We start from the raw sequence: 70,841 nt of genomic DNA, 5'->3' as shown, positions 1-70,841 counted from the left end.
AAGGCATGGGGCCTGGGAAGATCTCCACACATGACTAAGCTCTCCTCCATGAACTGTTTCCCAGTCTTCTGTGCTTCTTTATGCACAAACAGGAAAATATCCCAGCACTTCCCTTAGGTGAATTTCATCTGAAAATTCTCCTGCTCTGGAGAAAGACCCTTTTAGGCTTCTCAACTCTTTCTGCTGCAATTACCTACTGAAAGGTCTGAGAAGCTCTACCCTAGCTTATGGGTAAAATGCTACATCTTGTCCCTGCCAGGACCTATACAACATACTAATCCTATTTATGAAAATAAGGTAAAAGTTTTGGTCCTAGAGCTGAAAAAATGTCTTTTTTCCCCAGCCACTACAGATACTAGAATGCTTGACAATTCAAACAGCTGACTTAATAGGTTAAGATTTCTTATCTTTACCCAGGCCACAAGACTTGTGTTGTACTTCCAACACAGCCATATACACAGCTTTGCTCTCTGCCAGAGGAACATGGAGCAAGCATGCTGTGCAAGATGGCTGCAAGCAGGCTTGACAGAACAATGTCAGGGCCCTGAACATATTCACCTCCTGGGGGATTGGCTGGACTCAGGTCCAGCTTAAGTAATAGAGGTGTTTGGCTTTGAGAAACCTCAGCAACATGGGCCTTATCACAGCTAAGTGGACCCTTGGACCCTGCCTGAGCTAGCACAGCCATGCCTGGCCATGTCCCCTGCTATCTAAATCCTCATTCTGACCTGCTCTGATCTTTGTGCTTAGGTACTTCGGGACTGCTCCTCTGCTGGTGAGGCCACTGCCCCTTCCTGCCCTGCTGTGACCCATCTTCCTGCTTCCTCTCTTTCCAGACAGCCTGTCCTTGCTGCCCCTAACAAAGGGCCCACTTGGCTCACCTTGATCATCTGTAATAGGCACAGACCATTTTCCATCTACCAGCACAGAAAGAATAATTTCTGAAAATATCTGCAGGCTGTAGAAGCCTTTAATGTCTGAGATGCTAAATATCAGGACCACTAAGTCTTCTCACTTGCATGCTTTATCCACACTCTTACCAAGTCCCACAGGAACCTACACTCAGGCCTGTTTCCACGCTGTTGATTTGAGTTTGGTATTGTGGGAGTCTTTTGCCATATGTGGAACAGCTGTACCATTTTTGTGTCCTTTTTCCACACTCCTACCTCTTTGCCCAGACAGAGCCTGAACCCATCACTCCTGAAGTTGCTCTTGTTCAGTCTGCAGGCCACAACAGATATGCAGAAGGATAAGTAGGCTGTGAGGATCTTGCTGGAGACATGAAGACCTTCAACCGAGAGGCTTCCAATGGAAAAACAATTTGACAACTTAGAAGACTCATGACATTTTTCACCCCAGTGTTACTTGTTTAATTACCATTTGCACCAGTACATCGTATGCTTTATATACATATATCTTTAATTTTTGCTTCTTCAGCTTTTCAAATACATAATATATTATCTCCAGAATACTAAGACAATACAGAAGAGGCTCCTAGTTCATTGTTAATTGGTGCCACCAACTTCCTTGGTTGGGGAACTGATACATAGTTGAAATGACAGGACCTCACAAGGATGTGAGCAAACAAAGAGGAGACAAAGAAAACAAAATGCCAACCCAGGAGTCTGTGATGTTGCTTGTAGACTACAGCCATCCACAAGTTCAGGAGGCAAGGAGCTGAAGTACAGTGAGACTGCAGGAGTGACTATGAAGGCAGGGGAGGGCTGGCAGGGGGAAACACCAAGAGAACCAGGGAATCGGGGTTAAATGACTACTTAAAATACATCCAAGAGCAGTCTGGTCCCCACTTCCACAAGTGGAACTGCAGCAGCTTTAGAGCTATTTCAAGAATGTTGCTTCCCAGAGGGATGGTCTAAGTGGAACTGTCTCCAAAATGCCCTCACTGTAGCCAGACAAAAATGACAAAAGACCTTTGCCAATACAAGGTGCAAAACTACTCTTTTAAAAGCCTCACCAGAAAATTTTTGCCCAAAGGGAAACATTTCCTTGTGAAGGTGTGCCAGAGACACAAAAGTGTTGCTGTGTTGAGTGTTCAAAACAGGAAGAAGCCTTCCAGCAAAGCACCAATGCCCTAGTGTTCCAGGAACTGGGTACAACCAAGAGTTACTGAGACCAACTTCCCAGCCAGTTGGGAGGTTTTGGCTTCTGTGCCAGCATGAAGGGTAGCAGTTCAGCAGTGTGAGCTTTCCAGCCTGCCCTGTGAGTTTGCCCACAGTAATCAACAGACTTACAGCCCAGATCACACCCACAGCTGCTGAAGACAAAGTAGTGTCCACACTGCCTCAGGAAACTCTCCCAAAGAAAAAAGTAGGAAGTCGTGGCTTTTTACTTCTTTCTAACTCCCTTAACCACACAGGAAATAGAGGGGGCCTGGACACATTAAAAATAAAAATATAAGTTCCAATAATGAGCTCACATCCCTTTTCTTCTGGATTCAGAAGTAAAATCATAATAAGGAACAGAGGTGGGAGAATTTTGCTCGCACAGATCTCAGGACCAATGAGTGAGTTAAAAAGGGGAAGGGGACTGTCCCTTCATCAGAGAATAATCTATTGTCCCACCATAATTCTTATTGTAGATATGCAATACTTGAAACACAGTGCCAAGTCACAACACAAGGCCAGGGCTCAGGATAGTGATGCAGGAACATGAAATGCTGAGTGGTGGGAATCACCTGGTTGTCATCTAGTGCAAGTAACTACCAAATTGTAAAAACAGGCTTATTTTTTTTTCCTTAAAGCTATTTCCAGTTAAAATATCTCAGTGACAGTGAGGCCTTTGCCAGGGGAGAAAGGAGTTAAAATGAGAGAAGTTCCTCCAGTGAACCTTCAATCCAAAGCAGGAGCCTCAAGGGGACAGGGTGCCCACCTGGAACTACAGCGCAACAGCAGCAGCCTACTCAAGGACTTGCATGGCTCCTCCCACAGGAGCAAAGGGACATGCAGCACTACCAAGAATTGCACCAAAGATGGAAGAGCAGTGTGTGCATGGGGAGAGTCACTCCTCACCACAGATGTCATTCATCCAAGAGGGTTTTGTGTTGAGAAAAGACCTATCTCCTCAGAGGTTCCTTTTAGCAAGTGCAGCCAAATGCAGCTGTCCTCAGCACCGCACGCTGCAGTCACTACTGAAAGCAGCCACAAAAAGCAACAGCCTGGCCAGAGAAAATGTGAAGGACAAGGAACCCAGAGGCATCTACCCAGCCTCCCCCTGTATCCACTTTCTTCAAGATTCTTGCTTTCCTTGTATGGAAAGACAGGGAAAAAGAGCTAGGATGTACCATGTAATGGCCAAGTAGATGGAGGCGATAAGGCTACCTCTCTTCTCCTTGCCCATCTTGGGAGGAGTCTCTATGCTCTCTTTAGGTTCAGTGGGATCAAAAATACTAAGTTTAAGTGAAGGTCTGATCTAAAAATGAAGGATTGTCCCAATTTGATTGAAGACTAGAGAGGTTTGTGCCCTCTCTGATCCCATTTGGTGCCTCTAGGTCATCAATTTGTCCCATTCCACTGCTTTGATCATTCAGAACTGGACCCAGTTGGACTGCTGAGGAGCCTGATTGGGAACAGCACTGAAACAAAAAAAGGAAAATCAAATGAGCAGATGCAGTAAGACTTCTTAATTCTGGTTCTTCCCACACCCATCAGGACACTACCCTTCTTGTGTTCCATTCATCACAGTTTACCTGGATGCAGTGCTGAAGTCTCCCCAGAGGTCTGTGGTAGCTGATACTGGTGCCTTGGATGCAGCTGCAGGAGCATCTAAATCTAAAAGAATATCTAAGGCAAAAGAGAAAGAGAGAAAAAATACATCAGCTTATCCAGAAAATCCTGCAGGCATTTCAACTGTCTCGTTAAACAAACTCCTGGATGCAGGGCAGAAAATCTTTGAAGGGACTCCAGCTTTCCCTGCAGAAGTCAGACTTTTTGAGGGGCTTGTTATAACAGCATCTCCTTTTGCTGAATGTGCACACCTTCAGCTGACATTGACCTCCAGCAAGGGTACATTGTCTTCAGGAACTATTCAGTCTCCACTCTGCACACCACCTGACACATTTGTCACTTATTACCTCTCCCAGCAGACATAAGGCTCACTCAACCCAAGCTCAGCAATCACAACAGCTGCCAAACAGGCACCACCTTAACAGCACAAACCACACACTGGGACCACATGAGCCCTACTCAGAAGTTAATGTTTATTCTCACTCAAACCCGTGGACAGCACTGCTGAAGTCTCTGCCTTCACAAAGGGATCATCAGCTCTCCAGACACCTCAGCATGGTCACACTTTAAACACAGCCTCCAGAAGACCGCAGCAACCTCTTTGTTACAGTAACACAGGATGATTTAAGTTGGAATGGACCTCCAAAGATCATCTCATCTAGTCCCACTGCCATGCCATAAGCAGGGACAGCTTGCGCTAAATCAGGTTACTCAAAGTCCTGTTCAATCTGGTCTTGAACACTTCAAATGAAGGAGTATCCATTCCTTCTCTGGGCAACCTGTTCCAGGGCTTCACCATTCTCATGGTAAAAATTTCTTCTTTATATCCAATCTAAATCTACCCTCTTTCAGTTTAAGCCTCTACCCTTTGCCCTGTCACTCCAAGCCATGGTAAGAAGTCTTTCTCCATCTTTCTTACAAGCTCTCTTTACATAGTGAAACATCTCCCCAGAGCCTTGTCCTCTCCAGGCTAAACAATCCCAACTCTCAGTCTTTCTTCACAGGAGAGTTGGTCCAGCCTTCTGACCATTCCCATGGCCTTCCTCTGGACCCAGTACAGGTCCACATCCTTCTAGCACTGGGGACACTGGAGCTGACAGGGAGACCAAAATCCTTGGGACACACCATGTCTCAGAGGGCACAGCTGGCACTAGGTTGAACACAGTTTACTGAAGCAGCACCTGCTGGTGTGTTACATCAGCAGGCTCAGTGCTAAGGTTTACCTGCACTGCTCGCATTACTGGATTTCTGCACAGGTGGTGGTGTGACATGGTTGGCAATGGCTGTGGAGGAAGGGGGAGGTATAGGAGGGACTGCAATTTTGCCTCCTGGTGGGGGTGGCAGCAGGCTTAGGCCCCCTGATCCAGACACACGGGGCTTGGCTGCTCCTCCTTTCTTTGAGGTCATGTTCTGCATTGGAAAAAAAAAAAAAAAAAAGAAAGTGTAAAGAAGCGTCTCAATTGGCACATCCACACAAAGAAGCAGGGGTAACTGGTCTGCTTACCCCAATATTTAGTTTGATGGTCTGCCCTTCCTTAAACCCTAAGTCTAATTTGGGACGTGTGTCAGCTTCCTGGGACTCCTTGGAGATTTCAGTCTCCTGCTTCACCCACCTAAAAAGAAGAGAGTAAAACATGAGACCCTGTGGCAAAAAGGTTTTAGAAAAATGTGTGGTTTCTCTCTCCATCCCACCAAACCACTGTGCCTTGTCAAACCACCTACCTCCCTACTCCTGGTGTCACACAGCACAAAGCTGGGACCACCACAAACCCATGAAGCTGTTTAACACTGCACCTGGAGCATCACAGGACCTAAGCTTAAGACTTACAGATCTGACCTGCAAGGGCTGTCAGCTTGCATGACCACCTGCAGCACACACAAGTGTCCCTTGCCAGAGCAGGGCTTCAGGGCCACCCCAAGGAAACCTGTGCTAAATGAACATGCACCACCACCCACCATGTTCTACAGGCCAGAGGAAAAAGAGCATTCCAGAAAAGCAAAACTCACTTGAAGTGATCCTGCAAAGAGACGTTGAAGTCAAAAGCATCACCCCGATCTGTGAAGCCAATGCCTATAAAAGCACTTCGTCCTAGCAAGGAGACAGGAGTCGTCACTGGAGGTGCCCTGCAACTGGGCCACAAATCCCTCTGCTTGTCCTAAACCCCTCTGTGCTAACTCTCACTGACACACCTGCAGATGGAAGTCAGCAGCTCACAGAAGTTCATTGTCCCAGCCTTCAGGATGCACCCTTCTTCCTACAGAGTGTGCTTGGAAACCAAATGTTCCTTCCCAGCCCAGCCCCTGGGCTCTGTGCAATGTAGAGAACCTCCTCTGCTTACCCTGTCCTCAGACCCCTCCAGGCACACCACCTGGCCTTTCCAGCATTCCCAACACCATTTTCATCCTCCTGGCACACTCCCAGCTCCACCTGGGTCTCCTCCACCCCTAGCACTTGGCACTTACATTGGCCCCCAACTCACCAGTCCCATCCTGAATTCGAATGACAAAGTAGCGGCTGGAATCTGCCACAGTCTCCACTGCAATGCCAGGGTATTGATCTATAGGAGCCTGGGCAAAAAGTTCTCCTGCAGACAAAGAATCAGGTGTTAAGAAGAGAAACCCTTTCCTAAAGTGTGGCCAGGGCCACCATGCACAGCTCTGGGCAGGCTTAGGGGCAACAATCTCAGTCACAGCCTTGGGGGGCACAGCTTTTCCCTTACCTGAAACCTTATCCTCCAGTTTTATGTAAGCGGTTTTGCCTTTGGAGGTGACACGAAGCCGCCCTGTCCAGTCTGGATGGTCCAGTTTCCAGTCAGACGCCCTGAAAGGAAGAGCAGCTGAACACTGACCACAGACAACCTCCTCAGTTCTGCCCAGCCACCTCAGCAGAAGTCTCTGCCCCCAGTCCCTCAAGCCCTGCAGCTGCCTCATGCCACCTTCCTCCCCAAAAAACACATGGGGTCTCAGCTCCTCTCTTGCTGCTGCCAGCTGACACACGGCTCTGACATCTCTGGGCAAAGGGAAAGAGTCACAGTCCAGAGAGCATCAACTCCTCACCCTTATAAGTTTGCAAAAAAGGGGAGAGAGAAGCACAGAAACTCACTTGAACAGGAAATCCCCAAAAGCAACTTGTGAGCATTGGGAAGACCCCAAAAATTAATTCATAACGTGCTGAAAAGACACTCCATTATTCTACCCTGTGGTTGTAAAATAACACTGAGTACTTCATAGCCTAGAGGCAGCTGACTTACACTAGGCAAAACACACACACATTTTGACTGACCCATCATACTCTGCCACAGGCTCTTGTGAAGGAAAAAAAAAAAAAAAAAATGGAAAGTGAGAAAAAACCCAACCTACAGCATCACAGAATATTGTGAGTTGGAAGGGACCCATGAGGATCACTGAATCCAGCTCCTGGCTCTGCACAGGACACCCGAAAAATGACACCATGTGCCTGAGAGCATTGTCCAAACGCTTCCTGAACTCTAGCAGGCTTGGTGCTGTAAAATCTACCGGATTTTATAACTGGAAACAAACATCCTTGGCCAGGCACAACATCTGCCTACAGTCTGTCAGGTTCAGGGAGTTCACAAACCCGCTCCTCCAGCAGGTCTGTGGGCACATCTTACAAACGCACACTCTGCTGCTTCTGCCTGACCAGAGAAGGCATTTCTAACTGCTGGTTCTGCAGCCTCTTCTTAAAAATCACCCCGAATTCCTCCTGCTTTCCTCCCAGCCACTGCTAGAGCTACCAGGCCAAATCCAACGTGCCGTTACAGCACATCAGTCCCATCCCAGGATCCCGGGAGCAGCCGTGAGCTCTGCCGGGAACAACAGGCTGCCCCTCGCCTCCTGCCGCTGATGAACAGAGCAGCCCCTGCTCCCGCACAGCGCGGAGCGGAGGCTCCCCTGCCTTCAGGCGCTCACCACCTGCCACAAGAGGCAATTCCAGCCGGCGGCTCCTCCGGAGCTCGGCAGGAGGGGGCTCAGGGCATGGCCAGACCCACTCGCGGCCACAGGACACGGCTTTCCCAAGGGACGAAGCCGGGCCACGGGCACAGTCCAGCCCCGGCCGCCCTGCGGGCAGGGCCCGAGGCAAGCCGGGCCGCGCCGGAGCGATCGCGGGCGCCGCACGCTCCCTCACCTGTAGCCGCGGTTGGAGGTGCGCGGCGGGATGCGGTAGACGTTGACATCGGGCTTCACGCAGAGAACGGACTCGTACTCCAGCTCGGCCGCCGCCATGTCGGCCGCGGAGCCCGGCGAGGAGCGAGCGGCGGGAGCCTAGTGACCAGCGGCGCTGCCCACCGCCATCTTTGGTGAGGGCAGACACCGCCTGGGGGCGCCGGCGCGGCCGCGCCAGACGCGGGCCACGTCGGTGAAGCGGATGGAGCCATCTTGGGTGCTGGCAGCGGGGGCGAGAGGGCGCCATCTTGGAGCCGCCCCTGACACAGCAGCGGCGGCCGGCGCCATCTTGGGGCCTGGCAAGTGCCGCGGCGGGGCTGGCGCGGCCATGTTTGTTAGGGGCGCCATGCCCTGGAGTGTCGGGCAGCGGGATGGCGGGGGTAGCGCGGCTGGTTGTGCCGCCACACGGTATCGACCTGCTCGTCTGCATCCCCCGGGGCTGCTCCCTGCCGCCCTGGGGGGTTCAGTGCCAGTGTTCTTTCTGTGGTGCGGGGATTAGGTGGCTTTTTGGTAAAAGAGCAAGCCAAAATGGAAATGCGGCGCAGAGCACGACAGGGTTTGCCGCTGGAAGTGATGGAAATGGCAGCTGTGCAAAGCTTAGTTTCAGGAGTGGGTCTTCCCCCAAACAGGGTGTAGATAGTAGTTTATTTGTCAAAATGATAAGGCTGGCAGCATTTAAACCACTCTTTTAATGGTGGCTTCTCAGAGGAGACTGGTGTTGAAATTTAGCGCTGTGCAGCGTCCTGTGACTGAGTCTCAGAAAGTACCAGTGTTTACTCTGAAAAGTGGAAGAAAAGGCATAAGAGAAGTTTAAAAATTACATAGAGCCATGTCTGAGCATTCCATGTCAAGCACTGGAACGGGCTGCCAGGGGGATGGTGGAGTCATCATCCCTGGAGGTGTTGAGGCAAAAATAACCACTGAAACATCACTAGGTTTGAGGTTTTGGTTTGATTTTTTGTTTGTTTTGGTTCGCTTTTTTGGGGTTTTGTGCTTTTGGGGGCTTTTTGTTGGTTTTGTTGGTTTTTTCTTTTTGTTTTGGGTTTTTTGTTTGGGGTTTTGGGGTTTTTTGTTTGGTTTTTGGGGTGTGTGTTTGTTTTTGTTTTGGAGGGTTGTTTTGTTTGTTTATTTGCTTATTTTCCCGGTAGGGAAATAGCATTAGTTAATGCAGACAGAGCCATTCCCAGTCATGGCTGTCTAGTCACCATTCTTTGTTTTTTCTTGTTCTAGAACTTCTTAAGATCAAGGACCAGTACAGCATTCAGAATTCAAGAAGAAACTTACATTTACCTTTTGGATAGAGTTGCTCATTGACTTAATTTTTCATTAGAAATTCCTGCAGTGACTGCTAAATTTTTTCATTGAGCACTAATAATTTACTGGGAGTACACATCTCCGTGTACATAGTTAGGGCTGCTTTCCCAAGATCAGTGATTCACAATTAGCAGCATTAAGTTTCACCTCCCTCTTCACAGTGCTGTCATTCAGCGTGCCACAGCCCTCCTACGGTCCCTCCAGGAGGAGAGCATCTCGGATGAGGGAGTGGCAAAGGGCCAACTATTATAAGGCATGTGAGCAAAGACTCACAAGCAGCACCAGAACGCCAGGAATACATCTCCCATTCAATTCCATTGAGCAGAGAACATAACATTCTTCAGCTTGGTTCAAACAAGCATCTCTGGAGCAAAAAATATACAAAGCATTGCCAATAACCACCGAAGTTTAAATTTTTATTTATTTATTACTTTTCTTTTTTAAGGATTCATCAGAGAGGTTGAAATCTTGAAACAGAACATTTAACCTGGAGGATAGAACTGGTTAAGGACCTTCCAGCAAGGCAGGGCTTGACTGGTAGGTCCCGTGGTGGTGACCCAGCTCTGTGTCCCTCAGCCAAGAGGAGCCCATAGGAGTAAGCTCCCATCAGCACTGCCTGTCTGCGCCCGAGGAGTCCCCCTGGCAGAACGGCAGCTGAGAATGAGATGAAGCTACAGGAATTTTCCTGGCAGGCTGCTGACAGCCTGTCTGTCTATCTTTGTGGGTACAGCTCAGCTTTGGCCTGTCTTCCTTTCTCTGATTTTGTGTTGGAGGCAGCATCTGTGTCTTTCACAGACACGCTCAGGAGCAGAAGTCTGCTCTGTCACAGTTCATTTTCCAGACCAAAACCAAAATACTGGGGCTGATTCTTGTATGTCTGGGCTTTCTAATTTCTGTTAAGCAGTCTTGATTTCCCAAATTGTGAAGAGCGAGGGGGAACCCCCTTGTTAAACATTTAGAAATGCCTTGCCCTGGAAGTCTTCCTTTTTTATTGTCTTGCCACATTTTGTGCAAATCACCATTTCAGTTAACCACTTCTAACTTTTTGTCAGTCAAGTTCCTTTTTAAAAAATAGACTTTTAATACCCTAAAAAGTAAAAGGCAGATTAAAATCCTTTTGTCATGACTAGTCATGGTTTGATGAGTACAGTGCTCTGTATTTGATGAAGCAAACTGTCTCAAGCTGGGACAGAGGCTGATCTGGATTGGTAAGAATCCTAGAAATGAGATTAGCTAGGTGAACGTGCTGACCTGTAAGATATAGAAGTGGCTACAAGAGAATAACAGATCAGACATTTCACAGCAACATGGCAGGGTTTGGACTTAGAATTACTTCCAGCAAAGGTCACACTGTGTCAACAGGCAAGATGTCATTCACTTGTCTTACTGAATATAGTAAAGTATGTGTTTGTGATTATAAATCTATTAATATTTATTTTGAGCACTATTTATTTTGACAGTTTTGAGAAACTTCCTGTGGTTTGACTGTTTATTTTATGAGCAGATGATATCCAGATCTCAAAATTACATTCAAATGAGTCATTTTATCAGGGTGAAAGAACACACTTGGCACATACAGGATGCATGCAGGAAAAAAAAAATGCAGTTCCTAAAATGTCATGTGAGAGTTTTTTCAGTCACTTCAGAGACAGGACTGATGGTACTTGCTCCAACACACTGAAATAACTGCTTCACTCAGGTAGGTATCATAAACTTTTTGCTTTCCTCATCTACTTGCCATTTATTATTCTTTACTCCTGAAAACCGCTCTCCCTCCTCCAGTCCCCTTTCCATTTTCAAACCACATTGCAGCCCTTTTAGCACTCTGCAAAATATAGTGTGGGCAGTATCTTCTAATTGATTCATCAGTTTACTTTGGAGTAGGACTTGCATTACTATTTTCAGCATTCCTTGTTTCCTTGTCTTCTTCATACCATTTTCTGTAGCTGTCTGGGGAGGCAGCAGGGTTCAACTCTTGCGGCACTGTTCGCCAGTTGTCCCTCTAAAAGTTGCTTCTACATGGACCAGCGAGACCACAGGAAATGAAACAAACTTGGGAGAATTTTGAATTAAGCCTCCAGCTTTAAGTCAAGCCTTCCAGTAATATTTTTCATAGCTTTCCTTGCAGATCACCCTCACTTACAAATCTCTTAGCCGATATTACCAAAACCTGATACCAAAACCTGATCAATGACGATATTTGTTACAATTGTTTATCTCATTTTCTTCTTAGTGAAGCAGTTTGAACACTTATGCATCACTCCACTTTCAGATTGCATGTTGTGCAAGAGTGAGATTGATGATTTGAATTTTTTTAAAATAATATTTATATTTAGTCCTGCATACAACTATCTCTGGCTGGTATTTAAGTACTGGCATAACAGGTTAAAAAAGGGCCAGTTGTCTTATTTATGTCTTCTCAGTTGCTTCTGCAGGCGGTATTCACCTCTTCCCTATTCAGTTTCCTTGCATTTTGGTAACACTTTTTGGGACCTTTCAGTAATATAACTGCCTTCATCAATTCAGCAAGGGTTTAGTTAACAGGAATTTTATAGACAATTCTATTAATGCCTAAAGGATGAAGATCGAGGTGTTTTTTTTCCTCAATTCTATCTTAGCTTTGCTGGTTTTCTTCTCCTCTCTAAATTTACTAAGTCCAGGATAACTGAGCAATTAACATTTTTCCTCTACTATGGTCATAGTTTAAAATGTCACTTAAGTATGCTGTAGGTCAGCCTCATTGTCTAGCAGTAAGACAGCTCATATCTAAAATGCCTGAAGAACATTACTCTGTATTTTTATTTCTACAAGTAAATATCTGTCCTTCTTAAAGATTCATTTCTTATCTTTCATAGAATCTTAAACCATTAATGTCTTGCCTTTCTCCTGGTCAAGATAAGCTTTCCAAGGAACCAGCAGACAGCTCGGAACACATGTAAGAAAAGGAAGTGGTCACTGGCACTTCCCTAAAATACCACTTAGCCAACAGAATTTATGTCATGTCTGTTCTATTTGTAATGTTCAGAAAGTGAAGCAGGGTTATTTCAGAAACATAGACATTGTTTTCTTAACTGAAATGTACTTCACCAGTTATGCCAGAAGAAATTGCTCATTTTAAAGGAAAGAGGAACTAAAAGTGCTGATTTGCCTTTCTGAAGCAGGAAGTCAACCAGGAAACATATCTGGGGACAGCATGGCCATCTGAATATAGAGCTCCGCTTTGGAGACTAAGGAGAACCAGATGGAAATCAAAGGGATGATAGAGACAGGAGAACATAACTGTATAGAGCCCCCTGTTTAAATAGCAAGCTTACTTACAGGTTTAGCCACTATGAAAATGATGACAGTGTACAACAGGTACACTAGTAACAAATTTGTGTAGGCCAATGCCTTTGTATCCTGACAGCTCTGTACTGTCACCTGACTCAGGGATGCTACAGTAAAGGTTAGGAGAAGAATTTGGGGAGGATGATCACAGAATCACTAGGTTGGAAGAGATCTTCAAGATCAAGTCCAACCCATGCCCTAACACCTCAATTCAACCATGGCATCAAGTGCCATATACAGTCTTTTTTAAACACATCCAGGGATGGTGACTCCACCACCTCCCTGGGCAGACCATTCCAGAACTTTATCACTCTTTCCATAAAAAAAACTTTTCCTAATATCCAACCTATATTTCCCTTGGCACTGCTTAAGCCTGTGTCCTCTCGTTCGGTCAGCTGCTGCCTGGTGAAAGAGACCAACCCCACCTGACTACAGCCACCTTTCAGAAGTTGTAGGGAGTGATAAGGTCACCTCTGAGCCTCCTTTTCTCCAGGCTAAACAGCTCCATCTCCCTCAGTTGTTCCTCACAGGACTTGTATTCCAAACCCCTCACCAGCCTTGTTGCCCTCCTCTGGACACACTCAAGCATCTCAACATCCTTCCCAAACTGAGAGGCCCAGAACTGGACACAGCACCCAAGGGGTGGCCTCACCAGTGCCAAGTACAGGGGAAGAATGACCTTCCTTTTTATTCCTAAGTTCCTTTAAAACCTCATTGCCCATCCAGGCTGGACATTTGCCTTGTTGACTCATCTTTCGCCACACAGGGGCAAAAAGATGTCTCTTGCTGTGCCCTCAAGATCTCTGTTTTGAAGCAGGCCCACCTTTCCAGAACTCCTTTGTTTTTAAGGGCTGCTTCCCAAGGAACTCTTAATAAATCTCCTAAATAGGCCAAAGTCTGCCCTCTGGAAGTCCAATGTAAGAGTCTTATTGATGTTCCTCCTCATTTCACCAAATATCAAGAGCTCTATAATTTCATGATCACTATCCCCCAAGCAGCCTCCAACCACCACGTCTCCCACCAGCCCATCTCTATTTGCAAACAACAGGTCTAACATAGCCCCTCTCCTGGTGGGCTCACTCAGCAGCTGCCACACAAAGTTTTCCTCCACACACTCTAAGAATTCCCTGAACTGCCTCCTTTCTGCTGTGTTAAATTCCCAGCAGATGTCTGGTAGGTTAAAGTCACCTTACAAGAACAAGGGCTGGTGATTCTGAAACATTCTCCAGCCGCTTATAGAATAAATTGTCCACTTCCTCCTGGCTGGATGGACAATAACAGACCCCAGTAGGATGCCAGCCTTGGCCTTCCCCCTAATTCTCACCCATAGGGACTCAACTTCATTGTCACTAGTTTCAATACCCATGGCATCAAAAGCCTCGCTAAGATAAAGGGCTGGCCCTCCACCTCTTCTCCCTTTCCCATCTCTCCTGAAGAGCTTGTAGCCATCCAGTGCAGTGCCCTAGCCATGTGAGTCATCCCACCATGTTTCTATGATGGCAATTACATCATAGCTTTGCTGCTGCACCATGGCCTCCAGCTCTCCTGGTTTGTTACCCATGCTATGTGCACCTCAGCTGGGCTGCTGATTTTGCTCCTAACTCAGGCGTACCACCCTTGGGCCTGCTTCCAGAGAGCCCAGCAGCATCCCCTTCCCCCTTCAAACATATTTTAAAGCCCTTGCAATGAGTTCTAGCAATTCATGAGCTAAAATCCTTCTGCCCATAGCAGAGAGATGGAGCCCATCCAGTTCCAGCAGGCCAGGTGCCATAAAAGTTGCCCCATGATCAAAGAACCCAAAATTCTGCTGATGACACCAACCCTTGAACCACTTCTTGATAGTGTGAGCTCTCCTATTCATTCCTTTCATGGTTTTTCTCTGCCACCAAAAGGACCTGTGCTCCTGCCCTATCAACCACTTGACCCAGTGCCCTAAAGTCTCTTTTAATTGCTCTGACATTTGTCTTTTCAATCTCATCACTGCCAGCTTGGAGTATCAGCAGTGGGTAATAATGAGAGGGCCAACTCAGCCCAGGAAGTCTCTCAGTAATATGCTATAACCATGCCCTAGGAAGGCAGCAGATCTCCCTGAGGGATGGGTCTGGCCAGCATAGGGGGCCCTCTGTTCCCCTCAGAAGGGAGTCACCCACTACAACTACCCTTCTTTGCTTTTTGATGTTAGAGGTGGTGATCACTCACAGATGACGTGCAATTGGAAGGCTCACTGGGCAGATCATTTTCTTCTACATCCTCTGGCTGACCCTCTAGATCGAGGGCCTCATATCGATTCTGAAGTGGCACCTGGCTAAGGGATAGGGGTTGGGAGGAATTTTTATTATTACCTCTCCGAGTAGGAACCCATTTCCACTCCTCTTCATCCACCAGGTGTCCTCCTATCACCTGACAGTGGGAGGCATGGGAGTCCTCTGACTCCCGGTGGGCCTCCCTCGAGGATGGAACGCCGGAACTCCTCCAATCCATTTCCCTTTCACTTTCCCTAATACTCCTTATCCTTTCTACTTCCTCCCTAAGCTCGGCCACCAGCGAAGGAGGTCGTTCACCTATTCACACTGCAGGCAGGCTTCTTTTGCAGCGGCCTCTGGAGCCACTGATAGGCTCAAACACTCCATAAAAAACAAAACAAAACCAAACCAACCAACCAACAAAAACACAACAAGCAACAAACTAAAAACCGCACTAGCAGGAGGAAGCCTGCGACCCTGCCTGCACGAACGGCCGTGCCATGCCCCCGTTGGCCCGCTCCCGTTCTCCGCGCTCCCCAGAGCCCTCTTCTAATCTCCCCGCCGCTCGCCGGAGCAAAGCCCCGCCCTGCGCTGGCGTGGCTAACGAGAACCAAGGATGTGAATTGCTACTAATTTCCTTTCTGTTTTACAGCTGCAGAATGCCTCAAGCCCTGGGCAATAGCAGTTCACAGGAACAGGCTGCTGTGTATTATGCATCAGAATCAATTGTCTGCATTGCTATCTTCACCATCGTTTTCATCATAGGTATCCCAGGCAATGGGGTGGTGATCTGGGTAGCTGGTCTGAAAATGAAAAGGTCTGTGAACACTGTCTGGTTCCTAAACCTGGCTGTGGCTGACATCATGTGCTGCTTGTCCTTGCCATTTTTCATTGTTCACCTGGCCCTTCATGAACACTGGCCTTATGGCCGGTTCCTCTGCAAAGTCATTCCATCAGTCATAATCTTCACCATGTTTGCTAGTGTCTTCCTACTCGTGGCCATCAGCATTGATCGGTGCCTCCTGGTGATGAAACCTGTCTGGTGTCAGAACCACCGAACAGTGAAATTTATATCGCTCATATGCAGTGGCATTTGGATGCTGGCCTTTATTTTCTGCTGCCCTGTCTTCTACTACCGTGAGACAAGCACTTACGAAGGCAAAACAGAGTGTGGGTACAATTCTGGAGTTGATGATTACATAGATGATCCTGTAAATGTATCTGTAAATGTGTCTGTAAATGAGTTATGGGACTACTCAACCTACAATGGTAGTGACTTGTGGGCAGACATCAACGAAGGTAATGATTCTGTACCCCTTGCCTCAGCAGTAATAAACATCACTAGGGCTGTCTTTGGCTTTTTGCTGCCCTTTGGCATAATGGCAGTTTGCTACGCCCTCATTGTTTTCAGAACACATGCAAACCAGTTTCACAAGTCACGCAACAGGACACTGCGAACAATTGTGTGCGTGGTAGCAGCATTCTTCATCTGCTGGGCTCCATACCATGTAGTTGGGATGCTCTTCGTTGTACCTAGCCTTCGAACAAGGCTGATGGAGTCACTGATCCTGTGGGACCACCTCTCTACAGCACTTGCATACACCAACAGCTGCATCAACCCCCTGCTTTATGTTTTTGTGGGACGGGACTTCAGGGCAAAGGTGCGGCAATCGATGCAAAGAATCTTGGAAAGTGCCTTTAGTGAGGAACTCACATCTTCAACTCTTCACAAAAGCCAGACTTCAGCAGACAAGAACCTGAGCAGCACCTTGTAATGCAGGACTTCCTATCACCACTGTAGAAGGAACAAGCTATAGCGCTGCACATCAATCACTCTCTGCTTAGCAGGTGGTTTTGTTCCAATATGTTTGATTAATCTGCAGCTCCAACCTAGGACCCTGCAAGCATTCAGCTCATGACAGATATATCCTACACTAGAGAGATGGGAAGTTGGAAGCACCAAGAGCAATAATCTGAGGGATGACTGGTGAAGCAGAAGACACAGTATTTTAACCTACACAGACTATTTTAAGAAAGCAGGGCTGGCTACAGATTTGTGGTGGGAATCATGTAGTTGAACCTCTCAGTTGAGATAAGAATGTTATTTTATTTGCATATATTCGTCTGTGTTCTACATCTCCTGTGTCTGATAAAAGTGCAGATAAAACTAACTGGGATATTGGTCCTCAGAAGGTAATCACGTCACTCCTCTGACTCTACTAGGGGTCTGAGGTGTGTAGGAATATCTGGAGATTCCCTAGAGTACTACTGCATTTCCTTACAGCCAGGCACTAGAACAGCACTTGCCCCAGTCAGCTGCATTGAACTGACTTTTGTGCCCTGGCAGATACCCGATCTATTTGTTTGTCCTGGCACATACATCACTGTATGGCAGTAACTCGTCAATGCACATGCTGTACCTATGTTCAGTAGCATGTGCACACTCGCTGTCTCCCCAACACTCCCTCCACCACCAGTGTCCCAAATCTTCCTTTTAGGAAGCAGTTTGAGATTATCCAAATGTACCTACCGTATTTTGAGATGGTACATTAATAGAATTTGAGCAGATGCAGTCACTGATGACCCAGATTAGGGGACTGCTGGACTGTCAGCCATTTGGCAAAACCCTGAAACTGAGAAGTGATAACCTCCAATCTGACCCCAAGAAGGTAGAGAATGACCATGTTGTGGCTCAGTCATGTCAAGCTCTCCTTACAAGAGACATGTGTTTCTTATGTCCTTCCAGCAGAGAAAAAGTTTCATCCAGTCAGGCTATTTGGGGTGTTCCCAAGGTTCAATGTTCCCTGCTCCTAAAAAGCAGAAATAGATTTACTAGGTACTCTACAGAAGCAGTTTAAAAATCTGCTTTTCTGTGTCAGTTCTTCCTTAAAAGAGAAAGGCCAACAAACAGTAAGACAGATAGACACTAAGCATTGGTAGAGTTTTCACTCTGCCTTTCTGGTGAGCATGAATGGAAAGATTTCCAGATCTCACCGCCCTGAGAATAGCCAGCTGGGAGAACCTTCAGCTCTTAAAATCCTAAAAAGTCTCCATCTCAAGAACATCCATTTAGCCACGTCCACACCCAAATTCTAAGGTGGGAACCAAGCCATCCTGACAGGCGCCGCTGAAAGAAAAAAATCAATACTGGCACCAAAGCAGTTAAACCATAAACATTCACTTTTTCTTTTTATTAAGAAAGCATGCACAAAAATAAACTCGTGAGACCACGCCCCTCTCTCCCTGACCACTGACACAAAGCACTGGGGGCCACATTAGGCTGGAGGGGCCTGCAAGACCCCTCTGTGGGCCAGGCTGGCCCCCCTGCCCTGCCTGCAGGCCGGTGCCAGCGCACCCGCAGAGCTCCACACCCACCCATCGATGTCTTACCACGCACTAACAACACACATTGATTTCAGGGGCAGAGGAACGAGGCTAATTTGCACACTGACCGGCATGTATTTACATATGCAAATGAGGCACAACTTAATACGCAAATGAGGCAAATATGCAAATGAGGAGCACTTGGATACGCAGAAGGAGCCATCTTGGTTTGGTTTGCTTCCGGTGGTGTTTTCAGACTTCCACAGGGCCGGCTCTCAGAAATGTCCACTGCAAAACACTAACTGGCACCTGCCATAAGTTGTCTCTCGTTGTCACCGGTGCCACTTTCCACAGAAACCTATCACACTTGCTTCCAAAGCTGTATCATTCCCATCCTGAGGCAGCAGAGATAACAGCTGACTCCATGTTGAAGCTGTCTGGGATTCCTCATTTCTCTTGGAAATGCTCAACGACGAACTCCCCCCCAAACTCACACTTAAACAAAACAAAAAAAAATCCAAAACAAAAAAAAAAAAAAAAACCAACAAAAAATCCCAAAAAAAAAGGAAAAAAAAAAAAAGTGCTGTTCCCCCCTTCCAATGTAATGAGACCCTGCTTCCCTGACAACAATCCAATTTCCAATTGGTTTATCCCTACAGCAAATTTAAAAAGCAGTGCTAGTTCCCCACCTTCCTGCAGTCAGAAGAGAGGTTATTACTTTACTCCTGTGCTCCAGGTCTGTCAAGAAGCCATGATAGTCTATTTCCACATTTGTTCCCTTCACTGGTAAATAGGGAATAAGGGCTGGGGGGAGGCTTTATAAAATATTAAGAAGAAACAAGAGATTTGACAGAACGGAGCCATACGAGAAAAGAAGGGGAACACAGGACACAACTTTGGGGAGGAAGCACCTAAATGCTCACTCCCATTCCTGCATCTTTCCCACCTTCCTGATTTGCACATGCTGACAAAGCTCATCCTTCAGGATTTACACTAGGTTACATCATCTCCCCAGCTGAACTGCAAGGGGTCCAAGACACCTTCCTCCCTTTCATACTACACTCTTTGGTTGGTCAGTTCAAAACCCTGCCCTGCTTCACCCTCTCCCCTAATGCCCCTCTTACAAAAACTGCTTGCAGGGGCCTCTCAGTCCCTGATCACAGGGTTCAGCCCTTGGCCAGCAGCCCCCTAGTTCAGCCCCACTCTGCCCACCACAAGCCCATTCACCAAGTGGGAACCACTGACGGAGGATGTGCACCTACAAAGCCAGACTCCTGTTGCTGGCACTCTCAGCCACAGGCAAGGACAGCCTCCAAAGAAATAGGAGGGGTGGAGGATCAAACAACAATTGGACAAATACTGATGAGAGAAAACTTCCAAATTTGCATATAAAAGGGAGAGCCTCACTACATATTTTGAAAAAAGGCTTGAAAGGGTGTGGGGTGAAATGAAAAGCTCTGGGGAACAGAATTTGCTGAATCACATGTGACACCCCTGACTGCTTCTTTTACCTGATGGGTATGTAGGCTTCACCTAGAGACTGCAAAAGGCAGTGTAGGAAATGGGTCAGGATTCCCTCAAAATCTCTGTCTTCACAGATGGGACCACATTCTGAAACCCAACTTCTCTGCTGAAACACCGTATCTGCTACATTCTCCTTTCTCCAAACTCAGGTCTGCCCTCCCAGCTCAGCTCAGCTCTCCCTACCTCAGGGATTACCCTCTCTTTGTACTTGGGAACACCACTTATTTTCTTGCTGTTCCTGCTGGTGCAACAAAGTTCACAGAGCTAAGATCACCCCTCCAGTGTCCCTTCAGCCCCCTGACCTTTACAACATTTACGAAACAACATAACTACAGGCTCCCAGGGTCCACTAGGCTCTCTCACTCCAGTAGCCAATACGACAGATTCACCGGCCACCTTGAAGGGAAAGAGGGATTGTTAAACGCAAAATAACGGAGGCAGAGAAAGATGCACTCGAGGATTCAGCCTTCCAAGGTCTTTTCATGGCACCAAGGACCCATCTTCCCACCCTCCACAGGGCACTGCGCAACATGAAAGAGCCGATCCGATGCGTCTGAGGCCACCGGAGGAGGGGGAGGGCTGTGCTCAATTATTGGTAATAATAATAATAACAATAATAATAATAAACAAAAGAAGAAAAGAAGATAAAACAGGACGCAAGGAAGGATTATCTTCGGCAGCATCTTGCGGTGGCTTCTCTGGCGGAGATAGAGAATATATATCTATATACAGGCAAGGCAGGGAGGCTGGGGAGGGTGGTGCTGACACCATTGACCCCATGTCCCCCTCCCCTCCCACGTCCTTCGAAAAGGACGGGCTATCAAGTCTGTAACTCGCTAGGTGATTAAGTCCCAGTCGAAATCATCGGGGATTTCCTCATTGGCGCCTGGAGGAGGCCCTGGAGGCCGAGGGACCAGATGATGAGCTGAGCCAAAAACAAGAAAAAAGAAGAAAAAGGAAAGAGGAGAGTTAAATTCTAAAACAACATGTTTCTTCACAGTGGGTCCTTGGGCAAAAGAAATCAAAAGTGATTTGGGCCTTCTCCTTTCCAACAGTCTAACAAGCAAGAACACTACAGGCATTAATCTCTGTCAGCATCTACCAGTGTGTGGGAATGTTCTGCTGTGAAATTCTCCACAGCAGCTTCTACAGAAGTTACGTTTCAGCCTCCTTTACTTACCTCATAGCTGACTGCTGATAGAGCACCAATGACTTCATCAACAGAAGCTTCTCATGTACAGCTAGCTGTCTTTGAACAACTAACTGAGGGTAAGGCTAAGCTAGAAGACTGCTTATGTGAAGTGAAAGAAATCCGGCCTTTGAAATCCTAAACCTTCCCAGAGCTATAACACAGCCCTGAATGGAGGGTCCCTTGCAGTCCATGCTCCCTCTCTACCCACAGTGCTCCATTTGATTACTAAGTGCTTTGGGAGAAATGCACCAAGGGGTTGGGAATCAGTTCTTCAATATTCATTGGTGTAATATGCCTTAACATCACCCCTTACCTGGGCGATTATATCCCGGAGAGTCCTGGGTAGAAATCTGGTACATAGGAGATGGCCCGGAGAAGAGATGGGGAGGCTGGGGCTGACCATAGGAGTTCACTGTGAAAGGAAATGAATTAAGAAAACAAAAAACCAAGTGTTAATGTTCAGGTCAGAAGTCTTGGCCCTGACTGGGGGGCAGCTCAGCCACAGAGCAACTCACTCAGACCCACAGGATACTGAGGAGAGGTTCAGCTGTTGAGTCCTAACTCCAAGCTATAGCTTGGTCAGGGATCTTGTTCTTGAAACCAGCAGGAGTTTCTATATTATTGTAAGAGAAGAAAATTTTCATCCAGAAACACCACAAGCTGGCTCAATATCATCCACTTAGTTCAGTACTAGATTACACACACCATTACAGTTCTATCAGGACCACCATATCCCCTCCTCAGAATGTATCCCCTTCTCCTCTGTACAGTATTTCTCCAACAAGGGTGCAAGAGCTTTTTCTTTTACTGTTCCTGCCATCTGGAATAGCAAACTCTCTATCTTGCCATTCCTCTTTGTTTGTCACCTAAAAAAACACCTCTTCTCCTCTTCCAGGTTTGCCTTTTAAATATATTCCTGCCTGGAGGTTGCCTGTCAATAGCATGCATCACGTAACAGCAGTCTGTCCAGACCACGGGCATCAGACATCCCAGTTCTTTAAAGCCAGAGAAGGCTAAGTTCCTATGAACAGCTCTGAGCTGCTCAGTGCTGCATTGCCTGGTAAGGCTGCAAGTAATTTAGGATACTCACAGAATTGGGCCTTCATTTGCATGTCATTTTAGTCTCCTCCTAATTACCTTGGTTCATGGATTGCTCCTGTTTGCCACTGTTCAGGGCACAAGAATCAGAGATTCGAGGGGGCTGCTGTGGGCCAACCAGATGAGGGAGCTGACCAGTCTGGGTAAGGAAGTGATTGAGGGAGTCACAGAGGTTGGCAATATGGTGTTGATCCAGCGTCCAGTTCTTCCGCTCAGCCTGGCGCAAACTCTCCATGAGCTCTGCAGGGGACAGAGGAGAGTGTCAAAGACAGCAGTCACACTGTGATCTTCCCTGCAAAGAATTTGTCTTCTGTCCCTAAATCCTACCTCCTCCTCACAAACCAAACTTCATTGTTTCAAATCTGTCACCACACTCCTGAAGAGCTCCACATCTAAGATACTGTCACACTGACTCAGGTAGGGCAAGGAAGAGTTGGAAGGAAAAAGCTCAGTTAGCTTTCTGACATCCTTTCATGACTTAATTCTCCCTGCTCCAAATCCTGCAGTGTTCATTCAAGCACTTCAGGATCTTTAACAGAACCCACGAAATAGGACACCTCTTTTTAAAAATTAGGTGAATCACTGAGAAATCCAGGCACTTGCCACAGTTACACTGAAAAATAGATCCCTGCACAGCACTTGCATGTTCTAGACTACAGCCCTAGTCACTGAGTCACTAGCCTTAGTCACTAGGCCAACACTGACCTGAGAATTGGGAGTGCTCAATGCTAGACCAGTTCAGCCGGTTTACCATCTTGAAGCTTTCCTTCAGGGAATCAATGTTGGAGCACCAATCAGGGGGAAACGCTGGAATGAAACAGGGACAAGATTAATACAACACAGATCACCCTTCCTCTCCACCCCTATAAAGATTGGCCCCTCTTCACCAAAGAGCCAGATGCTACAGCAGCTAGAAATCCTTTCTCCCTTGAAAACCAGGGGCGGTATCTTCTTTTTCACTAAGGCCCTGATTTTATGCTACATCCCTTAACAGAATCCCAAACCCAGGATGATATATCCTCCATTCTCCAGGTAAGAAGGCAATTTCCTTCTCAGATTTCAAGCCTATCTGACTTTCCCCCATTTTCTACACACAAGTAGGCACTACTTAGGGAACGCTCACTTGTGGAATTTCTGTCTGGGGGCTCCTCACTGCTCCCTCTTCCCCACCCGTGCTTTCCATCACCCCTGACTCACCAAAGCCAGCGTTGTTGATTGAAGCCTGTGACTGCTGCTGCTGCTGGTGTGGCTGCTGCTGTGGGTGGGAGTGTGGGTGATGCTGTTGATGCTGGTGGTAACCTCCATGCTGCATCGGGGGCGGGTGCATGGACATCACTGGCGGAGGGCCATAACCTTCACCACCCTGCTGCTTCCCTCCTTGGGATGGGCAACCCTCTGGGGTTGGAGTGTGGAGTGGGGGAGCAGCACCCACTGAGGAGGGGCCTTGCTGCTGCTGCTGCTGGTACATGTAGTAATTGTGGTTGGAGGGCTGCATGTCACCAAGGAGTGAAGAGAAACCTGCCGAGTAAATGAAAGAGGAAGGAGCTTTAAGAGGGCCTGGATCAGACCTTTGCTTACATTATCCAGCTCCAATTTCACACTGCTCATCCCGCTATTCATGAAGCTTTAGGAGTGCCCTCTACAGGCTGCCAGCAACCATCACCTGTGCAGTTACGCCCTTACCGTGCTCCAGACACAAAACATAACGCTCTACAACAAAGACCCACAAGGATTTTAGTACAGCGTTAGGCACTTAGGTTCCTCCCTCGATTTTTTCCTAGACTTACCAAAGTAACCCAACCTCTCCTGAAATGTCAAGCACATGTTGTATTCCTATAAATGACCATTAAGCATACTTAAACAGTACAACATTTACGAAATTGATAGTTTAATGCATCTGACTTGGTTGAGACACCTTTCAAAAACATTTATTCAGCGCTTGTTTCCAAAGACTCCCTTCAGTTCCCTTCTTACAAGCAGCTTGGTCAGGAATCTTCACAATTTTTCTCACATTGATCATAAGAGGTCATAAAAGACTCTGCTTTTGTACAAAGAGCACAATGCACATACCAGGGCTCCTTTATTACTTTCATTCCTCCTGACTCACTGGGTGTGTCATTTCTATCCTGTATTTCAGGCAACCTCTACACGTGAGAGCATCAGGTATTTTCCACCCTTCCCCAACACCAGGAGCTCAGCATATCTCTTAAATCCGCTTCCCCTGTCCATTCTCCCCATACACTGGGGAACCTCTGTGGAAAACCAGTCAGGGGCACTGCATGCCATTAACCTGAGCTACTCGCTTCTTCCTTTGAGTACCTTTACTTGACCATCTGCAAGCAAGCCTCACATTTTCACGAGATTCAACATCAACCCTTTGAGTATCCTACTACTGTCCTAGGGCAAAAGGGTGAATACTGCCATCCTGACTCAAAAGTTGCCAACAAATTTTTTTCAAAAACTGCAAGTTTTCCTACACTGTCATGCAGCCTACAACTTGGAGGGAAAAAACCAGCAGCTGCTAAGTTTGTAAAATCAGAGGAACACACCAAGCCAAGGTTCTTCTCTACATTTTTCTAGCTTGCTCATACTACAACACCTCACACAACAGTCTCCTACTAGGAGTGCCAGCATCATGAAAGCAGTGAAAGTATATACATTTTTATTTCACTGAAGCTTCAAGTTCAGGAGGCCCTTTTTGGAGTGACAAACTTTGCCTGCACTGTGTGATGGCTGATAGCACAGGCAAAAAGCTCATGTAACAACATAACCCTTTTTACACCAGATTAATATTTAGAATAGTGTTTAAAGGCAGAAAGAGCTTTAAGTTTTTCTGAAGTATTTTCCATGGACATCTCATCCCTGAAGTGATTCTGCCCTCTTCTGGCTGCTTATTCACTCCCAGAAATGCAAGATATGAATGCAGTTGGAGGCCCTCTCTTCTCTGCTCTAAATCCACAAAGCTCAATTCTCCAAGGCCTTGTACAATCCTACTTTTCACAGATCTGAGCAATGATGATTTTCCACTCTCCTTCTGAGAAACTCCAGATGCAACAATCCCCTCCCTCTTACGGTTTCTGGCCTGACAGACTGTGAATATTTCTCTGACATGCTTTTCTTCAGGACTTCATTTTTCCCAGCTTCTGCCATTTTAGTATTTGCATTTGTATCAACACAAGGCATTTTTAAATCATTGTGCTTTTTTATTCTGAGAGAACTAGGGGGAGCAATGCATAAAAGGACGTGCAGATTTCTTATCAGCTCCTGGCAGAAGTAATTACAGCATGCCAAAGAAGGAAAGTCTGTTTGCACAGGCTCCTAAACGAGGAAAGATCTGAGAGATGCCAAATGGACAAGACTGTGTGGGCAGATACCTGCCCACCCCACATGACGCATGTAGTTACTCACCGTGCTGAGAGGAAGATGATTTCTCCAGCATGGATTTGTAGAGATTTCGGAAGGACCAGCTAAGGTCCTGGAAGTTGATCTCGGAGTAGGAGAACTTGAAGTCATGGTTGGCACTGTACAGCGGAGGTGGCACATCGGCCCCTTCACGGCCCTGCCCCCCTGCTACAGTAGAGGCAACATCCACAGGCCCTGCACCCTGCTAAGGGAGGCAGAAAAAAGGCCTTCAGTCTGTACTAGGATTGGCAGCTTGAGGCAGAGATCAGACTAGATACACATAGAATATGCACTGATATTCCATATCACTTAGCTCATCTTCCAACAAATCTTCCCAAGCGCCATTTTCTTGAGGAACACCAACCACAGCACAATGGCTCCAGCCTTTTCTTCAGTTAATACCATTCTACCTTTACCCTTATCCCCATTCAACCCTTTGCTGAAATTCACTTCCTCTTTATTTTCTATCTCTGCAATTTCAGCTCCTTCCCTTCTTTTTATTTTTGCCTCCATATCACAATTTTCACAATTCCCTCTCCTCACCACTTCACTTTTCCATTCATGCACCCCTCCTACTCTCCTTTTCCTCCCACTTCTATCCTTTTCCCCACAGCTCACCTGACTGTAGTTAGCAATGGGGGTGGTACTCTGGATCGACATCTGAGGGGTGGCCTCAGGTGGCAAAGAGGCTTCTGTGCTGACTGGAACAGCCCCTCGGGGGCTTTTACTTGCCTCTTGCTCTGGGGAGTCTTGTGGTATCTGTGGATGGGGAAGAGAGAGAGAAGGAAAGGAGCAGAAATCAAAAACAGATGGAGAAGTGAAACTGCAGATGGGAAGCCAGCTCCCCCGCTGTAGAAGTTCATGGCTTAAAAAAGAGGAGGACTGGGCCTTAGTCACTGAAAAGTCAGGATAAAGGACTTCAGACAAGATTAACTTTGCTACTGAATAGCTGTAACAACAGGCAATCAACAGGACATACATACTAGTTCAGTCCTGGCCTTTGTCTGCCCATCTATACACCCTGACCCCAAAACATTATCATGGTCTGGTGCTAGAAGGGAATTCCCAGCCCACGCCATGCTGTGTGGAAAGAAAAACACTCACGTCATCATCTGGAGGATGCCGCCTCTTGCGAGATATATCTGGACATGTATCTATTGTCCAGTAAGAGCCCTGGAAAGAAAACCCATGGGTGAATGAATGATGAAATCACAGAGCTTCCTGAAGTAGGGGGCTGCTGACTCAAGAAATGTAGCACCAACTAAACATTAGGACCACAAGGACCATCCTCTAGAACCTCACACAACCGAGACTCGGGTGTTGCCATGAGATTCCTTTCTTGCACTGGGTTGCATTGAACTATGAGGAACAATGCTACTGGTGGAAGGCAGAATCCTCTACTTTCCATCACTCTTGAGACAGGACACAAAAGGATGGTTTGATCCAAGCTGAGTGAACTCTTTTGGGCCTGCACACTCCTTTCAGTGGCTTCCTCACAATCTGAATTTATGATTAACTCATGAGAACCAACTCAACGCTGGTATTTGGCAGAGACAGCCAGAAGGATTGTTCTTTTTTCATGATTGTGAGACTACACTTCAAGCATCCACAGAGGACCCGTGATGGCTAAGAAATAAATCACTGTTAAGAACTAAAACAAATTATGTACAGAGAGGTCTGTTTAGCTTGGACAAGAAAAAGCTAAGGGGATCAAACCACTGCCTTCAACTGTGGAAGCACATTATAAAAGATAAAATCAAATTCTTCTCAAAAATGTACAGCACAAGAAGAGACAAAAAATACAAGTTACAGCAAGGGAAAGTACAGTCAGATATAAACAAAACTTTCTTCACAATCATGGTGGTGCAGAAATAGAACAAATGCCCAGTTTTGCTATCTCTATCCCTGGAGATATTAAAAATTTGACAGATCTCATCAGCTTAATGTTATTGTTCCTGTCTGGGAGAGGACAGAGGTACATGTCAACCCCTAGACCTCCCTTTCAATATAAAACAGCGTATAATTATGAGTGTTGTCTTCTGACTAAGTATAAAAAGAACTCTAAAGTGGATTGAGCTTGTTTTAACCTCCCATCAAGATCTGAATAATCTGAATAAGCATCAAGCACAAGTTTTCATTATAAACCCAGCCCAACATGCCAATGAACACCTGCAAACATATACCCTTAAGTCACTCAGGATTTCCTGGAATAAGGTACATAATTAATGGTATTTTTGAGCTGTGATCCTCAAAGATCTACTATTTCCACTTATAGGTGCCAACTGAGCACCACACAGTCCTTTAAATATAACCTGAAATAAAGGCCTGAGCAAATTGCCCTTTCTTGCAACTTTAGGATGAGGGGGAAGAGACAATCCTTGTGTCTAAATACACGGCTTTGTACCCCTACCATCTCCTCCTGCTTGTTTGGTTGTGGGTTTTTTCAGACAATAATATCTGCATGCCAAGATGCCAAGTCTTGGTTTTGCTAGCAATTCCCCTTTACAATCTATGTGTACTATCACAGCTTTCCTTAGTTAGCCAACATATTCCTGAATTCTTGAGTTTTACTCGTAAATAATTTCTACAGATTTAAACTATGTGATGATGACACATTTTTCCAATACCAAATACTTTGCAATCTATATAGGCAGCAATTCTGCTCTCATTTCCGTGGATCCTGCCTCCATGAAATCCATGATGTCACATCACAGTCCTACTGTTCACCAGCAGCCGCTATGCTCTCTCATAGCAGAACAAGTTGGACTATGCTCACATTTTGCACACAAAGATAAAGAAGAAAAAGAAACAAAATTAATAAAGTACATTCAATAACACTTTTGACTTCTGCCAGTATCTTTAAAGTCAACTGAAGACCACAGATAAGAAAAATAATTACTAAAACCCTTAAAGTTCCTTTACAGGTTCCCTTTAAGTAAATGCTTCTGTAGCCAAAGGACTGCAGTAAATCTTACTACTGCTTCCATTTTTGCCTACACTTAGGGTTTCAAATTCCAACCATGAGTTAGAAAGGGCAACCCCAGCTTATTTCCCTGCAGTTTTAAATTGCTTGCCCAGGAGCATGCAGATTTCTTACCTTCCCAGGATCATCTCTTGGTCGAGGCACCTTTCGAAAACATTTATTCAGAGAGAGGTTATGACGAATAGAGTTCTGATGAGAGAGTAAGAGATACAGGTAAGTGCTACAACAAAAACATACAGTCTTCTGAGTATGTGCTGGAGCAGAGAAAATAGGATGGTACCTACAAGCCAAAGCTCACTACATATCGCTGGAATGGGGCAGAACAGAAGCTGTGGAAAGGGACGGATTAAGACAGTTAATATGGGGCTGAACCACCTCTACACCTATGGAAGGTGCAATGAAAATAGCATCAGTGTGATGCAGAGGATGGTAGTGATGCGTGCTTTGTGGGGGATTTTTTTTTGTTTTCCTTGGTTGGTGGTGGTGGGTTTTGTGTGCACTCCTTCTTAGAGGACCACCACATATGTTCAACAAAATTCTCAGAGAAAATGGGACTGCTGACTCTGCATTTTCTCCAGTTGGTCAACTTAGTTTTACATCAGTCTTATTTTAATCAGTGAAGCTATTCTGCATAGAATTAAGAAAGTAAGCCTTATAATTAGGTAAAAAAGGGTACTTCAGTGATGCAAGGCCTCACCTTCCAACCAATACCAGCATTTTTGTAGTAGGGAAAGTTGTCGCAGATCCAACGGTAGATCTCACTAAGCGTCATCTTCTTGGCAGGTGATGAGTTGATGGCATATGTGATCAAAGTGGCATAGCTGTAACGTGGCTTCCCATCTTGGTGCACTGCTGCCTCATCCTTACTCAGTGTGGCATTGGGATCTGTTGGTGAGCCTGGGGGACACTTTCGGGCAGACCCTGGAGGTCCTGCTTGTGAGGAACCCCCTAATTTTTCAATAGTAGCCCTTAAAGTAAGCTGTGGGAGCCAGTCTATGGAAGTGAGGCTGCTTTCCAGATCAGAGGCCATGCTGCTCGAAGCAGGAATATCTGTGACGAGAAAGGAGAGGAAAGGAAACCCTTGAGACACAAACAAGGGGAAGCCTAAGAACAGAAACATCCATTTGCCTTCTTCTCCTGCTATCAGAAATACCTGTATGAAGATCATCCTACTTTATTTATCTTACTCACAGCTAGCCAGCACCACTCCAAGAGGCCCATGACTGTGCCTCAGGGAGGACCATCCGTACTGAGGGCAGCTGGGACAGTGCTTTTCCACACTGATGGTAGCATTGCTAGGGCAGGCTTACCCCAGGGCACTGCTCCCAGGTAAAAAGCCAAGCTCTGTTTAAGGGAAGCAGAGCCCTTTCAGCAGGTATATCACATTCACTCCTTTACTACATAATCCATATAACCTTGGTACTCTTCACCAAGATTACGTGTGATCCAGTAGGTATACGGTGTCAGGTAAGAGGAAAATCATAGCTAAAAGGGAATATTCATTCATGCCATACACAAACCACAATTTAATTAGATCATCTGCAAAGTCAGGACTATCTTAATTTGAGGCGAAATTAATTTCTCTCTGAGGCCTAGCCTTGCATTAGGTGACATTATAATGAATCCTATTCCTTAGAGCTAGGATTACATATCTCATTTTAAAACACCAAGATCATGCATAATACTATATATAGATAATTACATCTACCATGTCAAGTTGGAACAGACTATATTAAGCTCATAATAGTTAAAGCTTTGCCTGCCATAACCAGTTTTTCCTAAAAAAATATATAGATATATATTTAAATCCTGCTTAATTCACACTATAGCAGGCAAGTGTTTTCTCCAATTCTGAGACACAGAAAAAACTTACTTGTCTGAAATCACACAAGTTTGCTGCAGGAAGAGACTCAGAATGTTTTCTCCCATAAACATTATATACTTCCCCTCAGAAAAATAAACCACACCTGGCTAGCAGTTGTACACAAATTATTTCATAAGAAGAAAACATTTTGCAGCATGAACTTGTATGAACTTGCACTTAGCACACTAAGTTTTCCGTAGTCTGTTGCAGTAGACAGGCAGCAGAAAGTCTGTCATTCCTACTCACAACTGGCTGCATTACTATACTGGGAGCAATCCCCTGAAGTCTGAATTGACGGAGCTAAGTTTCCAAGGCCATAACTTGCACTGCTCTTTGCATAAAGAGAAGAAACATGTCTTGAAGGCATGCAAATTCTATACCTTTCATTTCTGAAATTAGTCATTCCAGAAGATTAAATGGTACTTTCTTTGAGCATGCTGGAGCATAGACAAGGCAAACACACAAACACACTTATGTCTGTATAGCAAATTAAACACTTGCATACATGTAAGAGAGAAGAGACTGACACGAACACACTCTGCTTAGGGAAGATTCGTCAGCAGACACCTCCCACTGAGTGCATCACTCAGATGAGTGGATCAGATGAGACAGGGAGACACCCATCTGCATGAATACCAATTAGATACTCATTCTAAAAATAGGCATTTGACAATAACACAGTGTGGATGCACAGATCCAGAGACAGATGCACCCAGCATTTTGACACTGAAGCTACCCGTTCTTCCCCCACACCCATATGCATTCTACCTTTCACTTCTGCACTCCAGAGCTCTCACAGCACCAAAGCAATGAAGTCCACACTCCAACGCATTCATATGCGCTCAACCTTTCATTTCCATGCATGTGCTCACCACACCTCTTAGGGCTCAAACACCTACACAATACACCAGCAAAATCCATCCCTCAGCCCCCACAGGCAGTGGCTTCAGAGCCCTGGCCTCAGGAAACACGTCCTAATTGCACAGCTAACACCATCACTCACTCTTAGGCACCCAGACTGAGAAGCACAATTGCAGCACCACAGCCTCTATGGCGAGTGGAAACATTTTTATGTCTGGGGAGGAAAGGAAAAGCCCACCAGCTACCAACTTACCCATCCACTCATCTGCCACACTCTCACTTGGGACAGGCATTACTACCTGCTGCACAGCTAATTGACCCAAGCTGCAAAAGGCTTTCCACTATCCAGCCCCTCAAGTTGAGTGTTATTGAATAACTCGTTTTGACCGATTTAATCTAGTATCAAACATTTGAAATTTACATAAATTTAAAAAAAATAGCAGGACTATTCTTTTGTGAATAATACAAGGGAAAAGCAACAATATATTTTTATGCAGTTGGGACAGACAGACCAATCAAAACACAGCTACATTTACATGGTAACTTCACAGGTAAAGCCCTCATTAAAAGTAGTACCCCACCTGGAAGAAAACAAACATGAACTAAATGTTATGTTGAATGCTTCATTTTGTAAGTGTCTCATATAAATTTTAAGTTCTATGGTGCAAGCAGAAAAAAAATAACTGCTTCTTGTTAAATCATTATGAAATATTAGTTGCATTAACAATACAACTCCAAAGTAAAATAAACACAAATTTATCAGTTCCACCTCCTCCCCCCTTTTTGCTTTTTAAAGACAAGCAGAGAAATCAAGAAAATTAGGTTATTAAAGCATACGGCAGATTAAGATACCAATTTGAAACACCAGAAATTCAAGAAACAGAAGAAAGCACTGTTGTTTTCACAGAGCTTCAGGTTTGCCCAGGTTATGTCAGTAGAGCATCTGGGATGATTGGCTATGCAGTAAAATGTAAGGCTGATATGCAACATCCCCATCATCAAATACACAAGCTTTTGTGCATTTGTATAAAATACACTCGTCAGGGAGACAAGCAAAATTAGAATTGGGTCAGATTACACCCACACTAAGAAATTTAGTATTTTCATTCCTTAGTTTATAAAAATCTTTGACAGGAAAACAAAATCCAAAAATCTTAAAAAAAAAAAAAAACCCACAAAAAAACCCCAAAACCACAAAAACCCCCCAAAAAACCCCAAATAACACACTTTTCAGTAAAACACAGCAGCTTTTTCAGAAGATAAGAAGATATACACTAGACAGTAATTTAGGGCAGAAAGCAAAGAGTCAGACCAAACAGCAATCACATGGGAAATTTCAAAGCCGTGGAATAAGACCTTTTTTTCCAAGTTTGCACTTGATCATGTTACTGGATTTGCTGACAATATGGGATCTGTAATAATTGAGCATAGTCAAACACTACGTAAGGTGGCAATTCCAGAACACTTTCAGGGCAACAATAATTTAGTGTAATTGGCTACTAAATTATTTAAAAGAATATTTGCTATGCAGTAAGCATTACTGTTAATTTATGTTGCATTTCTCATTCACCTGACCCAAGTATTTGGTGCATCAGCTTGACACTACTAAATGGCATGATAAAACAAGACTGCAGCCAAACCAGAGCAGCTGATCATTCTTCCAATTTACTTTCCCAGCTTATTGCCTGGCAAATCTTTTGAACTCTTCTCTTATGATCCCACTCAAACAAAGAAAAAACCAGTAATAACTAATAAGCACATGGAACTGAAATCAAGGGTTCTTTAAAAATCCTACCACATTAGCAAGTCAGAATTAATTTTCAAGAAGTAAAAAGAAAGTCGAAGACCAGAATTCACAATGTCCCACTTTACTAAGGTAAATGCTATCTGTTTATGTATTTGGCTGAATTTAAAAAGCAAGGTTAGAGCAGCCAAGGTCATAACCACCATCAACAGCTGGAAGGCGACAGCAGAGTCTTCATTTCTCAAGCACTAAACAGTTACAGTACAATCCCAAGTCAGGTCAGAGAGATGCAAAAAGTCGAGCCAAGCATGGATCCTGAACTACAGTTAAACAGAAAAGAATCCGGCCAACGCGTAAGAAAAATGTGTTAAAGAAAATTCCTGCATTGAATACCTTTTAATAACCACTAATTCACTTCAGACTAGACCTACAGCTTTCTGGGAAAACTGCTGCCTTACTTTGAATCTTTGCAAGTAGCAAGTGGAAGCTCCTGCTGCAAATGCAAGCCAGGCTCCTGTTGATGGGACAGTAAGGGCCATCCCTTAGCAGTGCTGAAGAAATCTGTACTTTGCTACTCTGCAAATGCTCACTCTAAGCCAGTCAGATCTTATCCAGGATCACTGCTACTTGCCCATCAGGACAGAAAAACACATGAAATGTGGGGAACAACACACTAAGGGTCCCACTGAGCACAGACATTAGACATTTATAGCCTGAAGCATTCTCTAAGGCTGGATTCAAGGGCTGGTCAGGCAGAATCAGTTGGGACTCAAATGGGGAGCCATACAATGCAGTGCACTGCCTACAGAAGATGCCTATTCTAGAATAAATCTGTACATTTACATTTTTCTGTGTTTACTTTCACTGTTGCTTTATTTGCTAGTATTTTGATCCAACAAAACACTATGACAAAAAGATTTAAAGGAGACTCAAGTTTCTCAACGTGAATTTTGAGAGAAAAAACTCAGACAGACTACCAAGCAATGACAGACATTGCTGCAGAGCACCTATGAATAGGTGACCACTGGAATTTCAGTGCCTGAAACACAGATCCAGTGATCTAACTAACAATATCCATCTAATATACTCAGAGATACCCCTGGTTTCTAAGGTATTTAGCAGATTTAAAAACTGTCAAAAAAAGGACTATTTGACTACAACCTTTCTGAAATAATGTCACATTGTGAGGAGTAAAAGTAAAACATGCATGAAGAAATTAAGATCCTCTACTTTGGTGAAGAAAAGGCAGTTCTAATGGACTTGTGTAAATTACACACTCAAAAAACTCTGTGTCCTCATCCAGTACAAGAAGGGGAAAATAATCAATTTAGCTGAATCTAGAAGGAAGAGAAATTTGCCGTTTTAAGATATGTGCTTTCCCTCATAAAGAAGGTGGTGTGAACTAAGATGGCGGGAATACAACACTTAAAAATCCGATATTCTCTAAGCAAACATTCTCACAGAAATACTTGTTTCATGTAAGAAATAAGAAAAGAGGATACTGATTATCTGCCCAGACTGAAATTGCTATCCATCGTTTTGGTAACTCCTTGTGAGAAGCCTTCAGGAAATGTTTATATTTCTGGAATCAAGTGAAGGAAGAGAGGCTGGTGGGTATTGTTCATAAAATGAAACTTAACCTGGAAGGAATGACAGGTGTCATGTTACTGACAAAAGAAAGGCATTGCAGTTTGACAGAAGCCTTCTGCCTTCAGTGCCCTATGAAAGGAGGAAAATCCATCCCTGGGGGCAAGGAGGTAAGAGAAATTCTCATACCCTAGAACCACGCTTCCCTTTTAGGGGAGCAGTAGAACAAGCCAAAAAATGTTTTCCCAATTACAGGCTTGCAGATATGGTAACAGGAGGCACATGGTTCTCACTAGTCACGAGCCACAAAAGGAAAAGGGATCCAACCAAAGGAAGCCACTGTCACCTAGGAGCACACGGCGTGCCTGTGAGTGTCACAGCGTGCACCTGTCCACGCGTCGGGTTCTGACTGCACAGCCCTGCTCAGAACTACTGCGGGTGCAAGACTGCACAGCTCTGAATGCTCAGGGTGCTGCTTCATGGAACACAGGCAGTACTGGGACAGTGGAATCCTGAATGGAAAATCTGCTCCAAGTCACACAAAACACTCAGATGGTACTGAAAATTACCAGTTCGAGGAAGATGAAAACTTTTAGGCCATGTATAGCTTAATATAAATTGCTCGACTAATTGTTTTGTTGTAATTAAACTGTTATACAGACATGATTTTTCTTTAATGAATAGAAATCTCAACAAAATAAGGTTCATATTAAGTCTCAAAAATAAAAAGAAAAATTTGTTTTCACTGTCATTACAGATTAGATAAGTATCATGATAGCACATTTATCATAGGACCTTTCAATTCCCTCCATTTTGTGAAAGGTACACAAGCAGGCTATAAATTTGTATTTTGAATTTAGTAAATGAACAGCACTGACTCTGCAGGCATTTTTGGTACTAATGAAACATGAAGTCTTGTGAGAACTATAAAGTCATCCAAACCCTCATGTTGGAAGTGCATCAGGATTCAATTCCAAAGGCAATTATGTCCTAGTTTTGTTTGAAACTGACAAATGGTATAGTTTACAAAACCTGACCTGCTTATTTAAACTTATCAACAGATGGCATTATAGCCAAAGCCTGAAATATGCTCATGTCAAGAGAAGCAGTATCTTTATGGGCATAACAGGCTAAGATTGAGCATAGCTAGGGCCTTGCCAGATTTTAATAAGACAAACTAATCAAATGTTTTGGTTGTCTGCTATATAAACATACAGGGAAAAAAAGCATTGAGAAATACTACACAAACATTGCAGACACTCCTAAGACAGTCTAAAAATATGTGCTCAAAGTTAGGACCAGTTTGTTTATTTATGATGCTGTGTCAGGTAAAGTGGGGAATGCGTAACACCTGTCAAAAGAAACAGTAAATGATACTGAGAATACTGGTGTACATAAAATACTTTTGAGCTGGAAATTATTTCCTTTGTAATAAGACTACTAGAAAAGATTTATTCTAATAATAAGCCAAATGTCCCATGACAACCCTCCCAATAACAGATTTGAAGTAAAAAGTAAACCAAGCACTTTGAAGAAGTGCAATGAAAATACATCACCCCAGCAGAAGTGTCTCTGCAGCATCCCTCCACCCTCGGTACCATACGCAATATTTCACCGATGGAAGTAGCAGCTGTAATTCCAAGCATATGCCAAGGCAGGAGAGAAATCTCTGACATTTGCTTTAAGAGTATTAACAGAACAATTACTCTTACACTGAGAAAAGTAGAGGGAACTGGTTTTGGAATAAGTCAAGTTTATGAGCACATATCTGAAATGAAATTTTCCCTGGGAAACTGGGAAGTCTGCGGTAGAGAAATGATAGGTAAGAGCAGGTATTTCCCCCAGCCTTTTGAGAGGCCCCAAGCTGAAAGATTTCAATTTTACCTGCCTATCAGAATCACATCCAGTAACAAACCTGCAGCAGAGGATATGTAAACACTGATTTAATACCAGATGGTTTTTGAAATTAGAGACAACATCAGAAGTAGATCAGCATGTGCACTATCTTGCTCAGAAGATCTGCACAGCATTGCAGACATATACAGAGACACAGGTTAAAAGAATGTAACATGCTTATAAATGAAAACTGTATTCTTATTCACATTAAAAAATGGGTCTCTCAGTGAAAAATTACTCTTAGCCTTGCATTTTAATGACAGCAATAGTGAAAGGCTTCTATGGTAGAGAAAGGAACATCAGCCACACACAGGGAAAATGAAAATCTGACTGCAAGTGGTCAGAACTTGTTCACCAAAGGCTGAACCACTGAAAACAAAATAGTCAATATGAACTCTGCAACAGTTGCTGAAACAAACCACAACCTACTCGTGGAAACGGGTATCAAGCAGTTGCAAGAACTCTGTACTGAATTCATAGGAAAAAAGGAAATCGGTATCAAGTGCAGATTAGTTGAACACCACGTGCCCAAAATGTACACAGAGCACATGCTCCCAGGGTTGAGATTACCAAAGCACTGCAGAGAAGCCTGTTAAAAAGGAATCTGAGAGCAAAGCACAGCTGAAATTGAAGTTGGAGAATGATCAGAAGAATCAAATAATCCTGTGTGAGGCTCATAAATTAAGTCTCAACCACTGTTTTAACATAATTCCTTTTTACTATTCTGTTAGCTGTTATTCTCAAACTGACAGAACTCTCTTCCAGTAGACAAAACACCTGACAATCCCTGCCTGGCTCACAACTCGAAAAGATTTGTACCACTCTTGAAATTCAAGAGGATTCAGAACCACACTACCACAGAAGACACACAATTAATGGTTTCTTTTTACTTAAAACACTAGTACTGCTGCTTGGCATCCTACTCACTAAATGCTCCATTTTGTGTATCATCCAGAAACTAAATCTTATGTTCATCTCCTTACAGACACTGAAAGAAGTCCCTTTCTTCCACACACATGCTTGCCACAGTTGTCACCTTGCAGCTGCAAGTAAATATTATTCTGCTCTAACCTTGAACATTCCAGTCTTCAAGATGTTGTGTCTCTTTGTTTATAACAGTCTTTATTTTTTTGCTCTTTATTGCTTTTGCAATCATGCTTCTTTACAAAAGAAGCCAGGGAGAGTGGGGTACATACAGTAAGACGAGTACATTTGAGTATCAGTTAGACCTTTGAATAATTTTCAAAAATGCAAATAATGGCTATTTGCATATCTGCAAATTGCTAATTGCAAATATGCAATTAACAGTGGGACCCAATGATCTTAGAGGCCTTTTCCAACCTTAATGATTCTAGGGTTCTATGAAATAAGTACTTTCCAGTATGTCTGGCCTCTATTGGCTGGCAATATTCCTGTGTGTATCGAGGTATGAGTCAGCTGAGGAAGAATGCAAAGAGATGTTCATGCAAAAAATGGAAAAGCACAATGTCATGCTTGTGTTGCTGGGACAGCAAAGGACAATGCAGTAAGGGACAGCGACAGATAGGGGAGAAACAGAAATGTGAAGGCCCCTTAGAGTGAGCACAACAAGCTGGAACCTTATGTGGTGGATGATAGCCAAAGCACAGGCTTGTCAAGGAGGAGATGGCAACGTGTTGAGAAAACATGCCAGGAGGACAGCCTCAGCAACTGTGATGCTAACAAGACGAGAAGGTAACTCGGTTCTCAGAGGCCAGCAAGAACAGCTCACACTAACAGAGATGGGAAATGAAGGAGGAAGCACAAGGGTTCCCAAAGAGACCCAAAGAAGCAGCAAAAGATTCAGGCCATGAACAGGAATATGAGTCCTACACTGTATGTTCAAAGCAAGAACATGTTATAGGCCCAACTGCGGAATCTTGCAGCAGAGGAAGGCAGGAAACAAAGGCAAATCTCAAAGGAGCTTTCTCAAGTTCCACACTGGCCTCAGGGGTCTTAAACTTGCAGCAATTAATTAAAAAATATGTTAAGGTAGTATGCAAGGCTGCATCATTCAATATCCCTGGCATGAAGGAGGTAAAGAAAAGCAAAGAGAGGATACTAGAAGTGGGTCATTGTGTCTAAGTTGTGAAAAAAAAAATATGGAGGGAAGTAAACAGCTTAGTGCAGAGGCTACTGAATGAATGACTGGAATAGTCAGGAGGGAAACCAGGAAAATACTGTCACAAAAGTCAGGGGAGGACAAGATTTCAAGATTGGGCATGATCAAGTGTCAAAAACAGCAGGGAAGCCAAGAAGGATGAAGATGGAATAGAGGCCCTGAGACTTGGCCAAGAAAAGGTCATTAGAGATCTCAGGAGAAGCTTCAAGGGAGTGTGAATATCTACACTGAAGTCACCTTATAAAACAGTTCTAGAATGCACAAAATCATACAGAATCTTTCAATTTTGGAGTGACTGGTCCTTCAATGAAACAAAAACGCATTGGGGCTTCTACTGTTTCCCAATGCCAAAAAAAGGGCATATAGAGGTTTTAAGTTCAATATCACATTGTAATTAAGGCAATCAGCAGCAAGAGCAGAAAGCCATTAGAAAGTGGTTTTCATCCTTATACTTTGGAACCCTTATAAAGGATCAATAACCTATTCCAGGATAAATGGGAAGCCATGCATGGAGAAGCATGCAGCCCAAGGTCAGCCAGCAAAGGAACAGCAGAACTTTGCAGAGAACGTTGCTCTCCCAAAACCCAGACCAGTTCTCTACAGTCAAACCTTGTCTGCTTTGTTCAGGTAGAGATAAAAAGAATTTCAGATATAACTATTTTACCAGCTTGTTTATTTTTCTCTGCAAGTTCCTGATGGGGAGGGAGAATTTGTCTTGGTTTTACTTAACAATAGTTTTTTTAGGGGAAACTGAGAATTCAGGAACTTTGGTCTTTTAATTTGTGACCACAAAGTGTTCAGATTCTTTCTCAATTATTCAGATTTGAACTTTTAACAGTAATTACAGATTTCTGCTATAATCAGCCACAGTCTTCACAGAGCAGAGAGCATAAACAAAATTTGAATTGCTAATGGTAAAAAGCAAAAAAGCAAATATTTTTTTCCTCGAGGTATAAAAGCTCTCACTCATCATCGCACCCTGTCCCTCATTACTCAGTCTCTCTTATACATAAAAAAGGCCAAAAAAAGAACACACATTCCCTTAGTTCTTGATTTCACATCAAATAAACTGACCAGCTCCAGAAAGATGAGGAATGAGGTACTGGGCCTTGCACAAAATGCTCAGCCCAGCTCTGAAAACCAAGATCCTCAACTGCTAGAGGAAACCAGAGAATGTAACAGAAGGAGCTTTTATTCTAACTAACCAAAATATAGCTATTCCTGAGGAAGGAGAGGGGCCAGAAGAGAAGGGAGGGTGGGAGAATGAAATTGAGTCGGACTATGGAGACCAAGTGCCATTCCCCAGGCAAGCAGAACTGCTTATTTTCAGCGAATAAAAAAAGAAGTTTCTTGAGATAACCTCAGACAAAAAATCCTACATGTCCACAGGCATATAATCTAACAAAAGGCAACCAGGAACAAGTAAAAAAGCTAGTGTAGAAGCAAGACCAGAGCCTGTGAGATGCAGTAAAAGACTCCTGCCAGTGAAGAATCTTAGTGAGAAGATGAGGGATGCTTCCTTGATGAAGAGAAAAGCAGCGTTTAGGCTTCTAGGACCATAGGACAGAATGCCAAAGGGACCAAAAGAGAGAAGAGATGCAAGGAGCAGGAACAACTGAGAGGAGGAGTGGGTGTAGGAGGAAATGAGAATCAAGAAGTAGGCAGGCTGGAAACATGCTGGGCCTTAAAGGTGCAGGAGAGGAACAGGAGTGCCACATGATGCTATGGAGCCCAGGTATTCAGGAAAGGTCAGGCACTACCAAAACCTCTGCTGGCTACCTTTAAATCTGTGCTGCCTACCTAGGGAAGTATCAGGTTCATAGTAGGGAGCCTGGTCAGGTCAAAACAGATGGATAAAACAACAATCTAGTCCAAATCTTGGCAAAGCATCACATGATATAGCATTAAATTGGTCTTAAAGTTGGCTGTGAGATCTCCAAATTTTGAAACATTCACAGTATTCTGCATTTGCACTTCAAACTTAAGATGAAAATTTGCAATTAATTAATTGCGAAAACATACTGCTGCATGCTTGCTCTCTCACAGTAATACACATACACAGACAGCCTTTAAAAAGTGAAAAACGTGAGTTCAGGGCAGAAGTATGTTACAGATTTTGATGTTCATCATATATCCCTTAGGAGGAAGAAGGAAACAAAACCAGCAAAACAGATAACAAGTAGCAATACTGCCTCCTATAAAGGCAATAAGCATTTGGAGGTTGAACACATCAACTGGATATTCTTGCTAAAATAACATGTGCAACTGCCAACAATACAGCAAATTAAAGGCTTTTCTTTAGGCTTCAGAGTTAACACAACTGGAGAGTTCAAACATGCCAGCTATCACATTAGGCTGCCCATCAATCAAGGGGCCACTCATCTTCTCTAATACACCTCCCAGACCAAAAACAGTATCCTTCAAAGTTTCAGTTCTGAAGCACTGCTCAGAAACAGATTCTGCAAATGGAGTGTTACAAAAACATAGAAGGTTCTGCATTAAAATCACTGGTTACTCTTCTACCCAAGCTTGGGAGAAGCAAATGGAAAAATGAGTCCAGAAGCATTTTTCATTTTTTGGTTGCTAATAACTGAGATGCAATTCCTGTCTGACAGCTGTGTAAAATGAGATAATCAGCTCAGTCCTGCTCTTGAGGGACAGCTGTCCATATCACAGTTGCCATTAACCACTCCTCCCTTCTGACATTTGAAGGAAAGGGCCAAAGATCCAAACTGGGATGAAGATGGAATCTCCCACTACATGAAGGTCAGCTGAAGTTTAGGGAAAGAGGTGGTAACCTGTAACCTGTACCTCTGTGGTAAGAATAAATTTCTTCAGAGACACCAACATTCTGCTGTATTTTTAGAGGGGGGAAAAAAACTCCGCAAAAAAACCCAAACCAGAAGGACTACAGTAGTCACAACCCTCTCTTGGACTGAAAGCTTATATACCAACTCCTCAAACTGCTTTCTTCTTTTATTCCCACTTTTTGGACTCCTTATTCTATCCTAGAAACTTGCCTACAAAGCCACACTTCAAGATAAAACCCAAAAAGTTATAGAACACAGACTAAAACAGTATTATAACCTCATGATCTTTCAGTAACATAATCCTTTTCCCATAACTCTTTAGACCGTCTCGTTTCATTTTGCTTAAGGGCTTGACCTGAGAAATGCCACTGTCAGTTCTCAGAGGGGAGCTGAGTGCCCACAGGACACTCGGACTGCTTCAACTTATAAAGTCAACTTTTGGAAGCATGAAAGTCCAGATTTAAATTTACAAACCCATATACACACAACTAAGTGTCTTTTTCCCCAAATGTAGAAGACTTCATTGCTTATGCTGAAGCCAACTCTACGTTCCTAGGCATCTACAAGAATTAGGTTACTTATGAAGGTACATTAATGTGGTTTTTAAAGTCTAATTTTAGGTGGTCAGGTTTAACATTCTTAATGTAAACTCTTATAGACATAACACTTCCATTTAAGCGTGTCTATAAAGTACCCTGCACTTTCATGAAGACAAATAACACTCTCCCTTTTTCTTGCATAGATACTTTTGTATAAAATAAATGGTGCAGAGCAGCTGCAGTATTCCATCTCAGAGGAAGCTGCATTTTCACCTGTGATAAACATTTGATGTGAATACCATGATCATTTTGAAAAGCTGTGCTCACAAAAAATTATTCCCTAAAATTTATGAGTATGTCTCAGCTTTTGTATAGCTGTGTTTTAGATTATGAGATCTTTTGAGCAGAGATTGTCTTAATTTGGTGTCCAAGTCAGTACTGAATGCCTTGTCAGCAATTAACAAATAAATAACCATTAGTCTATAGCATACTACTTCCAGTCTTTTGTGTCTGTAAAGAACATTTAAAGCTCAGGCAGCAAATACAGAATCTTTATCATTAATGGAAGAAAAAAGATGTTTCATATGCAGAAAGGTAATTGTTGTGGAAGAGCAGAATTTTGTTAAGTGTGGTGTATATATTCTGTAAAGTGCCCTGGCATCCATCAGAGGCAAAAGCACTTGAAAAATGTCAAGTCATGACTGTGAGGAAGGGGGCAGCGTGAGGTAAATTAACCTCATGAGCACGAAAAGTCAGTTTATCCCCTTGAATGTACAAAGGCCAAAATGCCTCAGTTATCTCTTCCCTTGTGCTAGATAACACAGCTCTACTCAAAACAGGCTGATTGCATAACTATAGGGCAACAGGTAGGAGGGCATCTAACAGTACCCCCAGAACATATGTAGGCTTGGTGGTTCAGCCCTCCCTTAGAAAGAGTCACCTTCTGAAGCCACGGATAACTGACAAAATTCTCTGCCAAAATGGGGAATCACTTTGGCATCTTTTGTCTGATCTTGCAAGCACATTACACCAAGGAGTTCCTTCTTCAGGGACTCCCTGTTTAACCATTGCTGTCCAAAAGGGCTCCCTGTCCTGGCCCTTTGATCTTGGATTTCCTCACTGCTATCTCACTAGAAACAGTAATACCTCACGTGAGACATCTGAGATTCTTCTGCTCCTGGAGTCTGCTTTGGCTTTATTTGAGACGACATCTCCCTCAGACTTGATTTCTCAGGAAATCACTACGCTGGTGTCAGAATACTCATTTGTGGCTGGGAATTAACTGCCTCATTTACAAAAAGCAGCAGCTTGGCTCATGCAGCACCAGCACTAGGATTCACATTCCTAGCCCCTGAATGCAGCATAAAACACAGATGAAGACTGGTGGCAACCGAACGGCTTCTTTTGGCTTTCAGAGCAGGTTCCACCAGCACTGTCACAGCTTTCATTCCCAGGCCCCTGAGCACCACAGGACCCACTCCCAAGGGCACTCTTTCCAGAATTCACCCCCCAGTCCCTCAGGTACATTAGGACACACATCTCAGGGTATTTGCATGGGGATCTGTAGGTTCAGACCCCAAGCACAGCGAGGTCTGCACCGCACAGTGATTTTATTCCCACAGTTACAAGCATAGTAGGACCCACATGGAGAACTGACACTCCACCCCATGGCTGCATCCTTGGACCCTGGCACTACAAATCACTGCTCCAGTCTCCTCCAAGCTCTTTTTGGCCACTATTATCATTCTCAATGACCCCTAAATGACAGAAATTAATTCACACCAGTGATAATTAAGGCTGAGTCTAGGATGAATAAACCAGGGAAAGAAAGTAGAAGGGAAAGGGCAGAGAGGCTTCTTACAATTATATCGGGCTAAGGTCTCCCATAAGCTAAATAGTGAGGGAAAGAATCAGGTCAATTCATTTAGCTCCATAAGGCAGCTAAATGAATGAGACTGAGAAAGACACACAGAAAAAGAAGGTGGGGAGAGGTCCAGAAACAGAAAGAGCCAAAAGATTAAAAGCATGCAGATACCGTGAGAGAAGAAAAGACACAGAAAACAAGGACAGAAGGCAAGAGAAGACAGCTAGGAATAGAGAGGTGATATAATGTGGTCACTCACTCTGTCTGGAAGATTTTCTGGAGGGAGGTGGTTTATCTTCAGTGCTGGTTGTTGGGGTGCTGCCCTTCACACTCCTTCTCTGACACCCATACTCAGACCGTTGCTGTCAGCTATTCCAAGGGCTTCTTCAAAAAATATTTCGAGGGCGAAAGGATTGTGGATGAAATCAGGATCTTGAGTATTAAAACAATCTGCTAGGGGATTGTCAGTCCCCTAAAACTGCTGGTTTTAACCCGGGATGGAGATCCTCTCTCCCTTTTGGCAGCTAACTACTAAAGGGGTGTTCCCCGGGAAACAGCCTTTTCACTGATGGTCAGATTATTTCAGAAATCAATTTCCCCAATCTGCCTACCTAGAAATCTCTTTTCTCTAGGTACACCTTGCCCGTAAGGAAAAAAAAAATCTCTTTCTCTAAAACAATTCTTGCTATCTCAGTGGATATTATCAGTGAAATCTGCCTTTTCCTCTCCCTGTAACTAGGAGGTGTGTCCTCTCTCCTTGCACGGGGTATTTGAAGAAAACCCTCTTGGGATTAGGGGATGAGGGATCTTCCTTGGGATGAAGGAAAATGAGATCAGTATTGGAAATTACCTTTATCTCCAGTTAACAGCAACTGGAAAAGGAAAGACTAGCTAAATCTCTCTCTGCTTTCTCTCCCTTGTTTTGCTCTATCACCTGCCGAGCAGATGTAAATAATTAAAATTACTAGGTAAGTATCTGGAGCTCCTACTTATTTCTGTCTTGGCAACTGCCTCTCCTGGGCATACAGGATTTCCTCTGTAAAAACACTCACTACTACCTGATCTGGGGAAGGGCTATCTGCTCCGCTTGAAGACTTTCCTCAGCAGCAGGAGGGAGTCGGCAGTAAAGGTTATTCTCACAATCCTCAGGAACTGGGGTCTGAGGACACCTCTCCCTGTAACAAGTATCGAAGGAGCTCCAGAAGGCTCTGTTCCACAGCGAGAAAGAGCAGACCTGCTTCTAGATAGTTACTAGGGCTGGCTGCCGGGGGCCTGCGCACACCCTTGGCTGGTTAGTGGGGAAGGGGGCAAGTGTTAAGCTCTCTCACCAGCTGCGGGGAAGGGGCCTGGCAGGGGGGGGCGTCGGGGTGTCCCCACACCGGGCGCGGGGCTGCCTAACGGGGCTGCGGACGGGGCGGGGGGCGGCGGGCAGGCTCTCTCCCCGACCCCGGCAGGCTACGGGGGTGTCCCCCCACCCCGGCCGCTGTCCCTGGCTTCCCCCCAGGCCCCAGCTCCTCCTGCCCGGGCTCGGCTACCACGGGAGGCCGCGGCGGCTCACGGGCCTGCGCGGGGCTGCGCGGCGCCTCCGCCGCCTTCCGCCGGGCCGCGGCTTCGTCCCCGGGGTCTCCCCGGGCTCCGGTGCGTGGGGCCCGGCCCGGGCGGCGCTGACTCTCTCCAGGCCCCGCCGCTCCCGCGGCTGCTGCTCCGGGCTGCGGCTCCACTGCAGGCCCCGGCTCCTCCCCGGCCGCCGCTCCGCCTCCCCCGGCTCCCCCGGCCGCGGCCGCCCCCGCCTCCCCGGGTTAAGGAGGCGCCGGGCCGGGGGAGCAGGGGCTGCCCGCCCGCTCTGCCAGGCGGAGGGGAGGAGCTGCCCGCCCCCCGGGACCGGCCGCGGCCGTCCCCCGCACGGGGCTCGATTCACCGCGGAGATGGCCGTGGGGCCCTCGCCCCCAGGCCGCGGCCAGCAGCCGCCTGTCGCCGCTGTAAGAAGGGGCAGCGGCTGCGGGGCCACCCCTGCGACAGCCGGTAACAGCCCCGGCAGGGGGGCTCACAAATGGCCACCCCGGGCCGGGGTCCGCCCACCCGCGTTGCTCACACCGCCCGTGCAGCAGTGGTGCCCTGCTTCAGCCCTGAGTGCTCCGAGTCAACTCCCACCCCGAAACAATGCAGCCCTCCGTCTCTAGTAGTCTTCCCTCAAACATTGTGTGTGTCCCCACAAGCTATTGCAGAGACATCACCAGATCTTAAAAGGTGTTTCTACCACAATCCTGTTAAAAGCCTCATTGCTATCTCTCCTGTGTGTTAACGCCAGCTAGAACCATATAGGAAACCCCATTAATTGACCTCATTAATGTGTATAAATATGTAAAGTGGGGGTCCAAGAAGATGCAAGAAGGCTTTTCTCAGTGGTGCCAACCACTAAGATGAAGAGGCAGAAGCTGACGTATGGGAAGTTCCACCTGAAGATGGGGAAGAACTTGTTCACTGTGCAGGTAAACTGCACTGTACAGACTGTCCAATGGAAAAAGCCCCCCAGAGAGGCTGTGGAGTCTCCCTCATTGGAGAGACTCAAGAACCATCTGAATGCACAATGGGCTCTGGGAAGACCCTGTTAAAACGAGGAGGATGGACCAGATGACCCACTGTGGTCACTTCCAACCTAACTCATTCTGTGACTGTGAATTACACTCAGTGCTGTCCCACTCTGACCCAGCAGGCCAAAAACTAGGAGTCTCCTGTTGATGTGTCTCATGAATGCAGATCAAGGCAGTAGTTCATTATAACATTAAAGGGGACTGTGCAGTAAAGCAGCCAAATAAAGCCAATACTCTAAAATGTGTGTCTGAGGAGGAGCAGGTGCTGACTGGTGTCCCATGCACCTGCAGTGTCATAGGCAGATCATTTTGATGTGTCAATCTGAAAAGCATGACTGAAACAGCCCCCCCTGGGGCCCCTATCCCAGTTATCTGAAAGTCACCCCGTATTTCATCATCTCATCTTTTTGTGTGTGGTTTCACATCTGAATCCTTCCAAATGGTAGCACTGCTGTAAGTCTTGAAGTAGAGGACAGCACATATACTGGGAGGAAATGGCACTTTCTGAGAAAATATTTTTTTTTACTTCTGGAAACAGTAATATGGAAATTGAGATAGTAGAAGGGGTGTTTTAAGACTTGCTGCTTTTGCAGAGCTGAATTTGCCATTGCACCTGCAATGACTCCTTGCACTCCTTCGACAGGTCAAAACCTGTGCCATAGTTCCACGCCTTCATTTCAGGAAGTCATCATCCTCCATCCTCTCAGGATTCTCTGTGTCCTCCTTCTCCCATACTATCCCCTTCTTCTGCACTTATGCCAGCAGCTCTAGTCACAACTTCCCTCCCTATGCTACTACCTGTTCTGTCAAGAAGGGTTTCCTGCCTTTTTCCCCATACTATTTGCATTATCTCACTACAGATTCCAATTATGGTGTTCTTGATCATTACCAAGGGCCAACAACCATCTCTTTCCCTCCCAGTGCCACAGCAGAGCTCTGTCCTATTGTCATTTCTCCCAGCCTCACTCAAGTCCTGTGAGAACAGCCTAGCTTCAGCTCCCCTCTTCTGCCTCTGACTTCTCTTTGGGCTAGGTGGTCTTTGGGTGTGTCTGCTACTCCTAGTCCATGTTCCCCAGTTCCCCTCTAGCTAGGATTTGTGTCCACACAGTGCTCAGACTACTCTTTACTGAGAGACAAGGCAGGAGCATCCTTGTGCTGCGAGGCAGACGGGTGGTATCTGCAAGTTGTTTGATCTGTAGCCAAATGCAGAGGTGTTAAAAAGCTGTGGTTGGACTCGACGTGTGCCAGGCATCCGATGTGTGTTCCCTACTTATTTTTCCTTTTGGTTTTCAGGATCCTCTCCTCGAATGAATATGTGAAGTACTGCCTGCTTTTTATAGACAATTAAAAGGTATGATGTAACTAACTTGTTCCACTGCTTGTAAGAATGTAAATGTAAAAATTACCATCCAACACAAAAAGTGCCCTAGGGAGGCAGGGCAAAGGATCAGTGTGGCAGAAATGCACAGAGATAAATGTATTGTGATCCATCATCATATTCAGCATTCAGAGAACAAAGACACATCCCAAAGCCTTTCACAGCTAAATAGAAGGCAGAGGAGAGCAGATGGAGACACAGGGAAAAAGAGTAAACCAGTCACCACGTAGTTTATTTTTACATTACATTCACTGTATTTTATCCTTCTCCCAATTCTTCAATATGCCACAGGCTTTGCGCATGACTGAATTGTTAATATTTGTCTAAGGAGATCTATAAATTTTGACAGATGGATAGCGGGCAGTTGGGGCTTCTCGCATCCAGGAAGGTGTAGGAGGTGGCTTTGGTTTTTGGCAGTTGGGACACTGAAAGTCTCAGTATTTGGGAAGGAATTCTCTTCTACATCCTGGCTGAAGAACTGTTCCTTCCATTTGCAACTAGTAATAAACAGGCATCTCAGCAATCCTATGTAACGTGCAGGTATCCTAACATGTTTTTCTCCCCGGGCAGGGTTAGGTGTTTGGCTTGGGTTTTTTTAAAAAGCCCTTCTTAACCAGGAAAACCTTTGTTTATGTACTTGCACACAAGTACAAGAATGACTGAAGGAATGGGGTTGTTTAGCCTGTAGAAGAGGCTCAGAGGTAACCCTCTCACTCTACAACCACCTGAAAGGAGAGGGCAGCCAGGTGGGGGTCAGCCTCTTCTCCCAGCTATCAAGAGACAGGATAGGAGGACATAGCCACAGGCTGTGTCAGGGGCGGTTTAGGTTGGACTTAACGAGGAATTTCTTCACAGAAAATGGTGATTAGACATTGGAATGGGCTGCCAGGGAGGTGGTGCAACCTATGTCCTTGGAAGTCTTTAAGTAAAGACTGGATGTGGCACTCAGTGCCATGGTCTAGTTGCTATGGTGGTGTTCAGTCAAAGGTTCGATTTGATTTTCTCAGAGGTCTTTTGCCACGTCACAGATTCTGTGATTCTGTAGATACACATGTATACATTTATTGGTTACTCACCTTGTGTATCTCGAATAATTTCTTGGTGTGCTCTATGTAAATGACATACCTATGCGTGTAATGATGCACCTTGCAAAATCAAGAAGCCAAAACTGGTGGTTTAAAACTCAGCCCTTCAATTACACGTTTAGGATTCTAACTACAAGAAAGCCAGTGTACCTGATATCTCCACCAGAGCCAACCGCACCTGCCGGGAGCTCCAAAGTTTCAAAGGTTGGACAATCGTCGAAGGACGTGTTTGCTGGCCCAGCCTCGGACACACAGGAAGGCACAGAGTGTCTCCAGCCATCGCTCCCCGTCTCTGCAGCGGGAATCCTCATGTGACAGGCCCTTATCTCCCGGTACAAACCTCCACCCGCTTCCCTCACCCTGACGGCCGAGAGGGCATTCCCCAGCAGCCGCCCTCACACCAGGCAGCTCCCGCCTCCGCGCCCTCCTCCGCCCCACCGGGGACACCCCCGGCTATCCCGGTCCCGCTCCCACTGGGCTCTCGGGCCACCTTAAGAGCGCGCAGAGCCCCCGCACGCAGCGGCCGGGCGGCTCCTCCCCGCCCCGTGTCGCATCCAGCCAGGGAACGTGTGGCGGGCGGCGGGGCTGCCCGGGGCTGGGGGCGGCCGGAGCCCCTCACGGAGGCGGGGGCAGGGCGGGGCGGCTGCCCCCGGCGCAGGAGCGCGGCCGGCGGCGCCGGCGGCGCCCGCGGCGACTCCGCCGGGCGGGGGCGTCCGGCCGGGCCCTCCCCGGCTGCCCCTGGCCCGCGAGCGCCGCATTGCGCGGCGCCCATTGGCGGGGGGCGGGGGCGGGGCTAGCGATCTCATTGGGTTTCGCACCCATCCATCAGGGAGGAGATGGCGACGGAGGCGAACTCGCCCTCGTGATTGGCCGTGATACCGGGTGGAGGCGGGGCCAGGTGTGCAAGGGAGGAGCCGCTGCCATTGGTCAGCGCCGCGCGCGTCAGTCACATGAGTCACAAAGGGCCGCGCGGGCGGCCGCAGCCGGGGGCCGCTGGTCGCGGCGTGCGCGCGGGGCCACTTCCTGCGCGGGGCTCGGCGGCTTCCGGCTGACCCGCCCCGCGGCCTGGGGCGGTGGCGCCCCCCTCCCGCCTCCAGTCGGCGCATGCGCTTTGCGTGACGTCAGGGCGCAGGCGGGGCCGTCCCCCGTGTCCGGGGCACGTGGGGAGCGGCGGGCGCAAAATGGCAGCGGGGGTTCCATGTTGTGCGTGAGGGCCGCGCCCGTGTGCGCCCCTCCGGCTGCGGGTGGAGACACGGAGTCAGTCGTGTTGGGAAAGACCTCCGAGTCCATCCTGTGACTGAACACCACCATGGCAATAGACCATGGCACTGTATGCCACATCCAGTGTTCTTTAAACGCCTCCAGGGATGGTGGCTCCACCACCTCCCTGTGCACGCTATTCCAATGTCTAAACACCCTTTTGGTGAAGTAATTTATCCAACCTAAAGTCTCCCAACCTAAACTTCCCCTGGCACATCTTGAGATATGTCCTTTCATCCTAGAAGCCTTTAAAGTTAATTCATTTACTCGCACAGCGGGTAGGATGGAATTCTCGGGGTGAAGTATGTCTGCTTCCCACTCACAGCACTGGGGCTCCCAGCAGTGGGGTGTGTTTTGTCTTTCAGCCATTCCCTGCCTGAGAAATGCCAGCCAAACCCAAACCAGTTGTGGTCCAGAGGTTTAGTCACTGGGAAAGGCAGTGGAATATTTTGGGTGGACAGAAGCCCCTCTGTCTCTCGCAACACACAAAAATGGTTTCCACATGGACTGTCCTGTCTCTTCCAGGCCCACCTCTGCTTTCAAATAGGACCTGAAACAGTACAGGCTCTCCCTGAAGTCCTCAGAGGTCCAAGACAGGGCCACTGGCTGTACTTCCAATACAGGGAGGCTTTGTTGAAACGAGGAAAGTCCCTGTGTTCATTCCTTAGGGACTGAAGGTTGGGTCTTTGTTTCCTCCAAGGCTCGGTGCAGGCTCCATGCCATCCCACGTAGCTGTGACAGTCACTTTTCAGGCTGCAGCTGCACTTTAATGTGCTTTGAAGCAGGTAGTTCTGTGAATTGCAGTACTAACAAAGCCTGGTTTTGGTCTCATAATTGGATCCTTTGATGAGTGACAAGGCACAAGTTCTAACTGAAGCTTTTCCCCTAATTGGTGCATTTGTAATGTCTCTTTTCATTCTGGTTCTCTTAAGCCTTTTAAATCTTTAGTTTGTACTGTGACCTTTCCCTCTGCAAGGACAAAAATAAAGTCTGTCTCCTGTATTTGGTCTCTTATTTTCATGAACCCTACATGAGTTCTTGGTTTTTTAGATCTCTGCAAGGGACCTTCATTCTTTTCATGGCTTTTTAGCAGAGGTTTAAACCTGGCTCACCCGTTTTTCCCTTGATCTTTCAGACAGGCACAGTGGCTGTAGGTAGGCACGGGAACAGACTAGGGCTCGTTCCCAAGGATTGTGAGCAGAGGGAGACTGCTCTTTCTGTGTCCCGAGGTCAAATGCTCTGTTTGAAAGAGAGATGTGCTAGCATATCCTAGGCAAATGCTTTTGTTATTCAGCTTTGGATAATTGGAGGTAATTGTTTTTTAATGACTTTTTTTTCCCTTGAAGCTTATCCTTTTGTGTGAATGATTGATTAAATATTCACAGAGACAAAAATAGGTGGATTACAAACCCCAGTCATTAGGATATTCAGGCAGTACATGGGAGATACCAGGGAGATACAAAATGACAAATAGTTGCTGCACAATGCTTAACTGTGTTTCAGATTGTGGTATCTCTGACAGAAAGCAGTGTAGCGAGTCAGGAGTCAGGATACAGATCTAACACAAACTGGGGAAAATATTTTACCCATGATGTTTTTGGTCTTCCCCAGCCCTTCCTATGTGTTCCCTGTGGTTGAGTTGTGTTGTGAATGGGCTCTGGGAACAATGTCATCTGGAAAGGTTGGTGGAGGAAGATCATACGCAGGAGCCTTGTTCTGGAGCTTGTGTTCAAACTGAAAAACCTGGAGGATAAAGTTGAAGCTGTCAGAGTCTGCAGGAGCCTGCACAATTCTAAGCAGGATTGAAATGCAAACTCCTGTGTGATCTCAGTGCTTGTAAGGACAGAGGGCAGGGGAGCCCTGGGGAGGGGACTCCTGGCCATCGTGGTCTGGCAGACCAGGGTGTCGAGGTCTTCACAAGTGTTTCTGGTGGCTTAGGGTCTGCTGTGCTCTGGTCTAGAAGACTTGGGTGAGACAAAGGTGCTTTTCTAGGAAGAGAAAGGAGTGTCAGTGAATGAAAATTTTTTCCATACATTTCCAAGTCATGCTGTTTTTCCCTTCAGTGTAGAACATCTAAAGAGTTTTCCATAAAAAAAAAATTATTTCCATTACAATTGCACTTTCCTGACTCAAAAGATTTGCTTAATGTTACTATGATAAGGACTGTGAAGTACTCACAAGGGAAACATTTCAGTCATTGGACAGACAGACAAATTGATATCGAAGGTCAGATTTTAGGGCCCCAAAGCTCACAGAGGTACTGTCACATGTATTACCACTGGCTCAATGAATACAAAGTACAGCAAAGTTACAAAGTGATTCTCCTCTGAAATGACTACATGAAAGGTACCTTCTTACATAGCAGTTAAGATGCTTAGGTTCATTTTGGCTAATTTCACTTGATAAGCTGAAGTAATTTTTACTGGTTTTCTTGCTTGTTAGCCCTGCAGAATAAAAATAGCTCTGAAAGAGGAAGCTGGATACTGCTCCTCCCTTTGGAATTGACAAAATTGCATTCTAAGTTTTATGTGCTTATAGTGAACAAACCAAAAGATCAATTGGTAGCTGTCCTTAAAGGAGAACCCTGTTTTGTGTATCAAAATTTGGGTTTTCATATTGGGCATCGGCGCCCGGAAAGGAAAGCTGTGGACACATTCCCAGGACTGGCAGCTAGGAAAGCTCTGTCTGCCTGTAAGTGTGGACAGCAGTTGCTTGAAACAGTAAATGAAGAACCACCTGAAGTCACTTTTCAAAGAGCCAGTACACTTCACAGGCACTGAAGCACGGTGGGTCTGATTAGCAGCCTATCTGCCACTTCAAAAGCAGATGGTGAGAAAATGCAGACAGGATATAAAGTTTGATCGCAATAACTCAAACTAATGAGCAGTTCATGCCGTTGCGTCCTGACTGAGAAGCAGACATCAGAGTTAATAGTAAAAGATTAAAATCCTTAGAAGTGCTGGCGGATACCTATGATATCAGCAATAATAATAGTCTTGGATGACAAGCATTCCTGTGGATCAAAAGGAAAATAGGATACCTGTGTGACTTAACTTATAATTTCAGAGTCAAGCAAGAGGTTCTTCAAAATTTACAGTAGGGAGAAGCTTGAATTTGCAGCATTTAATAATTAGGAGGGAAGACAGAACAGGGAGTTGCAGAGCAAACAACGAAATGAATGAAAAGGATAAATGAGAATCTTCCTGGGTGTAAGAACTGGGAAGCCTGTGAAACAATTAGTGGATGTGTTGGATCAAGGGTGGTTAAAGAGAACAATCGAGAAAAACCTTGTTTTTTCTCAATACACTTTCAGTTTTGAGACTTTTCTATTCCTGTCCTGCATGCACTCTGTTTTTAACAATGAAGCAGCTTTCAAAAACTCAGAGTTGATAATGAGAAATGTTGGACCAAACTGATAATTTTAAAATATAATATGGTATACCTCCAAGAATTCCAGGGAATTTCAAGTGTGTAGTAGTGGGGCTTCTTGGATTCTTGGGTTAGGAAAATATATGGTCTGTCACGGAAAGCTGCCATGGTACCAGAGCTTCAGGGAACACAGACTTTACCCACAATTTTGAAAAAGGTGCTAGGGATGAATCAGGGAAGTAGAATAGTGAAGCTTTTATCTGTTTCTTGAAAGCTGGTCAGAATGGTAATTAAAAATATGTCAAAACACCTGGAAGAGCCTGATAACTGAGATTAATTCTTTAAGCAAAGAATATCTCATAAATCCTCTCCTCAGTTTTCGGGATGCATCAACAAAGAACTTAATAAAAGAGAAACGTTTAATCTGATATGTTTAGATTTTTAAAAGGCCTTTGAGACTGCTCCACAAAGGCAAAATCTTGATAGGGAAAAGGGATTACTAATAGAGGTCACTGTGGGGGCCTTATCTTGTTTCATATTTGAATTCATGGCCTTGGCATAAATAAAAAGAGCATTTGGATGAAATTTGCTGATGGCACAAGGACAGAATGATCAGGATGTTATAAATGAATACTGAAAGATGGATGAAATGAAATCTTGGATGAGATTTGAGTATGCAAAATTTACTACCATGGATATAGGGACTAATAACTTTTGTTCCTGGGAACTCACCAACTGGAAATGAGAGAGAAGGAGAAAAAAGGATCTTTGAGTATTAGGTGGTCACACATCATGAACTGCTAAAAGGTAAATGGTATACAGAAAAGTATCAAGAGAATATTTTATGTAAAAAGTCTCATAGAGAATATTGTGAATAATTCTGATCATTAATTCTCAATAAAGATTCACGCAAATGAAAACAGGTCCTTTCATTTAGGATCTTCTGGAGAATGAAGATCCTATCCTGAGAACTTTGGCTTAAAAACTTTGCCTAGTAAAATTAGGGATGGGAAAGGATCTGATGGTTTTCCAGAGACACACTTGATGGTAATCAACAGATAAGGAAAGGAGCTTTCAATCAGGAGGATGCTACAAATTTAAGAACTTATATGTCCCAAAGTGAGGGTGAACAGTAAAAAACCAAAATTCCAGAGTTAATTAAGGACTTTCTGCAATGTCTTTCCCTAAAATGACCTGTACAGGGAAGGTTCCTGGACAACACAACATTATTTGAAATTCAGTCCCAACAGTACAATTGCAAGGGCTGATGTTACCCTTGTGGGGTTTAAATTAACTCTGTAATAATTATAGGCATGAGATTTCATCACCATTGAGGACATGTTGTATGAATGCTCCGGAGACAGCACAGGAGTCTGCCCTCAAATAGGAGACTTCAGGAAATGGTGACATGAGAAACTACAGCATGCAAAAACTCTGAGACATGGGAAAAACTGAGATTGCTGTTTTGAAAAGGAGAGATATAAAACTGGACAGGTAGTTTATAAAATAATTGCTAGAGTAGGAAAAGTAGACTTAGCTTCTGTTCTGCCTGTATCATATACATGAGAACAAAAGGACCATTCAATGAAACTGGGAAGTGAAAATTGGGGATCACTTTTCCATATGATGAGATTGCACTGGAGAATTCATCGCTGAAGGAAGTGATTGACCCAAATGCTTCACTAGCTTTCAGAAAGGACTGGAAATTTATACAGCTCTCATCAGTGTCTCATGCTGTCATCAGTGACAATAGAACTGGGGCAGGACTATTTGTTAGGGTTGTGTCCCCACAAACTGTTGAGAGGTTCTGAGGGGGGACATCCTGGCTACAGATGCCAAATTATTTGGTGGGTTACTGATGCCCAGGAGAGATGATAGCAAAGAATGTCCCAAGGGCGTGTGAGTCACACTGAAACATAGCTGAATTTAAAGTGAAGATACAGAGCTCCAGAAGGGGACTGACTAATGTTTCCTTTCATGGACAGTCATCTGCTGTCCTACTCTTTCACTCAGCTTGAGGTGGAAACAGGTATTTATCTCTAACTTAATTCGGTTTCTTGTCTGAACTATTCAAGTTTTCTGATCAGTCCACATTTTAAAGCACAACATATTCCTTCAAGTGGAGTTTACCATTGACCAGATGTGATCCTAATTAGTTGCAGGGTTTTTTGACAACATTGCTAATTATGTTCTAAAGTGTTGGTTTATAGAAGTAGCCAGAATCAGATGGCTTTCTGTCTAAGAAATGAGGAGCTGGGACAACTGTGTTCCTGTGCATAATCAGAAGATTTTTGTCTCAAGTATTTGAGGAAACAGGATTAATAGGAGAGGGGGTAAGTATTTATAAAGGCTTTTGTAAAGTTTTCAGTGCATTTCTGAATGGCTGCTGTCCCAAAAATACTGTCCCCTTCTTAAGGAGTCTGTGTCAGGAAGAGAGATTATTTGTTACCTGGTAAGAAATTGGTAAGAAGCATTTGCAGAGTCCCTAAACAGCAGTAGCCTTGGTTCAGTCTGTGAGCTTTGAAATGTTAATGTGAGTCATTCTTAGTCCTTCTTAAAAATTGGTATGAGCCAATAGTTCTGCTCTGGGTTGCTTAAAAGGGCATTGCTGAGGTTGTGGCATACAGTCGGGGATGATGCAAAATAGTTTGCAACTTCTCAAGAAGTTACTGTTAACAAGATGAGTAGCCATATACCCCAAATGACCAGTTCTGGCCCGGAAGACTTGTTTACTATTTGTATCCTATTGGATTTAGAACAACTATGCTTTTCTGACTCCTTGTACCTTGTAGTGATTTTTGCCATATGCAAGCCAATAGGTCAGGGAAGCAATGCAAGAGGTATTTCCCAGTATTTCCTCTTCAGTTTTTGGTAGGCAGCACAAGATTTAAGCAAGCTGTCCTTTCCAACTGTGAAAGAATGTGGATATCTGTAGATGAAGCTCTGGGAACAAGGAACCCTATGTTAAGCATTCAGAATAACCTGGCTTTGTTTCAAATCCACATTGGCTTTGGTTCTTTTAGGGAGATTTCATGTCTGGGATCAAATCAATGGGAGTTGTGGGGAAGAGCACAAATGTGGTGGAGCAATACACCTGACCTATTGACCAGCGTTTCCAGTAACTTGGATCCTCAAAACCAGCAACAAGCTCTACTTTTCTAAAGGGAAAAAAAAATAATAAACTTGACTCTGTCATCAGAGTGAATCAAACATTACATGTAGAGACACGTTAGTGAAAGATGACTTTGAACCTAAACTGCATTAGGCTCTTGACCCAAATTATTTTGGTACCATGCAGAGAGCTTAAAGTAATTGGGCCTCATGAAATGTGGACAAAGTGTTGAGAAATTGATTCAATGCCCATTTAGAGAGTAAGGCTCACTCTGGCAGTAGATTAAACTCCTTTGGTTTTGAGGCTACTGGGCATGGAGTGGCCATAGTGTTAAAATCTTACCCTCTATAACAGACTGGCTGCAGGATACTTCCTTCTGGAACATTCCTTCCAATATGCTGACTTACAAACTGTGTACAGAACTGTAAGGACTACTGGGCTACTAACTTTAACCATCAATTTTTAGTGGGTAACACTCCCAGCCACCATTTCATTTACTAGTGCTGTTGTGTAACAAACTAATCTCTTTCACAAAACAGCGTAGAGTTTTGTGAAGATCTGAAACTGAAGATCTGCTCCTGGTCTAAATTGTAAAAAAACCATTCACATTCTCAATAAAATCCTGTGTCTGTGGAGTTTGTGGAGGCTCCTGTGTCTTTCAGACCCATGTGATTCACTGCCACCATACGGTGGTGGGATGAGGTTTCCTCGTTTTGGAGCAGGTCAGTCGGGCTGCCTGCATTTGTGGTGTGACTCTCTAGTGCCTCTGTCTGCTCTGTGGCCTGAGGTAACAGTTCTGAATGCACTCAACATGAAGATGAAACATGAAGCTGTAGAGAACTGGATGAGAAAATCACCTCAAGTTACAAGCCTTTCAAACACTCAGCCTTCCTCTCTTGAAAGTGGATGTCAGAACAGATGTAGAGAATAAAAAAATAAATTAACAAAAGTGAAGGATGTTTACAGCTGCACCAGGGCTTTTCCAATTGGCTCCTGTTGGAAGTGGGGTGGCTGCATTGCATAACTTCTTTCTGGGACCATGCTGAGGATCACCGTACTGCCAGATATCCACAGAGTCCTTCTGCTTTTGGTTTAATGTTGTGAGTGCTGCTTCTGCTCACTGCTCTCTCCTGGGATCTAAACAAAGGATTAAAAGCAATGCCTCACCTTCTGCGGGGGAGGGCTTGTTTGGGCCCTCACTCACATCCTGTGTCGGGCAAGCAAGAGCACACACAGGAGACTGGGCCAAAACCAACCTGTGAGAAAGATGAACAGCACCAAAACGACATCAGTGGCCATTGTAAGTTCTGTGTGGCAAGGGAAGGTTCAGCTCTGAAATGGGGCTAGTGAAGGAGCTACTGCACTTCCTCGGATTATTTCACATGGAGCAGAAGCTGGTGCTGGAGCACCAACGTGGAGCTGGAGTGTGGCTGGCTGCTCCTGGGATTTCATCAGCTGAGTTACTTGGGAGTGACAAAATGTCATGAGTCACCCCTGCCTGTGGGAACAACAGAGTGGGAAACTCTCTGTGGGCTCTCTGCCTGACTGGTAAAGGCAGTTTGTTGGAGTTGAGGCAACATGACCATGAAGGAGGTTGGGTGGTTCCAGCAGGCAGATGTGGCTGGGCTGGAGTGGGAAACGGGCAGGAGCAAGATTGGCATGAGGGAAGGCACAAAGGCAGGGCTAAGCATAAGTGGGAACAAAAACCAAAGGAGGACTACGCAATCAAATGCCATTAGGATGCCCTGCTTCTGCATTGTCCATGCACTCCAATGGTTTGGTGCCCTCCTTAAACAGGAAGGGAATTATTCTCTACAAGAGAGCAGCGAATTGACAAGCGGGTCAATCTGTGGCTGCCTTTAGAAATGCTGGTGCTGCAGTGTAAGCCAGGCTCCAGCAGAAACTGCAATAGCGCCCACAAGAGGAACGTGTCAGGGCAGACCATCTGATGAGAGAGGTCTGCCCTTCATGAGGCATCTGCCCTTAAGCCAGAGATAGGATGGGGCCCTGAGCTAGACAGAGAGGGAGTCTGAGGCTGGCTTCTGGTTCATATGTTTCTCAATAAGCAGGGGTGCAGTCCTTTAGGGAGATTTCTGCAATAGCCAGATGGGGTTGGTAATTGTACATTCATGAACTGACCAACTGTGGATGATTCATTCAACAATTCTCAGAGGCAGAGGGAAGAGTTCTAATTTATGGTGAGCTAAACAGCAGGGTTTAGGGGATAATAGGAGAGAGTCTTGATTACAGCACGTAGAGTAGTTAACAAAATTGTCAGTGTTTAATTAAAAACTGTGGAGAACACTTGCAATGGCAGGTATAATCTGGAATCTAGATATCAAATCAAATCTAATAGTGTTAGCATTCTCCCCTGTTCTCTTTTAAAGTGAGGAAATTTTGATGTGGTGCGAGTAAAGACTTGTGGAATAAACAGAATCACAGGCTGGAAAGGATCTCCAAAACCATCTGGTCCAACCTTTGACTGATCACCACTTTGTCAACTAGACCATGGCACTAAGTGCCCAGTCCAGCCGTTCCTTGAACACCTTCAGGAATGGTGACTCCCTGGGCACCTCCCTCCAATCCAGTGGAGAGAGCAAGCCCCTCTCAGGGAACAGTGGGGCGTGGAGCTTGGTAATTTGTCTGTACTTCCAAGTACTGTTCAGTAGCCACCAGATGGCAACAGAAATCCGTTTCAGCGCGGCAGCATCCTGCGGAGACGGCTGCTCAGTTCCAGCTGCTTTCCAAAAAAGATGAGAGCTGACGTGGTTTTTGTCGTCACCAGGCGCGTACGCGATGGCTTTCGATGAGGTGGGACCCTTGAGGACAGCGAGGGGTGGTGACTGGCGAGCCGAGGCTCTGCTGGCCGGTGGCGCGCTGGTGGCCTGAGCCTGGCAGCTGTGGGCAGCCCCTGCTCACGGTGCCAGCCCACACTGCAGTCAGCCTCTGGTGGCTGTGCAGATGTGGTCTCGGTGACCCAGAAACAGAAATAGCTGGGGGTGGATTCAGGGCAGGCACTGAGAGAGATGATCAGGCTTTGAGAGGGCCCCCAGAAGCATCATAGTGGGGAGCAGTGCAGTCCAGTTTGGGGGGAATGGCGGACAAAGAGGGGTGCGGGGCTGCTCGGGCACCCGGAGCTGGCAGACTGAGTCGCGCGGTCACTGATGTGGGATTTATCCTCTCATCAAAATTCGTTTTCTCCGGCGGCCTCGGTCATCATTTTGACCTTAGATGACTTGAGCACGGTTGCCATGGGAACTGGATTGCTGCCCCCTCCTGTCATTGTCTCTACGAAGCAGCTAGATGCTCGTCAAACCCTACAATAAATCCGCCGTGTCCCCCGTGCCCCTGCCGCTGAGCGGGGGTGGTCCTGCCTGTCTCCGCAACAGGTGCGGGAAGCGCTGCCAGATCCCAGCTCTGCCTCCCCCTACCCCCAAGCATGAGCACGCACCGCTTAGCAAACCCTGCCTGCCTGAGCTGTTTCCTGGGGCAGCAGGCCCATTTTTTTACCCTATAAATAGCTGTCAGGGTACATCACTGCACACCTCAGAGCCTCAGAAGCAAACAGCGTCAGACAGTAAGTGCTCGCAGGAAAGCGAATCCCTAAGAACGGCCCTCTCGTGTCCAGGATGGGCAGGGCTGAGCTTGCGAAAGAAAGAGGGGTTTCCCTGTCACACACGCAGCTGATGGAGCTAATTTAGCTAATTCTAAGACAAGGGCTGGCTCATCTGCCAAGTCCTGGCAGCGTTACAGTCATTCAGAGAAAGAGAAAAGGAAGAGAAAGGGAAGAAGGAACAAGGAGGGGGAAGGAGGGGAGACTGGTGAGAGAAACGGGAAAAGGAGGTGGCTGGAAGAACTGTGGCTAGGAGAGGCAGCAGGATAGATGGACTGCGAGGGCAGCTGGAAAGCTTTGTGATGGGCACCAGCAAGGAGGGTGGAGCACAGCCAGAGGTGCGAGGTTTGGGGAATGAACATGTTGAAATGAATGCTTATTAAGATATACATACCCCAGAAAAATCATCTGAAACTTGTAGCTAAAAACAAGATAAAGGAAATTTGAAGTTGCAAAAGGATCTAGAGATGGGAACCTTAGAAAAAAATATGACTTAGCTGTAAGCCTGCAGTCTTGCAGCATAGGAAGGAAATCTAGAAACTCTTCAATACACATACAATAGACATGACGTACACTGCAGAACCCCTGCAACAAAACAGCAAGAGCTCTGCTGTTGCCAAATAGTGCCTCCTATATTGCACTGTCAACAGAAAAGCTTTAGGAAATTTTACAGATCTGTGCACATCTGGGGAGCAGGCCAAGAAGCTCGTGCTGCCTGCTAAACCAAGATCATACGTCAGTATTTAAGTACAAAAGGATACAGCAAAACAAATAACTCTTTTCCATGCTGTTGAGTATTATCCACAATACATTATGGATACATGTGTCTATGTGTTGTTTTGTAAATGATCTGGCCTTTTGGGACTTCCTGTTCAGCATTTCCTTGTAGCTTCTGCCCTCTTTCAACAGCACTGAGGTAAGAAAATTGAAGCCACTGGAGGAAATGGTTAGGTGCCACAAGGAAGCTGGAGTATTGCAGTAGATTTGTGTGCATTTCAAAACATAAAAGGCCTACTAATTGACCTTAAAGTTGAATGAGAATACAATATAGATACCTAGAATTGACCTAAAGTTCCCCCAATAATTCAGCCATCTTCAGTCTTGGAAGAACGCTGTGGTTCAGCAAACAGAGGTGGTTCGGGTGCTCCCTTGGGTCCCACAAATGGCTTGTGTCCCAGGACAAAGTGGGGCAATCCAGAGCCCTCCTTCCCCTGCTCTGGGTGCCCTGCCTGGGGCTCTGCACATCGGCCAGCAGAGGGAAGTGCTGGAGTCAGCTGGATCCTGTGGCACAGTCCGGTTTCTGCCAGCACCTTCCCGTTCCCGGGTACCTAAGACACCTGTGGGAAGGTGGATTTGGGCCTCCTCTTTGTTCTTGATATTAGCTCTTACTCAGCCCTATCTGTAACCTTTTGCCTTCATGCTTTCACTTCAGCCTTGTTTTCTAGTATCAGTTTTGTTCTCTCTTTGCCTCCCTTTATGATTAGCCACAGCCTTCCTGGATCATGACCTCGCCTTATCCATATCTAAGATGGAAAATAAGTTCTTTATTCTTCTTAAAAAAAAATCATTTTTGACTTTGAAGCAGGAGCTCTACACTTGGAATAGGAAGCAAGCACATTAACATAAACACATGTGAAGGGGAAGCAGCTTGTATCTCGCTTAGGGTGATGATCAAGTTGTGAAATGCAGCCTTTTCTTGGTCAGAAAGGGAGGAAAAAGAAGTAAGTTTCAAAAGATAATGACCAGAACAAAAACGAGGAGGGACTCTTGGAAAGCATATCAGAAACTGATAAAACCTAATAAATATGCAAAGTGGTAAATCAGTGTTTCACTGTTTTCTTGCCTCAATTAGGATTGTTAACAACACTTAAAGCCAGTCTGCTGAGTCAATATCAGGCTGGTTAAATGACCACAATATCCTTTGTGGCTAACATCACACCTTAAGCTCAGACTAGATTAGCTCAGAGAGAGAGGAGGAGGTTGGTATTGGAAGAAATGCGGCTGGAGAGAAGAAGGATGATGGAGAAGAGATGATGCATAAAATCACTGTTGCAAAGGCAAGGGAGATGTGTAATGTGCATGCTGGGTATGGAGCAGAGCACAAAAGTTTGGCTGAAAATGGACAGGAGAGCAAGTACACGGCAGAGGTGAGAGCATGAGGTAAGAAGGGGAGGGTGGAGGATCCAGCTGCACATTTCCATCACCTTACCTGCCTGAGAGCTTTCACTGCAAAGATGCTAAGGTGCAAGAGAACAGAAGAAGTGCCAGGAGGTGGGGAGCAGAGGATAATGGGATTATAAAATTAGAAGGCTTGAAGTCTATTTCCAGGTCGGGCATGACTGAGCCATGTCATATGGCAGAGGCATTAAATAACTCTGACCTTTGTTGGGAATATTTGTTACTGTGCCGTGGAAGTTTCTCTGTGCAGTCCTTAACACACTGTTCTTAGTAAGGGACTTAATGACAAATCAAGGCTGACTTTATCTGGAGTGATATTAACATGCCCAGGAAGATCCCTTCGTTCTAAGGCCTTGCTGGCTACAACGGCTCGCGCTGTCATTGAACCTAGCTGTACCTAACTTGGGAGGGGAAACAAACTGGTGTGTATCTCAGTGGCATAATCATTCTGCTATGATTATCCTTACATCTGTTTCTGTACAAAATAAAAACTACCTCAATCAGTGGTAAGTACAAACTTTCAAAACCGTTTTTAGTCTGGGAAAAAATTTTGGAACTTTGAAACAACATGCACACCAAAACCAGATCATATAACTATCAAAATAACCACTCACTGTGAAACAGGCTGATAAGAGATTTTTATAGCAGATCTGAGACAATGTGACTCACGTGAAAAACTACAAGAGGAATTTGTTTACTTTTCTCAAAAGCTGCCCATTTGTGACCTATACTTCAACAAATACAGATAAAAAGCCTAAAATTATCCTATGCACAACAGAAGAGTCACATTTTCTGTGCTTGTTTGTCCCATATGGGGTGGAAAGAAGTGTTGTCAGAAGAACTCATTGTGCTTTATCATGCTTGCAGATACCAAGACTCCTTGTCCAAAAGAAGGAAAACAGTCAGTCTTTTACAGAGGTCATGAGCCAGAGTAATTCCAAAGTAGTCACATTTGTTGCATATACATAGAGGCAGAGTCCTTGTCCCAGGTGGAGCAAGTCAGGACAACTGGGTTGCTTCAGCTGTGAACAGAAGACAACTGGAAAGCTTTAACGAAGAGGAAGTACCCTGTCTTGCTTTTAGGTTTTCCTAGATGCATTTCACCATGCCCTTTGGCAATTCCAAAGGCACTGGGGAACCACTGCAACCCACTTGGGTTTAACGAGGCAGCCTAACCCTGTGGGGTCATTCTTTTTTGTCCTTCCAGCTCCTCTGGGGAACAGGGAAAAGACAGCAAACCAAGGAACCTTGCAGACACTGCATCTGTCCAGGATTGCTAGTCTCAGGTTAGTGGTGGCATGTTGGCTCTGTCCCTGTGACAGTGAGATCCCCTTGGAAGGACCTCAGCCCCAGCCTCTCAGGGGTGAGAGGGGGAGAGGGAGAGCATAGGAGAGGGAAAATGAGAGGAGGTCCTGATGGTCTGATCTTGGATTGGATGTGAGACCCAGCAGTGTAGCCTCATTCCAGCTTCCTTGGCCTTCGTTTCACCAGGATGAGCAGTCCTGTTTGGTCAGTGCTTGTGGAAGGGCAGCAAACAGAAGCTTTCTCAGGGGACAGGTATAAAGAAATCAGCCCCTCTGTTCCTTACAATGGGGGAAGTTCTGGAAACAGGGTGAGATGGCACAGCTGGTGTGTTGATCCAGATGTAGCTTCCCTTTTGCTGTGCTGCCTTTCACCTTTTCCTCAGTGAGGTGAAGCTGGCAGGCTGTGTGGAGGTGGGAGATCAAGCCAGGTCAGCTGAGACTGGAAGCCTGGGAGATATCAGTCTCCAGAGCAGAGAGGTGCTGCCCTGAGGGAAGTGCTTAGAAAATGAGAGGGTAGTTGCATGTGACAGAGTTAGGAAGGCAGAGGAAGAAAATATCATCGGGTAAGTGGTGAGGGCAAAGATTTCAAATGGTACCAGAGCTCCTCCATCAGGATTACCTGAGTGAATAATAGAGGGATGCTGTAGGCAGAGGGGGCCCCAAGGGAAAGAGGCTTGTGGGAGATGTGTTGTAAGGGAGGAATGACAAAAGGGATACCTGGAGTAAGTAGATGCAGACTTGTCTGTGTTGGATTGCTGTGTTTAGTCTCCAGCCAATTTTTCAGGTTGTGATAACTTGTGTTTGCAGGATTTGTGCACTGGGTGGGATAGCTGACATCTCTTCTTGTTGAAAGGGAGTTTAATTTATTGTTCACTTAAACTGCTGTGGGTCTGCCGTAATTTCACATTGGTGGAAGGTGGCAGATTCCCATTGTTGGGTCACAAAGTGGGGCAGCTCTAGCAGGGCTCCTGCACGCAAAATGGGGATACAGAGAACATAGAATGAGTGGAACACAGTACCTGGATGCCTTTCATTGCTGCCAGATGTGGCAGCTCCTTTCCATCTGGGGAAGAGCCAGAGTGAATTCAGGGCTATTGCAAGATTTTCCCAATGTGGATCAAATCCACATCTGCTCCATGTGTCCTACCCCCACTGCTTAACTTGCCCCCCACATCTGGTGCACATATGCACTTGCTCCTAGTCTGGTTGTGCCTTCCTGCTTGAAGAAAGGGGTGCAGAGGCAACATAAGAGGAGGATAGGCTTTTTCATAATGTAAAGCAGAGGGAATAAGTTATCTACCTTACATAATGGAAATGAGCCCCATATTCCCCATCAGAGATTCTGCCTGTAGAGTTACCCCACTTAGGTATCTCACACACCTTCATTGGTTTGGGGAAGTTGAAACATAATTGCCCAGCAGCTGAGCCTGTGATGGGAGGGAAAACGGAGTGGAACTGGAAAAGTTGGTACCTGTTGTGGATAGTGGGCACCGGTTATTGCCTGAGAGCCACTTGAGTCTCTGGATCTTTGTAGCCTTTTTGTCAGAAAACAGAAGACCCAAAATTACCTCCTTGCTGTCTTTTGGGCACCTTGAAAACTGATGGATGGAAAGGGCAGGGCAGGTTTAATGTGCACACCTGCTGCCTGGCAGGAGGAGACAATTGATCTCTACAGAGCACACTGAACTCGTATAAACCTGCTTCGCCACAGCAGTTTACATCAAGTCCAGATATTAGGTGATTAGGGAGCCAAAATTAGAGACTGAAAAGGTTGTACAGTATTCAAGCATGTCATGTTGTGTGTGTCTCTGTGACTGGCAAGCCTTTTACTGCTCTTCAGGCCACTGAGGTTTGGTTTAGCCTTTTGAAAATCCCAGGAGGGAGAAATGGCCATAGGGCTGCAGGAGTAGATTTCTTCAGTGTTAGCTTGGTCCTCTCTCAGCTGTTGGGAGGAGGCAGTCTGTCTGTTTAGGAACAATGTCACAGTACTCAGCAGCTCTTATTCCTCTCAATAAAAAGTAAGAATATGCTTAGGCTCACGTAGGCTGTCTCAACAATACTTCCATGCTGTGTGCAGCAATTTTCCAAGGCCGTATCCTAACTTTTGGTGTGTAACACCAGCCAGTGAGTGGCTTTGTTTTTCTTCCTAGTTTAGGAAGAGTGTCCTGCTGCAACATCAGCTTCTCAGTCATCTAACCACAAAAATTTGACACGTGACTCTGAAGGTCATTTTCTTGTTTCTGGTCTGGGCTAGATGGACAGAATCTGACATGTGTATGTTCCCCCGATAGCATCAGCTATGCACATTCCCAGCAGGCAAGTGAGGGTTTATGATCCATAACTATACTTTCTTGCATCCCAGAAAATTGTTTGTTGGTGCCAGAGGCTTCAACTAAGTAAAGGAGCATGAAATCAAGAATGAAAACAAACAACACTGAACATGCAGCACTTGTGGCTCTGTTTAGCAGACCGGGCAGCTGCCTGTGTCACGGTCTCTGCTTTTAGTCCAGAGGGAGACTGTGGACTGCCTAGCTGGTGAAACACTGGTCTGGGTCTCTGGATATTGGGATTTGATTTATGGCTCCATCACACATCTTCTCTTGGGCCAAACAATGTATTCACTACATGCTGGGTTTCCATACCAGCAAAACAGAATTAATACTTCTTCCTTTGCCTTATGTCTGTAGACCTTGAGATAAGTCTTCAGGATACAGTCTCTCTTTCTCTCTTTTTATACATACAGTGCTTTCTACAGTGTCATCCTGATTTAAGTTGGACCCTGTAGGAGGACTAATTAATCCTATTAATAATGCATCTCTAGCTGGCTCCAAGCTCTGAAGATCATGTCATCAGTAGTTTCATTTGTTGGTTTCTGCAATATCCTAAGCTCTGTGGGGTGAACTCTGGAAGAATCAGAGGAGTGGCTGCCATGGGAAAATAATTCCAGATCTTTCACTGAGCCTGGCACAGAATGGGATGGAATTTGGGGAGGCTTGGATCTGCTGTATGAACATCAGATAATGGCAGCAGTGGTCAGATGTTTATTTTACTACTACATTTCACTTTGCAGTTTAAGGTGTTCCCAGAAATCTTGCATCAATGCTTGATCAGGAATCAGTTGCAGATAAATATGTTATTCAGAGAGTTTTGAGCTTCACTGCATTTTTAGGTCAGTTCAGGATTTAGGGTCTCATGTGACTGGCACATTGTCTTCTCTGTCTGATCCAGTGATTCTTCTGAAAGGCTAAAGAATGTGTTATCTGATAAGTCTTTGGACCTGTTAAAGGTGGTTTGGCTCAGGGTCCCAAATTCCCAGGGAAACCTGAACTCTTGGCATAGGGTAGCTGAGTGTGCCCTGTGCCTTTGTGACAGGAAGAGCTGCACAGTCTGCACTTAACATCAGGGATAGTGCAGGAGATACTTAACCAAGGGACTCTTTGAAGACCTGAACATTACTGACTTGCTGACATCATGGTCTTTCACCCAGCAAGAAAATCCTTCTGTGGGCACGGGAGGAATCCTGCACACATTCTGTCCCTGTCACCCAGTGCTGCACTAATTGCTTCACTGGACACAAAAATGCTGCAAGAACATACTTCCCTTATACTGTCATGCAACTTTCTGAGAATTAGAAGACTATCTATTGCCTACTAGAGATGTCTTTCTATATCAGCCATTTTCTTCTATTTCTCTTTTTCTTAATTTTTATTATGTCCTTGTACTTTCTTTCACATATATATTTATTTTGCCCAGCTGTTTATTTGTCACATTGTCTTAACCTGCGCCTTGGTTTTCTCTTTCTTTTTCTGTCCATTTTGTGTAAGAGAGATAGTTCCTTCCTCTTTTTTTTTTTTTTGCTTCAATTCTTCTTAATCTCTTTTTCTGTTTTATTGTCTCAGTCACTGTGCTGCCACAAGGTCTAGAAAAACAGATGAGTTAAAGTTGCAGAAAAGAAGTGTAACAGTGGCTGTAGTGCCAGGGAATTGGAGCTGGAGCTAAGAATTTGGTGTAAACAGGTTGCACTCCACCACTGCTTGTTCTTGGGACAGGTACTGCAGTGCTTGTTAGTTAAGGCAGACTTCAATACAGTGGCTTATGGATCTGAAGAGGGATAGAGGCAGCTTTTAGGCAACTACACCTAAAACAACACGTTCCAAAAAAAAGCTACACTCAGTGACTCTCATGTGCTGGAGGCAATTTTTTGTCACTGCTTTATTTCTGAAAATACTGTTTAAATCCCTACTAGAGATCAGACATGACATGAAACACAGTGGTGATTAGTGTGTTTTCATTTAAAAAGCCTCCATAGGAAGCCTGTCTCACCACTGGAGGCAGCTGGAATGGTGGAGACCCTAAGAAGTCAGTGATTGCAAATTCTGGGTCAGACAGTGGGACACATCCCCATACAAAGGATAATTAAGGATGCATTGGGTATGAGGCAGCCTGATTCCTGCCTTACCTGGCACAGGTACAGAAAGCAGTGATCTTGGCTCCTAGTCTTTTTTCACCATGAGCATGTTCAAATTCATTAGGCAGAGCACATGTATATTCTGAGGACTACAGCAGGTGGTTTTGAGATGTAATCAGGCATTCAGAGCAGCATGGGTTTATCCTTCCATAGCAACTTGTGGATCCATGAACACCATGTCTAGTGTCTAGGAATGTAGAAAATGGTTCCCTTAATGGAGAAGCTGAACACTGGTCTCTTGTTCTGTGGTATTGCACCAACCATAGAGCTACCCTGTCAGTGGAGAAAAAGCAGCAACTAAAGAATCTGCTCTTTTTTTAGAAGTACAGAGAGGGGTGAGTGCAGGTTCGGGAAAGCAGAGGGTGCAGGCTGCCCCTCTGAAGGAAGGCACCTCTCAGCAGTTCTGACTTCTGCAGTGTAACCTGAAGAGTGCTGGGGTTTACTATTTTCTTCTGTGTCATTTTGTATTATGGCTCCCCAGGGTTTTGTTTTTTTTCTTCTTCTGGGCTCTTGGTTTCCATTTAAGGGACTGAGAAAGTCCCAGTGCTGCAGTGCTCAGCATTGTGGCATCTCAGACTGGGATCTGCTTTTTGTTTCTCTTTGTCTCAGTTCTACATCTGATAAAGGCTCTTTACTCCTTTCAGCGGGGTGCTGTGAAAAATCAAGACTGTCAGATGCCCAGATCTCTCAGTGCTCCGGGAGTGGTGTAATGAGTATATGCATTGTGGATGGGAGAGGGTGTACAATTAGTGACATATTTTGAAGCACTTAACATATTGTTCTGTGATGCCCTGAAGACTGGGAATCTGGCAAGATGCTGCCCTACCCCATATCAGGTTCCAAATGGCTGTACCAGAAGTAGAAGTAACACAGCAGTCCTTCAGCTGGGAGACTTTAGCTCAAAGGCATAATCTCTGGTATCACACCTAAATTTCAATGCTTAGTCTCTCTCAGCCAGGTCCCCTTTGTTTTTGGCATGTTTTATTTCTACCCCCTAAATTCTCCTGCTGTGTTTCTGAGTGGAGGGTATGTGGATGTCTCAACAGGAGATGCCTGCTCCTTGCTCTTACTTCTGAAAAATCTAATTCTGTTTTGTCTGTCTCCTCACAGTCCCATTGCCAGGGAGGTTGGGTTTTCCCGGGCGGATGTCTGTCAGACTGACTGCTGTGAGATGTTCCCTTCTTTAGAAATTCAGCTGCTTGGGGATCTCAGATATGCACATATGAATGTGTGAATAGTGGGTCAGAATAAGGATTACTAGGAGGGACTCCTGGTATAATGTGGGAAGGCTTTGAGGAGCCTCATTGCACCCCAGAGGAATACAGGAGCAGCATGGCGGACCAAGGGGCCTCTGCAGAGCAGCTGAGTACAAGGAAAATGACACTTAACATCCTCTGGCTGCATAAAGTACAGTCACTCACCATATAAATCCTCTTCAGTCCTCGTGTGTTTGAGGTTTCCACATGTGGTACGGGCTGTGTCTGCCAAAAAGTCTGCTTTACATGGCCTCCCTCCTTCCCTGCAGCCTGGCACTGGCCCAGCTGATAGCAGGGCTGCTGCACTCCCCTAAGTGCTGAGGACGTGAGAGCCTGCATGAGGATGCAGCTTAGCTCCCTCGGGGCACCTGCTGCCTCCCAAAAGGCTGATGGCACTAATCAAGGACAGAGAAGGGCAGCTCCCCACCCCCACTTGTGCTTTTAACCCTGTGGGGACCATGATGTCTTTTCACCTTGCCATGCAAGTGAGGGATCACAGCAGCAGAGGCTGGAGGAGGAACAGGGATGCACAGACAATGAAAAATGATGGGGGGAATGATGAGAGGGAGTGTGGCTGGGGAAAGGAGGAGCCACTGATGTGAAGGGTAAAAAGGAAATACATCTTGAGGGAGAGCGTATAGAAAGATGTACCCTGCTTGGAAACAGACACAGCAGTAGGGAAAAGGGCAGAAAGAGCAGATGGAGAATCCACCAGGAGATGGAAGCAGACTTGAGGAAAGAGAAAGAAGGGGAAGACAGTGAGTCTGAAGAGGAAGAAGGCACAAATGCAGGAGGTGCCAAGAGCTAGCTAGAGGAACGTTATGTGACATACTGAAACCAAGGCACTTGGACAGTGGCTACAAACACCTGGGCCTGCCTGAGGCAAAGTTTTGTAGAAGGGAAACTACTGATGTTTAAAATTGGTGGGGAGAAGACCACTAGCTGAAGATACAAAGTTCAAAGGCTGTGTGGGTTCCTCAGTCTTTCCATGTGGGTGGTTTCCCCCATACGTTCCCTGATTACCGTTCTTATAGCTCTTGTCAGTTGCCAGGGATTTTGGACTGGCCACTGTGTACTCCCTGCCTTGTGGCTCCTTGCTATCCGAGATCTGCCATCTCATTTCTTTAGTTCAATAGTTCAATTTAGTTCAATGGCCAGTTCTACTTATCTGTGTCATCAACAGAGGAATCTACACTCTTCCTCATGCATCTAGTCTCTGCTTTCCCAGGTGCATTTCCCCATACTCACATTGTTTGTAGAGCGATAATGCACTTGGCAGGAGAGCTAATTCAGCAGTATAATGTCTTTCAAGCAAAGTGCACCCTGTTCCCACCTGGTCAATTAAACCGGAACAAATCTGTGCAGAAGCACTGACCTGAGGCCAAGCACTTTGCCTCCTGGAAAGATGTGTGGTGACTTCCCCTGTGAACACCACCTCAGCCCTACCTGGGGCTCTGGGGTGGGCAGCTCATCCCTGCTGTCCTGCTCAGGCAGACTGCAGTGGGGTCAGAAGCACCTGTGATGGTGTTTTCCCTGCAGTACATCCCTGTGCAGCCTGCCTGAGCGAAGCCCCTACTGGAACAAGTG

General features: G+C 45.4%; 3 protein-coding genes across 4 annotated transcripts; 1 reads left to right on the top strand and 2 right to left on the bottom strand.

The window, feature by feature from the left end:
• Positions 1-1,343: 1,343 nt before the first annotated feature.
• NECAP1 (NECAP endocytosis associated 1) lies at positions 1,344-8,082 on the bottom strand. The gene is made up of 8 exons (XM_054269927.1): positions 7,891-8,082; positions 6,464-6,564; positions 6,224-6,328; positions 5,751-5,832; positions 5,248-5,356; positions 4,967-5,153; positions 3,707-3,800; positions 1,344-3,592 (listed from the first exon to the last, which is right to left on the bottom strand). Exons 1-8 carry the CDS (start codon positions 7,986-7,988, stop codon positions 3,544-3,546), a joined length of 825 nt encoding a protein of 274 aa, XP_054125902.1. The 5' UTR covers positions 7,989-8,082; the 3' UTR covers positions 1,344-3,543.
• A 7,354-nt stretch (positions 8,083-15,436) lies between these two features.
• On the top strand, positions 15,437-16,886 carry C3AR1 (complement C3a receptor 1). The gene has a single exon (XM_054269987.1). The coding sequence runs from the start codon at positions 15,472-15,474 to the stop codon at positions 16,585-16,587; it is 1,116 nt and encodes a 371-aa protein (XP_054125962.1). The 5' UTR covers positions 15,437-15,471; the 3' UTR covers positions 16,588-16,886.
• A 1,102-nt stretch (positions 16,887-17,988) lies between these two features.
• FOXJ2 (forkhead box J2) lies at positions 17,989-45,192 on the bottom strand. Of its 2 annotated transcripts, none has more exons than XM_054269937.1 (11): positions 43,900-45,192; positions 29,033-29,385; positions 28,450-28,524; positions 26,457-26,525; positions 25,971-26,111; positions 25,359-25,554; positions 23,148-23,468; positions 22,656-22,757; positions 21,990-22,190; positions 21,166-21,264; positions 17,989-20,585 (listed from the first exon to the last, which is right to left on the bottom strand). In XM_054269937.1, the coding sequence occupies exons 2-11, from the start codon at positions 29,363-29,365 to the stop codon at positions 20,497-20,499; spliced, it is 1,626 nt and encodes a 541-aa protein (XP_054125912.1). In that variant the 5' UTR covers positions 29,366-29,385; positions 43,900-45,192; the 3' UTR covers positions 17,989-20,496. The 2 variants fall into 2 exon arrangements, with proteins under 2 accessions (XP_054125912.1, XP_054125911.1); XM_054269936.1 differs by having other exon boundaries at positions 25,359-25,557; positions 43,900-45,191.
• Between the last annotated feature and the right edge of the window lie 25,649 nt (positions 45,193-70,841).

This window comes from Melozone crissalis, unplaced genomic scaffold (assembly GCF_028551555.1).
Source record: "Melozone crissalis strain CALT ecotype California unplaced genomic scaffold, PUWL_Pcris_2 ptg000008l_1, whole genome shotgun sequence".
Taxonomy (NCBI): domain Eukaryota; kingdom Metazoa; phylum Chordata; class Aves; order Passeriformes; family Passerellidae; genus Melozone; species Melozone crissalis.
The sequence above is the reverse complement of the archived record's forward strand: the minus strand, read 5'-3'. Positions and strand labels throughout refer to the sequence as shown.

Bases quoted from the DNA above. Each gene is read 5' to 3' on its own strand.
- FOXJ2 (XM_054269936.1), bottom strand. From the start codon at position 29,365: ATGGCCTCTGATCTGGAAAGCAGCCTCACTTCCATAGACTGGCTCCCA. The intron at 22,191-22,655 runs GTCAGTGTTGGC...TGTCCCCTGCAG, and splicing joins TGAGCACTCCCAATTCTCAG to AGCTCATGGAGAGTTTGCGC. The intron at 20,586-21,165 runs GTAAGGGGTGAT...TTTTTGGCTCAG, and splicing joins TCCGGGATATAATCGCCCAG to CTCATCATCTGGTCCCTCGG.
- NECAP1 (XM_054269927.1), bottom strand. From the start codon at position 7,988: ATGGCGGCGGCCGAGCTGGAGTACGAGTCCGTTCTCTGCGTGAAGCCC. The intron at 5,154-5,247 runs GTAAGCAGACCA...TTTCCAATGCAG, and splicing joins CCATCAAACTAAATATTGGG to AACATGACCTCAAAGAAAGG. The intron at 3,801-4,966 runs GTAAACCTTAGC...CTTTTGCCTTAG, and splicing joins CAGTAATGCGAGCAGTGCAG to ATATTCTTTTAGATTTAGAT.
- C3AR1 (XM_054269987.1), top strand. From the start codon at position 15,472: ATGCCTCAAGCCCTGGGCAATAGCAGTTCACAGGAACAGGCTGCTGTG.